Source organism: Eucalyptus grandis, chromosome 7 (assembly GCF_016545825.1).
Source record: "Eucalyptus grandis isolate ANBG69807.140 chromosome 7, ASM1654582v1, whole genome shotgun sequence".
In the NCBI taxonomy this organism is placed as follows: domain Eukaryota; kingdom Viridiplantae; phylum Streptophyta; class Magnoliopsida; order Myrtales; family Myrtaceae; genus Eucalyptus; species Eucalyptus grandis.
Window position 1 is genome coordinate 59,123,294 of NC_052618.1, and position 71,477 is coordinate 59,194,770.

General features: G+C 39.4%; 5 protein-coding genes and 3 pseudogenes across 6 annotated transcripts in view; 5 read left to right on the forward strand and 3 right to left on the reverse strand.

Annotated features, from left to right (window-relative positions):
* The first annotated feature begins 11,330 nt into the window (after positions 1-11,330).
* Positions 11,331-13,980, forward strand: LOC104454605 (cycloartenol-C-24-methyltransferase-like). Its single transcript, XM_039318270.1, has 13 exons — positions 11,331-11,464; positions 11,548-11,614; positions 11,724-11,797; positions 11,891-11,975; positions 12,082-12,137; positions 12,239-12,293; positions 12,389-12,436; positions 12,751-12,834; positions 12,939-13,055; positions 13,139-13,222; positions 13,317-13,442; positions 13,565-13,662; positions 13,780-13,980. Exons 1-13 carry the CDS (start codon positions 11,382-11,384, stop codon positions 13,841-13,843), a joined length of 1,041 nt encoding a protein of 346 aa, XP_039174204.1. The 5' UTR covers positions 11,331-11,381; the 3' UTR covers positions 13,844-13,980.
* A 2,321-nt stretch (positions 13,981-16,301) lies between these two features.
* On the reverse strand, positions 16,302-19,927 carry LOC104454606 (annotated as a pseudogene). Its single transcript, XR_005552716.1, has 9 exons — positions 19,442-19,927; positions 18,808-19,023; positions 18,312-18,380; positions 17,877-18,007; positions 17,739-17,792; positions 17,613-17,657; positions 17,014-17,153; positions 16,638-16,763; positions 16,302-16,546 (listed from the first exon to the last, which is right to left on the reverse strand). The product of XR_005552716.1 is annotated as a protein RETICULATA-RELATED 4, chloroplastic-like (transcript).
* Positions 19,928-21,731: 1,804 nt separating this feature from the next.
* LOC104431694 lies at positions 21,732-26,094 on the forward strand (annotated as a pseudogene).
* Positions 26,095-29,475: 3,381 nt separating this feature from the next.
* LOC104454616 (50S ribosomal protein L1, chloroplastic) lies at positions 29,476-32,795 on the forward strand. Its single transcript, XM_010069518.3, has 7 exons — positions 29,476-29,989; positions 30,663-30,842; positions 30,951-31,005; positions 31,220-31,347; positions 31,885-31,968; positions 32,275-32,400; positions 32,492-32,795. Exons 1-7 carry the CDS (start codon positions 29,606-29,608, stop codon positions 32,627-32,629), a joined length of 1,095 nt encoding a protein of 364 aa, XP_010067820.2. The 5' UTR covers positions 29,476-29,605; the 3' UTR covers positions 32,630-32,795.
* A 2,259-nt stretch (positions 32,796-35,054) lies between these two features.
* LOC120295478 (structural maintenance of chromosomes protein 5-like) lies at positions 35,055-43,787 on the reverse strand. Its single transcript, XM_039316665.1, is given in 18 exon segments — positions 35,055-35,398; positions 35,526-35,629; positions 35,937-36,009; positions 36,094-36,147; positions 36,150-36,180; positions 36,258-36,306; positions 37,482-37,536; positions 37,629-37,728; positions 39,246-39,323; positions 39,401-39,517; positions 39,655-39,758; positions 40,311-40,383; positions 42,469-42,546; positions 42,712-42,836; positions 42,924-42,987; positions 43,184-43,329; positions 43,417-43,582; positions 43,717-43,787. Coding segments are annotated over 18 exon segments (1,503 nt in total). The 5' UTR covers positions 43,747-43,787; the 3' UTR covers positions 35,055-35,342.
* A 1,782-nt stretch (positions 43,788-45,569) lies between these two features.
* On the forward strand, positions 45,570-48,263 carry LOC104417615 (annotated as a pseudogene).
* Positions 48,264-65,577: 17,314 nt separating this feature from the next.
* On the forward strand, positions 65,578-65,949 carry LOC104417614 (phosphoenolpyruvate carboxylase kinase 2-like). Its single transcript, XM_010028860.1, has one exon. It carries the CDS (start codon positions 65,578-65,580, stop codon positions 65,947-65,949), a length of 372 nt encoding a protein of 123 aa, XP_010027162.1.
* Positions 65,950-71,069: 5,120 nt separating this feature from the next.
* The window catches only part of LOC104417616 (disease resistance protein RPM1), a 2,873-nt gene continuing 2,465 nt past the window's right edge, over positions 71,070-71,477 (reverse strand). Inside the window, exon 4 of the mRNA XM_039317989.1 lies at positions 71,070-71,477. This exon is cut by the window's right edge and continues 476 nt beyond it. Within this exon, the coding sequence (XP_039173923.1) occupies positions 71,070-71,477 (408 nt within the window).

Sequence of the window (71,477 nt, forward strand, 5' to 3'; positions counted from 1 at the left end):
AGAGCAAGAGCTTGGATATTCAATCGTGGCGGAGTCACTCCCATTCCCTCAAGGGAAAGCCGGGGCTTTCGGTTAGTCCTTACCCCTGACTGTTTTGTCTTGAATCAATTCAACTCAACCCAGACATTTTGAAGCTGTCACAAAAGATTTATATGTATGTATGTATGTATGTATTCTGTCTTCAATCATTTCAACCCGAAACAAGAAAAATGAACAATTTTTTGTTGGTGCCAAAATTGGCCTACTGGGCTTTAGAAGTAAACAAGAGTAAAGCAGGCCCAACGTGTGAAAATCCATAGATAATGGGCCAAAAGGATAGCAACCAGCAACAAAGATGTTGTAGGGTGCGCTATCAAAAACACATCGAGAGGAACGAAATGACGGGGAATCGGCACCATCAAGGAAACGGCTAAGGCAAAACAGTTATCAATATGGAGCAGAAGTTTTTGGATTGATTTGAAATCGAAATGGTAATCGCAAAAGAGCAGTTCCTCATAGAACATAACTATAAATAGCTGAAGAGACATTCATATAAAGGATCGTTTGCCCTAATCAACAATCGAACACATATTTTGCTAGTTATCTTTTTCTTTATTGCACTTTTACATTCAATTGCACATTTAATTTTTCTCCTATTTTTCTATATTTTCGTTTGCCTATAATTTAGACAAGTCGCTTCATTTCCAGAACAACACAGAACCCATTTCAAATAATAAAGCCGAAGCTTTACCCCTTCGGCGAAAGATATTTATCGAGAAAACCTTTCTCCGGCGAACGGTTTCTCTTCTAGTTTTGTCTTCATTCATATGTGTAGGTGCTAGAAGCCTATGATCGGCGGGGCAACAACCGTCTCCCTCCTGAAATATGGATGCTTCCTTGCATTCTTCTTATTCATCCCGGTCTTCCTCATCCCCACCAAATGTTCCTGATTGCAAACTAAAGAAAAAGAATGGTTGTGACTCTTTTGATGGATGGTGCCATTGTTACTTCCAGTTTGCCAAAGAGAAGTCAAAGAGTGGAAGAGATAGAGAAGGTGAGGGTGGATGAAGAAGACTCGTGAGAAAGCAGTGGTGAATACATTGAAGGGGGCCATCAGGTTTTATTGAACTCTCCAAGCTGAGGATGGCCATTGGCCCGGTGATTGTGCCTGTCCATGGTTTCTCCTCCCAAGCTTAGTCTGGCAATTTCTTCTTTTCTTCTTCTTAACAAAAGAAAATAAGTATTTGCTTGAGTAATAACATGTTAAATCGTATGTATACCAGATTATTGGCATCTATTACCATAGATCTAGACTCAGTTTTATTGTCAGAATACTATAAAGAAATGATACAATACCTATATAAATATTAGGTAAGCTATAATGAAAATGGAGGTGAGTACACCGTGAGGTGATAAGCACCATGTCTGGGATAAGGCTCTCTTATGTCGCTTTTCAATTGCTCGGAAAGGACACAGATGGTGGCAATGGGGCCATGGATAAAGCAAGAGCTTGGATTCTCCATCGCGATGGAGTCACTTCCATTCCCTCCTAAGGCAAGCTGTGGCTTTCGGTTAGTCTTCTTACCTTCGACACCAAAATAGGAAGTAGGTTGTATTGATGGAAACATTCCACTTTTCCTCTTCTACTTTTGCGCATCTTCTAGTCAAGTTCTTATACCTCTAATTTGTCCAATCAATTCATTTTATTTTCACAAATTTTCTAATGGAGTCCCTTTGATGCAACATTCGACCAAGTTTAGCTCATGCGGCTATCAATAACGGTAAAGTATGAGGGGCATAAAGTACACAAATGCTTACGTGGATGTGTTTAGAAAAATTTTGACTTTATAAATAACGTGGGAGTGTGATATGGATAAAATTTTAGCCAATATAGATGCCTTTTGGAAAATTGTTGCTGTAGTAATCCAAATAGGGTGAAGAAGGAGATTTGCGACAAAGATTTTTGTTATAGTTTGGTGGCATATGAGGCTTTCAATTGCAGCTTCATTGAAGAGATTGCCATGTTGCCCCCTGATAGTTTAGAATGTCTTCCGAGGTTTATTTGCAACGATAATGATGAAACGAACCGTTTCATTACACCTTAACATGGGCTGCTTTGTCTCATTTGCTTTTGGGCTTGAAAAGAGCCTGTAAATTCCACATAAGAAGCCCCTGGCCGAATATAAGTCAGCCCAACGATACTAATTAGGTCAACTTGCCATTTTACCAAGTCAACTCGCAATTTCACTTTCGAGCTCGCTCCATCCGCAATTTTGCAGACAGTAACTCGATTGCCATGATTTGGCTCGTAAAATCATAAAATTTTGCAAGCCATATTTCGATTTAACTACATTGGATTGAACTATATGTTTAACGTGAATCAATCTAGTGGGTAAGATTTATGGGTCAGAGCTACATTTCAAAAAATTATAAATTAATTTGAATCAATCCAAGGTGGGTACAATTTTCCATAGGCCGGTCTCACTTGGATTTCGTAGGTCCAGACCATGAACATTAAAAGCCTAATGGAAGAAGTGAGCTGTCTATGCATTCTTCAGGGAATCCGTCTCAAATAGTCTATTGAATGGGCACAAGACAGGGCCCCATCAGTATGCACACTTTTCAAGCATCATTTGTAGTTTTTTCTATCACTCGGTGAACGTTGTACCCTCGATGACTCATTTAATCAATACAATACATTCACATTCTATAACAACATAATATCCCATAGGCCCTATCTCCTAAATATTTCTAGGCAATATGTAGTCAATAGTTACATTTTGAGTCCCAGTCCCAAGTTGTAAGGACTAAGGAGGGTATACTTGTTTAGCATAAAGTCATCTTTGGCAATGACATGTCAAATAAGGAGAAAAATATTTTTGTATACTACTTTACACCACATAATTCATGCATCCATCTTAATCCTCTCACTTGTGATCTCACTGTTGATTTACTATTTCTTAATCTCAACTTGAATGCCTAGTATAATATAATACTCCCCCTTAATTTGCATCTATTGGTATCAACATATCTCAACTTAAATGCCCATCTCTTTTGCTATATCAAACCGTGAAGGTCATGAAACCATTGGTCACGAGATTTCTTATTAAGATATTCACCAAACCGTGAAGGTCATGAAACCATTGGTCACGAGATTTCTTATTAAGATATTCACCAAAAATCCGTTGGATCAAACCATAAAAGCCATGTAATCATTGGTCATGAGATTTCTTCATTGAGCTATTCACCAAATGTCAATACATATTGGGAGTGGGCCACCTTTATCATCGCAATAAAATCACATCAGTCTTGCCAAATATTGATACACATTAAGTGTGATATGATGCCATTTGTTAGGAGTGGACAACAAAATACATTTACTTGAGAAGATTGCCAGGTCTCAAACTGATCATGTCAACATATCTAGTTAGACCACATTTACTAAAAATCTAAAGACATTAAGCTATGAGCCAATTATAAATTATTAATTATTTCGCACTATATCAATTCTTTAATATGGGACTTTTTCTGACACATTTTACACATTCATCTCAATAGTTTATATTAACAATTGTTTTTTTTTAGGGGGGGGAGGGAGGATAAAGCCGACGAAGAATCGATTACATATTTGTGTTTCTTCTTGACCATAATTAACCAATAAATGAGGACACACCTCATGTTATAAGGGTAGAACATAGAGGCAAGCTTCAAAAGTATGAGTTTGATAATCGCATCATAGAAGTAAGTCAATTACTTGTCAATATTTAGTGAATAGTTGACGGAAACCTGATGATGGTATAAGCACATAGATGATAGATTAATGACCCTTTAAATGGCCAAGATCGAGATCCGTGAATGATGATGTGAGATAGTATGTAACTCTTAAATTTATATCTTTGGTAATCTTATTGTATAGGCACAATTAGAATGTCGACGGATGATTTTTTGGCCCCCCAATCCTCCCTCCACGTATATCACCATTCACGAGAAAGAGTGTGCTGCAAAAAAAAAAAAAATTCTCTTTATTCGACATGTCATTTCCGATATTTTAGTGTTGCTTTCACGGACGACAAACAAGTCTAGAGGTCACATTTGGTTCACTTCCATGCACCAAATCACTTCCGATTTGATCGAGAAGAGACGCACGAGGCTGACTCACAATCCCCCTATCCTGATCCCACCTTTTGATCGAAATATATATATATATATATATATATATATATATATATATATATATATATTGGAAACCTTAGCTAAAGAATCTGGGATAAAGAGGAGATTGCTTTATTTATCCTGAATTTTCGGGATGATAAGAGAAGAAAGAGAGTCACTTGAGAAAATAGGTTGTAAGGGAGAGAAAGATGGCTTTTGCTTTTGTTTTAATGTTATATACATACCAATACCGTTGAGAGAGGATAATTTCTTTAATTAATAAAAGATTAGGTTTCCTTCCTTTCCCTTTAAAGTCGCCCCCTCTCTGCAGGTTTTAATGTTATATACATACCAATACCGTTGAGAGAGTATAATTTCTTTAATTAATAAAAGATTAGGTTTCCTTCCTTTCCCTTTAAAGCCGCCCCCTCTCTGCAGTGCGTCTCTAGGGGGAGCTTCCCCTCTTCCTGCCTCTATCTTCCCTCTTTTGAAGCTTTCCTTCTTTCTTTTCTCTCTCAATCTTTTCTGAGAGTTTGTAAGTGAATAAATTCTGCAGCTGATTTTGGGTGAATAATGAAGATCAGTTCGGCCATTCGTTCAGTCCATGACCACTGAGGAGGATGTTCATAACGCAATTCCACAACCTCTCCGAGATTAGGCCGCTCTCCTTTCCCGATTTAGATATAAGTCAAATTTTGAGGATTTTACACTCTCAAACTCTCAAACTAGATCTAATTATAAATTTAAGTCTCTACACGACGATGATAATGAGGATGTTGAACCTAGACGAGCCGCAAACCGTTGCAAATAGAGTAAAAGATCTCGGTGTGTAGTCATCACTGAATCATGTGATTTACGATGTCAAATCTGTTCTTGAAGAATGGGAGTGCACTTCTAATTACAAATTGTACTTTGTTATTTGCATTGTGACTTTTAATCTAATCCGTATTTATTTGGGATTTATTAGGCTTGAAAGTCTTCTATTTGCCTTTCAAGTATTATTTTGATATATGAATGGTATTTTTCTTTTAATAATAATAAAAAAGAGTGATGCCACGTAAAATAGTAATCAAGTATATAAGCTTAATAACTATTGACATGCCTCGTTTACTCAAGAAAAGTTATGCCAACTCAATTAAAATGAAGTAAACAAAAGATCTTTTTCTATTCTTATGGACGAGCCTTTCCTGTGCTCGGAATAGAGAAAGAGGAAGAAAAGCTTCACGATTCATCCTCAATTTTTTTCCTTTTTTCTGTTTTTTGTTTTCAAGTTGCAGTGTCTGGAGCACGCCCCACGCAACTTCAAGATTAGCCTTCGAATTTGGGCTCAGTCCACCTTTTAGATCTGGAGACCATGCATGCGGCCGGGGCTCCGGATGTAGAACTCATGGCCGCAAGCTCCAGGTTTGGAGCCATGTTCGGCGCCGACGGCCAGCTCAAAAAGACGTTTGAAAATGGCGTCGATGGCCAGATCCGGAGAAAAATGTGGGTGGATGAGAAAGAAGAGAAAAATTAGATTTTTTTATGTATATTTTTTTAATTCAACTCGGCAAACACGAGTCAATTAATTCTTGGGCAAGAATATAAAAAAAAAAGCACATCACCTTAGCGATTGACATGGCATTTGATAAATGCTTAATATTTTCTCTCAGAGGGGTTCTGATACTTTATTGAAAAGACAAATTGCAGTGGCATTACCCCTTAATTAAATTGATAGTAGAGATAAATTGAAAGCTGCTATGGTCATGACCTACCATTTTAGACGTACTAATTTTAGAAAGCGAAATAATCACAATGAATAGTGGATAAAAATAAATGGGAAAATTTTAAGTGAAAGCTCGATACCATTTTCTAAAAAAATGACTCAAAGCATATGTCATCTGCTCTAAAGTAGCAAACTTAGTTTCAAATAGGAATCCGAACTCACAGCCGATCAAATCTTATTTCCGACCTTGGCATTTTCTCCAAAGATATTTTCTTTCTTTCTTTCTTTCTTTCTTTCTTTCTTTTTGTTTTGTTTTCTTTTTCTTTCTTCATCTTCCTTAGGCTCCTTCTTTGCTTAACATCACCTCCACTTCAATAGTATCATCAGCCTTTCCAGTGTTTTGTGATGAAATACAAAAATTTTACTCATAAATCTTCTTCTATAAAGAAAGAATAAATGGCCACGGGAAATGTATGCTTAACCGTGCCATTAGAGTAGAAAGCAGACGGTCAAAACTTAGCCACAAAATGGAGAAGGAAACTCACTTAGCAGGTTTTATATTTTTATTTTATATAAAAAAAAACCATAAAAAGAGAAGATTTTCTTGTCTTATTTAAAGAAACAAATTAAACATATTCAAACAATAAAAATATATGAAGACTCGGTTCCAACTTTTAAAATTCTCCGGCCAAAGAAAAGATTAAGTGGATATTTTTTTTATTTTTTTTTTGTGACCCAGGGAACCCACCGCACGGCCGGCAGCCGGGGAGTAAACCCTGGGGAGGCACGCAAGAAACCACCACCCACACACCCCGGGCAAGACATCACGCGGCGCTTCGGCCTCCTCGCGCGGGGCTTGAACCGGGACCTCCAGCGTGGAGTCCAGCAGTCCTACCATCCACGCTGCAACGATGGGTGGTAGATTAAGTGGATATTGTTCCTCAATAAAGATGTCGTAAATATCTTGTATAGTTTGAACTTCTGGTTATTATAAGATTTTGTAATTAAGTCATAACTGTGGAGAAATGTTCATTAGTCTTTGCTTCTTTGATTGCAAGAAAATAAGAGGTGTTCATTGTCGTCGAATTTTAGTTTGTATCTATAAATTTTAGACATACAATGCTAAATTATATCTTCAAATCTCAATCAAAAGGATGGAGTTTATATTAAAAGTAACTTCACTAATGAAAATAACGGTTATTATGAAGATGAGATGAACAATATCCACAATGATTTTGTTATTAGCTGCAAAACCAATGTTTCAAGTGTTTTTCCATTTTTAAAATTTAATAAATTTTTATAATGACATTAACTATTTTTTTAATTGATAACATTTTTAATTTACAATTATTTATATTTCGGTATTTAATTTATTTTCTTTCTTCATATTCAAAAAAATTGATTTGGTGAGCCCACCTCTAATTTTGTCTCTAAATTTCAGCTCACAATAAGAAAATATAGAAGATGAAAAAAAAAAAAAAAAAAAAACATGTAGAATTCAAAAGTTGAAACCGGTTGAAGAAGTCTTCGGGTTTCCTTACAGAAAGATTTGTGGCTGGGGTTTCATGGTCACTCAATCTTTAGTGCACGGTCATGCTAGTGTCACAAGCCAATCATTTGGAATCGAGACAGTGCGGCAACTCAGGCTCTTTTTGGATCACTTGAATCATCGAGGCACCTAAACTAAGCTTTGCTCAGATCAATGGCTCTCTTGCTCGCTCACCCGGATCGTAGAGAGAGAAATTTTCTAGAGAGAGAAGCTTTGGAAGAGAGAAAGGTTGAATGGATACAAATGAGGGGAGGGGGCCCCTTCTTATACTTGAGGCTCTTAAATTACAACCATTAATCGAGATTTCATCCAGCGAATGAGATCATACTGTCCAACCTACCAACCACTACACTAATGGCAAGAGAGTTCTAGACCTTGGCGCAATTACCCTATTGCCCACCCTTAGAACGTTCTGGAAGCTCTCTTGTGGGAAGCCTTGGCGATTTCGGGATGTCTTCCTTGAAAATGCACGGCCCCTTAGTTGCAGGAACTTCGTGACCATGACATTCTTCCCCACTCATTCGAGCGACGCCCCCGTCGCTCTCGGCTCAAAGAGCAATCTTCTTGGCACAAGCACGAGCCCTGTTGTTTCGATTTCACTTGGTTCTGAGCCTCTCGAATGGTGGACCATACGGCTCCAACTTCGGCTTGAGCATGGTACGTGATAGGCACTCGACCTTGGGGAAGAGTGCTTGGATTGGCATGTCGCGAGTTGAAGTAGGAGGATCCAACCCTACCTTCGGCTTCTCTAGGGGCGGCGGCATCGGTTATGACTTGGTCGTGCACTTCTCGGCCTTTAAACTCTTGTCAAGGCGTCGAATCGTGGTGATGGTCTTGGTGTTGATAGCTCCTGTCATCATGGGGATCATCACCGGGCATTGTGGATAGAGGATCATAATGGTCTTGATCCTCATATCGATTATGGACCTCACAGAAGAACTACATACCCAAAATGAGATTGTAGTCGTTGAGGGGGATTACCTCGAAGGAGAGCTTGCCCTTCCATCCTCCGATTTGGATGTCCATGTCGGGAGTTGTTCCTACACCTGCTACCCCATCCAAGTTTATGGCCTTAAAGGATTTCCCGTTCAGCTCCACACGAAGTCCCAAGGCTTTGGCTACCTCTATTGACATGAACATGTTTGAAGCACCCATGTCAACCAAGGCGTATAAGGCTCGCCCACGTACCTCGATCTTCATGAAGAACATGTCTGTGTTCGGGGTAGCTTCCTTCTTTTCGAATGGCGATCGAGCTTGAACGGCATTGACATACTTCACTGTTCCAAGCTGGATTTGCCACTTCTCTTCTTTGGGCTCTTCCTCCTCCTCTTCTATGGCAAGGAGGGTGTTGATCTTGCCCTTCTTCAAGCACTTTTGGATCCAATGCGGACCTTTGCAAATAAAGCAAGGAGATAGCAGGGGTTGATCGAACTTACTTGTGGTGGAGTCCGCTTGGGATCAACCCTTTTATAAGGAAGACGGCTTGGACGTTCTTTCTCCCCATGACTTGACTCAGCCGCCTTGATCTTTCAGCGCACGAGGAGTATCTCCACCTTCATCCTCGGAGTGTCAATCCGACCTCCAATCCCTTGCTCGATTCTTCGATGAGTCGGCTTTGGTGAGGTTGACGAGGGACTTGGCTACACTTAGCGCCCTCACGAGACTCTTCACGTCCCGACATATAAGATTTGTTGCGTCCATGGCTTGAGTCCATACATGAACGCTCCAAGAGCCTCCTCCTCTCCTAGGTTACGGATTTGGAGTTTGAGCTCCGTGAATTCCTTCACGTACTCTCAGATCGTCCCTCTTTGTTCAAGGCGATGGAGTTTACTACGGGCTTCTTGTTGAGCAAACTTGGGAAAGAAGTAGTCTCGGAACTCCCTCACAAAATCATCCCATGTGTCCACAGGATCGGCGCCGCACTTGGTCTTGTCGCACCTATTGCGCCACCAAAGCATTGCAGTATCAGTAAGGAACATTGAAGTAGTTCTTACATTGATTGACTCGTCTTGGATGTTGACTACGCCAAAGTACTGCTCCATACTCCATATGAAGTTGTCTACCTCCTTGGTGGATCAGTTGCCTTTGAATTCCTTAGGCTTTGGCACCTCTAGCTTGGCCACCACTTGTGTGAGCATCATCCTATTGGCAATGCTCAACTTACATAGGGCGAGCTTAGTCTTGAGCTCTTGGATCTCCGCATTCATGGCTTCGACCTCATCCCTCGATCACTTGGACTCGTTCTCTTAGTAAATCAATCGATGCTTCAAGGGCTTCGTCCTTGTCGTGCAACGGAGCCGTAGCTTGGTTTATGCCATTCGTGAAGTCCTCACAGAGCGAGACCTCAACCTCCATGATGCGGTCTCTCACATCATTGAGTCCTTCCATGAACTCAGCCATGGCACTCCGTACCTTCACGAGCTTCTCATCGAGCGCGGCTACGGCATCCATTGAGGCTTCTCTTCTCTTGATTCGACCGCAAGTCTCCTTCAATTGGACAGCCTCTCCATCCATGATAGCTTATTGGCTCAACATTCTCTTGAATAGTCGATGCTCCTTGATCTCTCAAAATGGATCTCCCTTCTTGCTTTGATATCACTTGTCACGGGCCAATCGTTTGGGATCGAGACCATGCAACGACTCGGGCTTTAGATCGCTTGGATCATCGGGGTGCCTAAACCAAGCCTCACTCAGATCGATCGATCCCTCGCTTGCTCACCCGGATCGTAGAGAGAAAAAGTTTGCAGAGATAGAAGCTTTGAAAGAGAGAAATGAGCTTTTGATTACTAAAGGGTTAGATGGATACAAATGAATGGGAGGGCACCATTTCTTATACTTGAAACCCTTAGATTACAACCATTAATCGAGATTTTATCTGGTGGATGAGATCGTACCATCCAACCTACCAACTACCGACACTAATGACAAGAGAGTTCTAGACCTCAGCATAATTACCGTATTGCCCACAAGGTTCCGGAAGATCTCTTGTGGAAAGCCCTAGTGATTTCAAGAGGTCTTCCTTGAGAAAATGCACGGTCCTTTTGCACTTCGATCGAAACACTGTTTGACCATATTATTTAAAGAAGATCTAATCAAAGTAGGAGAGCCTACTTCGATTATAGCACCTGGGCTACATCCTTTCATCATTAGACGAGGGACGCAGCTGTTTTGTTTTAGTATTTTGGCATGGAAATGAGATATGGTTTTTGTGCGGCGTCGAATGGGAAACGTGAAATTGTATCCTGGTTTCATTCAAAGGGCACTTACTTTAAGGAGCAAAAAGTAAACATGACATCGGCCCTGCAAAAGGATTCATCCATCTCTGCATCTGAATGCCCACGAAACTTTCTGGCACGATTGACCTCGGGTTATCAGCTTTCGTGGACATACAGGTCAGTTGAAATTCTCCCCTTCATTTTCTTCTCGCGGGATTTTTTTTTTTTTTTTTTTTTGTACGGTGGTTACGTTTTCGTTTATTTACTGTTGCATTTGGTCAACTTTCTCGTTCCCTTCTTGTTTTTTATCCTTTTGTCTGAGAGAGACAAAGTTTTAGTAGGGAAGCAAACGGGATAGCTGTCCTGAACGAGTCTATCCGGCAAGCAACCTCAGCATGTCATATGTGTATTTATTTTTGGTGGGCAACAGGCACGTTCAAAATTTAAAAAGAGAAAAATCTCAGCGAGGAATCTTTTTCCTCTGTCGACGATCCATTTTCATCTTCTTCATCACGTTGCGTTGTGCATAAGATAAGCAATAGCATGCTTGTGTTAGCACACCCATTGTTCTGTCCCTGAAAGAAGGTTTCTTTCTGCTTTTGATCCTACTTAGTCCTGCATTGTTTTTCTTGTAATTGTTCAAGAATCTGTGCGATGCGTATCGCAATCTCTGATGCTTGTAAAATAGGAAGCTCGAAATTCTCTAGCTTCTCTCTTTACGTCTCTCCAGTTGCTTTAGGTAGATATATATAGGCAGTGAGTTTGTTGCCGGTGGCTGATAATGGCAAAAATTGGAGCACTGGATCTGGCAGCCGGTCTTGGCGGAACCATTGGTAAAAGCCAGGTCCTCTCCGCCGTTGACAAGTACGTGCGCAACAGCATGCTTCTTCCTTTTACTACACTTAGGGTCGACCTCAATTGATGCACTCTGTTTTTGCTGGGTTTAGGTACGAGAAGTATCATGCCAGCTACGGAGGCAAAGAGGAAGAAAGGAAAGCTGAGTACAGTGACATGGTAAGAAAATGGCCTGGACTTGGTAAAAATTTGCTTTTGGATGACTGAAATCAAGGGTGGATTTGAATTTCTAACGGCCGAGACAACATATCTACAAATGCAAGTGCAGGCCAACAAATATTATGATCTTGTTACCAGCTTTTATGAGTATGGCTGGGAAGAGTCCTTCCATTTCGCACACAGGTCGTAGTTCCCATCCGCTCTCCATTAATTTCATGCCCTTCTTGTGCTCTATGACTACCTCATCCGCAGTGCTGATTGTGTCTGAACCTGCAGATGGAAAGGGGAGTCTCTACGAGAGGGCATGAAGAGACACGAACACTTCATCGCGTCACAGCTAGCCTTAAGACCAGGAATGAAGGTTTATTCCTCTCCGTGCGGATAGTTCGTGATCTCAAGATTTTAATACAACCGATGGGATTCAAATTGTGAATTTATTTCCTTATCTTCTCCCTATTCCATTGAAGGTGCTGGATGTAGGTTGCGGAATTGGTGGACCACTCAGGGAGATAGCACGATCCAGGTTACCACTTACAATTCCTTTAGAGGGGATTAACCGACAATGAGAGTATTTGCCTTCACCTGGTTCTTGCAGACTGATATATTCTCTCTTGCATTTTGCAGCTCCACATCCATTACGGGATTAACCAACAACGAGTACCACATTAAAAGGGGAGAGGTGCGTTTCATTTCCCCCTCCTTTTGAAAGATATACTACTAAATTCACTCCATAGCTTGCACTATTGACTCTGGCAAGTTTGCTTTGCTCCATAGGAACTGAACCGCATCGCCGGTGTTGACAAGACATGCAACTTTGTTAATGTTTGTGGAGTCAGATGTCCGATTTTCACGTGAAGCTCTCTATGATTGGGAGGCTTCAACCGTTATATTTCTCTTATGCTGTAATTGTCTTGTTACTTCCTTCATCCCCAACTCTGTCAGGATTGGTCAATCCCTATTTTCCCCGGGAGTACTTTTGTCATTGGAGGTTTTAACCACCTTCGCATCCCCCTTTTACTTTTTTCTTTTTCCCCATTTTGCGGTCATGCTTCTATTTGGATTTTTTGTTTACACACTTGAAGATATTGCTAGGGGTGGAGGAACACCTTGCGAATCATTGTTTCTTGGTGATGCAGGCTGATTTCATGCGTATGCCATTCTCCAGCGATACTTTCGATGCAGCTTTTGCTATAGACGCTACATGCCATGCACCCGATGCTGTATGTTATTTTCAGATGAACGCACTGCTGTTGGTTATGTGCACCTGGATTGTCAAATGATTTAACTAGTCGGTCTCGCTTTTCGTTTCCCTCGATCTGTATAGTGTGAATGTTACAAGGAGATCTACAGAGTACTGAAGCCTGGTCAGTATTTTGCCGCATATGAGTGGTGTATGACCGATTCCTTTGATCCAAACAACGAAGAGCACCAAAAGATTAAGGTTGGTATGATCCTGTTTGTGAAGTTCACACGTTTGAGTATTTTCCGATGCAAAATGAATGAGTGCACCCGAAATCGTTGCAGGCCGAAATCGAGATTGGAAATGGTCTTCCAGACATCAGGCTGACCAGGCAGATCATTGAAGCTCTAGAGCGAGCAGGTTTCGAGGTAAAGTTGTTTTCCGAAGTTACCTGCCTTAAAGTGGAAATGTGACTGCTCTTAGATTATTTGGACCAATGACCGGATGTTCGTTTGTGCGAAGGTCATATGGGAGAAAGATCTAAGTCCTGACTCTTATATCCCTTGGTATGCACCTATGGATAAAAACCGTCTCTCGCTGAGTAACTTCCGCACGACGGCTCTTGGGCGTTGGATTACTACAACCATGGTAAGCTTCACAGTGCGATTTCCTGACTTGGTATGCTTTAAGGTGCTTGAGATCAGATCAGCGTACCGTCCATAGGATCATGCGTGCAATATGAGTAGAGATTTTTGCATTCATGTTTGTAGGTCAAGGCACTCGAGGGTGTGGGGCTAGCCCCGGAAGGAAGCCTCAGGGTTAAAAAATTCCTGGAACAAGCTGCTGAGGGCTTATATGAAGGCGAAAGGTGAGCAATCCGTTTCTCGATCTCTTTCGTTGTCCTAGATCGATCTTTTCACTTCTCCCTTAGATATGCTTACCGTCTAAAAGGAGTGCTTAGTCAAATGCTAATCATGTACTTCAGGAGAGAAATCTTATCGCCCATGTACTTCTTCGTGGCTCGGAAGCCTGAATCCAAGAGTCCGTGATGCGGGGACAACAAAGAAATGGGAAATTATCATGTTTCAATTTGATCTCGATACTCTTGCTTTCTTCTGCCACATTGATCTTGATACTTTCAAATGGTGAAATGGGCTTGAAACATCAATTTATCACTCTTTTTTTCCTTCATATTCATCATCATACCATACGACACGAGTGGGTGATATAATATCAATCATCTCGGTAAACTTGTCATTTACATGGTCAAATCTCGTCATGAACTATGCTATCTCACAAAGTCTAGGATTCTCCATTCCATGGCCTGCGTGCAAATAAAATAACTTGCAAACTAGAATAAATGACGCGACAAGTAATTAAGAAAATAAATCTCAATACCTCTAATGTACTTCATGAAAGTCAATATTATTCTTGCACTTATATATTCGAGCACTTAAACAATCATATTAAGATTTTGAACTTGCATAACTTTGTAATCTCCAATTTTACTTTTATTGAACTGTAAATAGTTATTCAAGCCTACATTGGCACCATTATCTACAATTCTACATATGTAGAGACAGGGAAACGAGTGGCTGGTGGTGGCGGTGATACCCTCTCCCCATTATACTTCTTTATAGATAATATTGCCGTAACATCCCCGAGATGAAACTCCAGTTGATGTAACGGGTAGCTATGCGTGCGCATGTAGCCCTCTCAGGAGGTGGCGTTTATGCTTTCTGAGGGCTCTTTCAAGCCCTACGGAAGTTGTCGCAACTCCCTGGCATGAAACTTGAGGTGGTTTAACAGATTGCTAAGGCGGACACGTGTAGCCTTCTCACCATGTGTTTCTTACGTTTGGCATGACTCTTTCGAGCCCCACGGACCACAACTAGGCATCTAGTTTATTATTAATGTACAAGGCTAGAGTCTGTACTAATCTATTCTAGGCCGATAATAGCCTAGGAAGGAACGAGAGATCACCTACTTCTGCAAATTAGAGATTTTGGGTTTGGGAGTTTGGTTATACTAATTTTACCTAATGCGGGGTATTCGGTACCTTTCACTTTCAGCAAAAAAAAATATTTCATGCAATCTATAGGGCTTGGTTAAGTGCATAAGCGATAAATCACTCGGTGATTGCAAACTTATAATTAAAACTAAGAAGGGAAATAGATATAAAAATAATTCGATCCGTATTGAACAAAATTAATACAATGCTAGATAGGATCCCGTAAGCCATGCAATAGATATAAATGCGCTTAACTTTAAGAAGGAGAAATTAAACATGAACTTTAACAAAAAGAAGCACTAAAATAAGAAAATACACCTATGTCTATCATGAGATAAGAATACTACTTATTGGAACACTAGTCTAGTTTTTGGAGTAGATACGATAAAAGCTTGAACCTTACCGTCCTTAGCTTTTTAAGCTCATTTCTAGCTAATTTCGCTCTCCATTAGATAGGTTACTGATGTCACTTAATATGTATTAGCGAAAACTGCTCGTAAAATGTAAGTATATATAACAAAATATGAATAAGATAGAAGAAATTTGGATCATTTTAGGATATCAATCTAAATCGTTGGGTGAATGAGGAAATTTGTTGTAATTTAATGCAAAGTTTATCGGACCTTTGGTGACATGATTATTATGTTTTTGAGTGACAACTTTTATTTGATAATAGGCTATTTTGATTTATTTAATTTGCCAATACTCATTTTTAGAAAATGTTATCAGAGCCATTGGATACGTCAATTTTCAATGTGTTTTCGTATTAAGTTCTTTTAAAAAAAGAAAAAGAAAATACCTAACCGTGATAAAACTTTCATAGTTGGTAGGTATATTGTCTCCACTGATTACGGGTACTGGCAATTGCAAGATACGAAACCCTGGCAATGATCTAATCATGAATTCATACTTGGCAGGCACAAATCAATCCCAAGGCAAATCGAAAACCAAATCATGGAATCATTTCTGGACCTTAATATATTGGAACACTAGTTGAGATAAATGAAGATAAATCTTCGTTGAGCAAATTACGATAGTATAATTTCATATCTTAGTTATAAATTCATGATGTCCACTCATAGTGCAAAGTTATAATAATGTGAAACACACGTAAGGAAAATTGGGGACAGAATTGCATTCGGTTCTACATGTGTTGAACTAGAACTTGATATAACCCGCTAGCTCATTAAAATTCTTAAGAGATAGAAATAAACACCGGTATGTGTAAAACAAATGGAGTTAGCTATTGGTATATATAAATAGTGAAATGTATAAGGAGAAACATATATGCACGACGTGCATCTATACCGATTTGCATATAACTTCCCATCATGACCTCTTTTTTTTTGGCCAACCATGGAAACCTAAATTAAACATGTTGCAGATTCATATCTTCACATAGAACTTTCTCCATTCCCTTGCACGACTTCATGAAACATAGCTTACCAACTTTAGCCAAAAAATATATGGTACGTCAGATTCTGGTTCGAAAGAAGAACTATCAACACTTTGTGCAGTCACTTCTATATAAACAAAAAGCAACAGAAGCACAAATAAAACTACTTCCCAATATATTCTTCTTCTCATGAATGTCCCATACTCTGATAGGTTTATTCTTGCACAGGCAATCTTACATATGCACATTCCAGAATTACAATTTGCTGGTGAAAGGTCTAGATGTTTAACAATGTATTAATCTCGAATCTTTTGAATTCCTACCCATCGCGCGTAATCCACCCACCTGTTAGAAGAGAAAAACAAACATGTTGTACTTCTGAGAGCATCAAAGAAAATTATGTTATTGAAATGACAGTCTGCGCCAAAACTCTTACATTAATGAACCCAAGAATGTATTGCCAGTTCGAACAGCGAAGCAGATTGCACTGAGTATGATCTTTTGCTTGTGTAGCAAGGGCTCCAGGATTCTTTGTTCAATAACTCCAGCCAGGACCTGATATCTGTTCACCAAAAATAATAGCAAACTATCTTATGATACATAAGATACAATAATAAGAAAGCAGAGTGAACGACACAAGTGTCCTCCCAAAAAAGACAATCCTTCAAGCTAATTGGTAAAGTTAGACTGAACGCAGACTGGATTAGAAAACTATCTGCATCTAGACCAGTCCCTTGCGAAATGTATATATCCAAAACAACTACTCAGATATAAGCTTAGGCTAAGAAAAGCGATAACACGCAGCCACAAACCTTAGATTGCTAGAAACTGCCATGTATACTCCGTAAGCAACGCTGGTGGAGAGAACAGGCACATCCTCTGCCTCAACCGCAAAGGTCTTATCAAAAAACTTTCGTGTATTTATCAACACATTTGTCAAACCTGTACCAATCTGAAGTACAATTTTCAGGATTGTGCCCAAGAAGACAGTAATAGTGTTACATCCAAAATACTGTTTCTGTTTAGCATCTACAGGGAAATTAAAAGTAACAAGCTTCAACAGCATTTCTTCCTCAAGTTCAACATCCAGGGGAAGACCACAAAAATTACATAGAAATTCGTTCAATCCAAACCCTGAAGGACCCAAACCAAAAGGTTCGACCTTCTAAGAGGTTCTAATCATGTAAATATCCAGCCAGGGCCTTGTTAATGGTATGGCAAGCAACGACAGTTAATTATACAGAAAAATACAAGTACAACATTCTTCTGTCCCTAAAGTGAGTGAAGGGCTAGGAACAATTGTATAGGACTCAGAACAAGCATTGATACGAGAGAACAACATAAACAGTGGAGACTCTGATGCAATGACAGCTGCCAGAATTTGATGTATTGCTGATTTAAAGTGACATACCAGAGATGCACCAGTCCCAACTACGAAAAGCTTGGCCCCATTACGCTGTACAACAGAACAAGCCATTATAAGTTCTGATCTATAGTGAAACCATTTTGTCAAGTTGAACTAAGTGCACACACATACCACTATTGCACCTATTCTCTGCAACAATGAGTAAGAGTTACCAGCCAGAGCAACCTGCGAGTAGATTGTCAAAGGAAATGAATTGTTATATACCATCCATTGTAGTTCAAAGAACTATCTAATGCCAAAGTAAATGACCTGAAAAGCATTATCAGGACAGCCATAGAAGAATGTAGAAAGTGCTCCTGCGTTGATAGCGAGGGAGGTCGGAGAGAAACAGTGGGAGCAGGAAGCCAGACCAGCATAAAATCTGCTATAATGGCCATCACCTGTCACTTAATAGAACGAGGATTACAAGGATGCCCAGAATGAGATTAAGAAGTGTATCTTGCAATTTGATCAAATGAAGACTAAAATGAGTTAGGTGTGACACCAAAATCTCCATTGTAACCAGACGCTTTTCCCATTACTTAGCGGCCGAGCAAGATTTCTCGTCAAACCAATGCCATTGGACTCGCTCAATGTTTGCAACATGACAAGTATATATTGAAACAAAGCATGGGGTCATCTAGACAAAATGGTTAGTAAATTCTAAGATGATAACCACATAATATTCAAGAGAAACATCCATACCACATCTGCAAAAACAAAATCCAGCTCCTTTGTAAACCTTTCTCTTCGCCGCTCCAACTCTGCAGCGCTCTGTAGAAATAGCCAAAAAGTACATGAACTCATTTTTGTATGTTGCATACTTCCACATCTTTATGGTGATTTCAGACTCCACTTAACATTACCGATGAATGGGAACCACAATTAAGAAATCCAAAGAATTACGTTCTACCAAAAGAAAGAAAAGAACAGAAACAGATCATGAACAGACCATAATTTCAAGTACTTGTTCAGTGATTTGTGCAGTGCCTTTCAGATTTTTAGAGTGTCTTCCATTACATTGACTTAAAAGTTTCAAACTTCACTAATCTTGATGGTTCAATGGATACCCTGAAAGAATTTTAAGCTGAGAATAGTCTCAGTAGTCACTTCTGGAGAAACGAGTCATAGTTCAGCGTGACCCAACAAAGCATGCGCATAAGTGCAGTATAAGCAGTGCTACAATCATAGGGAGAGCAACCTTGGTGAAGATGCCAACACCACACTCCATGGCAACCTTGGCCAAGAACAAATCATCGGCAAGTAGCCTCTCCCTGAATCCTCCAAACTGAAGCAACCACCGGAACACCGCCGACTTCTCAAGCTCCAAGTACCTCTCCACCACTGCTGCTGGCACCTTCCCCGCCTGTATAGCTGCACCCAAGTCCTTGGGTATGCTGTCCATTGTCCTCGAAACCTGATTGACCACAATCATATCCATGTAACATATAATATGAATTGACCACAATCACATCCATGTCCATTCAAATTTAACCACAAGAGGAAAAAATAAGTCCTAGGATTAAAGGAGTGCAGTTGCTCTACCCATTGTAAGAAAATCAAACTGAGCAAAGTGTATATTTTTATTTGGAGCATGCACCAAAACATAGTCGAATGCATTCGCAAGGGTACATGCAAATCAACAATTTTAATGCTAACATTTTAAGATATGACCAAATGTAACTCTTTATTAAGCTAGATAGATTATATTCAAGCATCTAACAGGAGCGTCACTAATCTTAGCATCTCTAGCATTATCGATGTAACGTTTCGGCATGAACTTGTACACGCGGTATTACTGCCTTTATTCATGGATGCAGTTTGTAGGGGGCTACCTCAGCTAAAGCAAGAAGAGCCTCAATTCTGTTGCGGGAGCCATCGCCACCGCCACCGCCACCGCCACCTCCTTTTCCACCTCCGCCACTTCCACCAGGGCCACCCCCGTCGCCAGAGTAGAGAATGGGTGAGAGGCGGCGGCTACGGGGGATAGCAGAGGAATGATGTGCGGGGGAAGTGGAGACCAACTGCCCAGAGCTCACACGGCGTGTCACGATCATGAAGCTGTGAGAGGGAGAGTGGGGATGGTGGTGGTTATGAGCCGTTAACGAGAAAGAGGGAGACTGCGGAGAGAGGCTTGACGAGAAAATGGCGAAAGCCATGTTTCTTGATGAGTCTGGGTTTGCGTGAGACGGAGGGAGAGAATCACACAAACCCAAACCAACAGCGAACACCTCCCCACAGAGAGAGAGAGCGAGCTGTACAGTAATGATGAGAGCTCTCTCTCTGTACTGCAGTGGTGAGAGGCATGACAATGGGAGGGAGAGCAAAAATTGGTGGCCATTTGTTTCTAGGTAGTGGTCCCACCTCAGTATGACTTTTCAAGAAAGAAGACGATCCACAGATTTTTTGTCACTCCCCTTCTTCGGATGGTGAACTAGTGGCTGCAAATTCTGGTCTTTTTAATCAGACGATCCCCACCCCCACCCATATAAAAAAAAAAAAGCCTCAGAAAGTCGGGGAACTAATAAGCAAGTCTGGAAGAAAAGGTTAAGGTTATTTACAGACGTGGTCCGATGAACTATGTTGATATATTTCTGCTGCCAAAAAAGAAATATCCTTATTATTAAGAAAAACGGAGCATGGGATATTAATGATTGAACAGAGTAGCTGCTGACCTTTGAGATACTGATTCTCATAGGGAACAAGGTCCATCTTGCTGAGCTCTCATTCTTTTTTCTTCCCGTATCACCATTGCAACAGAGGACAACTAGAGATGTGCAGCTGCTGAAGCGAGGGAAACAGGCCGGCTTTGGAAAGGAAGCAAGGACAGGGCAGTTGAAGAGATTCATACACTAAAGGGAGGCAAGTTTTTGAAAGCCTCTGGAAGATAGATATTTCAGGGTCGGAAGATCTCCAACAGTGAAGCTTGTCAAAGAAGCAGGAAGCAGCAGAGGCCATACCTTTCTCACCTGCTGACTTGAATTGTGCAAACTCATCGAAAATGTGCTCGAATATTGTGACATTCTTTCTCCAGAGTAAGGTTAAGTTTGTGGGAGGCCCTTCAATGGAAAAGTTGACAACCCTGCACATTTAATTATCCATAATTGTAGAAGACAACTGAGGTTTCACATGTGATTCGGCAGCATAATGAGTTTATTGCAGTCATATATCAATATCCATAGCTCCCTAAGGCTGGGGGTAGGAAATCCTCCTTCGACAGAGTAAATAAGCTTGGGACACAGCTAATCCTAACCTTTTTTAAAAACTGTTGAGGTCAAGCACGCCCCCGGGTATGGAACTCAGGTTCAGCCAGCTGAGGACAGTTTAATATCTAAACGACTTAGGGAAGTGAGATTTTGTGTTGAACCTACCTCCTCACGACAAAGAGATCAGCTCTTTGCTGCCACATATCTTTGTTGGAAATCCGTTGAAAATGATGAAAAAATAATATCAAAATATGTTAAGCGTGCAAATACCCGACGTTAAAGATTATTTCGCCCCTGAAGTACAAAGACTTTGTGAAATAGGTACCTTCTTCTTTAATCCTCCCAAAATAATGAAATGAACATGAGCAATGTTATGTATATAACCCAAATAAGAAATAAAATACATGTAAAGACAAAAAAGAATATTCTTGTTTTGCGTGAGACGGAGGGAGAGAATCACACAAACCCAAACCAACAGCGAACACCTCCACACAGAGAGAGAGAGCTGTACAGTAGTGATGAGAGATGGTGAGAGGCATGACAATGGGAGGGAAGCAAAAATTGGTGGCCATTTGTTGTTTCTGGGTAGTGGTCCCACCTCAGTATGACTTTTCAAGAAAGAAGAGGATCCGCAGATTTTTGTCACTCCCCTTCTTCGGATGGTGAACTAGTGGCTGCAAATTCTGGTCTTTTTAATCAGACGATGCCCACCCCCACCCATATATATTTAAAAAAAAAAAAAAAAAGCCTCAGAAAGTCGGGGAACTAGTAAGCAAATCTGGAAGAAAAGGTTAAGGTTATTTACAGACGTGGTCCAATGAACTACGTTGATATATTTCTGCTGCCAAAAAAGAAATATCCTTATTATCAAGAAAAACGGAGCTTGGGATATTAATGATGAACAGAGTAGCTGCTGACCTATGAGATACTGATTCTCATAGGGAGCAAGGTCCATCTTGCTGAGCTCTCATTCTTTCTTCTTCCCGTATCACCATTGCAACAGAGGACAACTAGAGATGTGCAGCTGCTGGAAGCAGGGAAACAGGCCGGCTTTGGAAAGGAAGCAAGGACAGGGCAGTTGAAGAAGCTGAGAGCAGAAAGAATGGGGAGAAACCCCAAAGGACGCTCTTTTCTTCTTCTTTTATCTTTATGTGTCTTGTCTTCCCTGGTTCCAATCCATGGAAAGAAGCAAGGAGATGTTCTCCATTCCATCAATTCTAGGGTTTATCGTCAAGAAGGATTGAAGGAGAAAGATTTGATCAAAAGGTTGCCTGGACAACCGCCCATTGAATTCAAATCACTATGGTGATTATGTCACCATTGATGAATCGGCTGGTCGAGCATTTTATTATTATTTTGCCGAAGCAAGGCGAAATAAGGACTCGATGCCACTTCTTCTATGGCTTAACGGAGGTGAATGTTTTTAGTTTTCAGAATTTCGCTTGATCTTCAATGCGAGTATATTATTCTCTTCACTTAGGAATTTATCACGGTTTTTATAGTCAAGATATACAATTACATCGTAGTTATGGCGTTATAATAAACTCAATTTAAACTTTATCAAACAATATCAGTATTCAATGCTACCATAAAATAATTAATATAACTTTGTCCCGACAACTAAGCATTTTTCTAATTGTTGCAGTTGGCTTTTTATTTATTCTGAAACACTTCGGGCTGTCACATTGATAACTTAATGAAGCCGGTGCTTTGCGCCCAAGCATTGCTATCTATCTTTCACGTTTAGGTCCAGTGTATAGTAAAAGTATGTGAACATAAGTTATCATCATGATTTGTCAATTCCAAAATCTGAATGGATTATTAGTGATACAGAAAATCGCAGAGTTGATTGGTCCAATAAATACACACACCGTCCTTCTCTTAATTTTCTACAATACATATACGGTGAATCATATCTAGATTATTTTCTGGTTCATTTGAGTGAGTAAAGTCAGCTATTTGTGTCGTTTCTTTAGGTCCTGGATGCTCATCCTTCGGCATTGGAGCAATGCAGGAACTCGGACCGTTCCGAGTTCATAGTGACGGGAAGACTCTCTATAGAAATAAATTTGCATGGAATATTGGTAAAGAATTTGAAAATATAGTTTAGTGCTTTCGAAAGTATTTCACCTTTTCTTTATGCTGATAGGGTGGATCAATTATTTGTTTTACGAGGGCAGCTGCGAACGTCTTGTTTCTAGAGTCTCCGGCTGGTGTCGGTTTTTCTTATTCTAACACAACGGCGGACTATAGAACGAATGGTGACAGCAAAACAGCCCAGGACAATTTTGTGTTCTTGCTAAATTGGCTGGAGAGGTTTCCCGAGTACACAAGAACCAGGATTTTTTCATTTCAGGCGAGAGCTATGCGGGCCATTACGTACCTCAGCTCGCACACAACATCCTATTCAACAAGAAGAAGGCAGACAAGACCATTATCAACCTCAAAGGGATTATAGTAAGTTGTTTTCATAAATCGCATGGTCCTTATCTATGTTACATTTTGAACCTTAAGTGTTTGATCGTTGGAAATGATTTAAGCTTTGTGTGTGTTTTTGTGTTGGCCTTTTGTGTGTGTTTTTGTGTGTTTTCGTGTTTTTGCCGTTGGTTTTGCCAAGTAATGTGCTCCCATATTGAACCTCATCGACATGTTGAAAAATCTTTTATAGCTTTCTAATGAGTAGAACAAGTGCTTTTGGTTGTTGAATTCATGATTGGAGTTACTAGCTGCTACTCAATTGTTCCATTTGCTGTAATGGATTTTAACTAAGCATGTGCTTTCTATTGTTGTCAACTTCACAGGGGAACGTTTGGTACAATTGCTGCATCTCTTAATGAATAAATAATGTGGATGCTGCATGCCATATGTGATGCCTTTTTCTTCCTTTTGGGGAATCAAATTGGGATTCAATGAATTAGACATTAGTAGGTACTATTCTTGTTATTATGTAACCATTAATGATTAGCATCTGGTGCATCTAAAGATGGAACTTTGATCCTTCATTATGAAGGATAATTCCGTGGCCAAGTGGGGCCATTAGGCCTAGAGAAGCCAACATCCTTATGACTCATAATATATATTAAATCATTGGACATAGTTAGATTAATTTAAAAAAAAATAAAAATTGGTCTTAACTGTGGATGTATATGGATGCATGTAGATTGGGAACGCAGCAATCAACTCTGAGACAGACGAAAGAGGGATGTATGAATACTTCGCTACGCATGCATTGATATCCCAAGAAACATGGTATGCAATTCAAAAGTATTGCGACTTTTTGCCAAATGTCACTCAAGTAAGCCAATGCAAATCGGCGAAGTTGGATGCGGAGAATCAAGTTTTTCCTCATATTGACATTTACGACATCTACGCCCCTCGGTGCTTATCTTTCAACCTGACTTCTCGTCCCAAGAAGACCAACGTAAGCTCAGATCCATTCGCTTTCTTTTTCCCCCCCTCATACTTTTGCACTTTTTCTACGACGATTTCAACCACCTTAACTCAAATTTACATGGGTCATCCATTTTGTAGATCATGGAATTAGACCCGTGTGGAGAATACTACGTGCATGCGTACCTAAACAGAGAAGATGTGCAAGAGGCACTTCATGCGAACGTTACGAAGCTCGATCATGACTGGGAAGAGTGCAGAGAAGTTATCCATCCATGGGGAGATAGCCCTCCCACCGTCCTGCCTCTCCTCCAAGAATTCATGTCCAATGGGCTCCGTGTTTGGGTGTACAGGTAAATAGAAATGAAAAAAAAAATTGATTTTGTTGCGCACCGTCCATGTTAGAAGTGAAGGATCTGTGATGAGAATAAAATCAGGTAGAAACTAGTTACGGTTGGGTCATTGACGACTTTTGGCAATCCTTTCGAGCTAATTCACTAAAAATTCCCAAATTTTAAATTTAGTCACAATTCTGATCTAAGCTTTTTTTTTTTTTTTTTTTTTTTTTGAAAAACCTCAAACTTTACATCTAGTTCCAAATCTGCCTCAAACTTCTTCTTTTTTACCTTAGAAAAACCCTAAATTTAAGTTTAGTCCTAAATTTGCTCCATACTTTTCTTTTTTCTTAGAAAAAAACCTCAAACTTTAGGTCGAATCCCAAATATATTCCATTTTTTTGTTAGAAAGAAAATCATCAATTTTTACTCTAATCCTAAATTTGTCCCCATTAACCTCTATCCAATAGATCAAAAAGTCCAAAAGTCATTGTTAATTATCTATAATTTTTATATCCTAGAATGGTTTTATTTTGAAGATAAGTTTCCATGTTGCCTTGCCAATGTATATATATTGCTGATGTGGAAATGCCATGTTACCACAAGGAAGATTTGAAAATAGATTAAAAGTTGGTAATTTTTTTTTTTTTTGATAAAACAAAATTTGGGGCATAGTTGAGACTAGATCTAAAGTTTATGTTTTTTTTATAATAAGAAAAACAAAAGAAAGATTAGGGAAAATTTAAGACTGAACCTAAGTTTGAGGGTTTTTCGAAACGAAAACTTAAGTTCAGAGTAAATTTGGGACTAGAGTTAAAAGTTTGGGGTTTTAAGAGAATTGGCTTCGATCCATTGGGGTTGATTGAAGTGGGGGTATGACTGACGAATGACTGAAAATGCAGTGGGGACACCGACGGAAGAGTGCCGGTGACTTCGACCCAGAGATCTCTTAGCAAGATGGGCCTCCCAACGAAGAGTCCATGGCGTCCTTGGTTCCTGGGTGGCGAGGTGAGGCGGCTTATGTTATTAGTTTTCACGACATCCACCCCCTTCTTTAATTATTCTTGTCTTTGATCCCCCTCGTCCCAGAGGGGATGAATCGGCTTGATTTGTTGAACGAAAAGTAATCCGCGCCGTCTTTTTATGTACATAGGTCGGAGGGTATGTACAAGTGTACGAGGGAGACTTGACGTTTGCGACGGTGCGAGGAGCGGGGCATAAGGTGCCGATCTCTCGGCCCAGGAGAGCCCTCTCTCTCATCACTCACTTCCTTGCTGGTTCTCTACTCTCACATAAATAGACCCTCAAGTGCTTGAAGATGATGGTTTAGAGCCCAAGGACTCACTTTTCTCCCCCATTTTCTCTCTCTTTCTTTACTAATTAATAAGGGCGTGCATGTAATCCTTTAGTTATTTAGAAATTCCAGAACTTTTGAAAACCTCTGGAAGATAGATATTTCAGGGTCGGAAAATCTCCAACTGTCATGCTTGTCAAAGAGGTAGTATGCAGTGGAGGCCACACCTTTCTCACCAGCTGACTTTAAATTGTGCAAACTCATCGAAAATGTGCTCGAATATTGTGACATTCTTTCTCCAGAGTAAGGTTAAGTTCGTGGGAGGCCCTTCAAGTTGACAATCTACACATTTAATCATGAGATAAGTGCTGTAAAAGTCCTAAAACTTGTTACGAAAATGCAATTAATTTTTAAAACTTATAAAAAGTGCAATCAAGTTCTAAAATTTGTCAAATTATTTCAATCGAGTCTTAAAATTAATACCATTAGCCTTTTTAACCAAAAATGTTGACGTAGTTAGACTGACGTGGCCTTTTAAATAATTTTTATATTTTCAGATGGCTTTTTAAATTATTTTTTATTCAATTTTTTAAAAATAAATTTAAAAACTAAAAAGAAAAGTTAAAATTTATTTTTAAAAATTATTTAAAAGAAAATAAAATAAAATCAGCGGCTCCTCCCCGCCGCCACCCATCGCCAAAGGGGCTGATGACGATCACCAGCCCGGGCGGGGTGGCGCCTCGCCGACCCTCGCCTAGGGCCGCGAGGCCTCACCTGGCTAGGCGGGGCGGCCACTCTCACCTAGGGCCGGTGACTATCTCTCGATCCCTCCAACGATGGGCGGCGGCGGCGGGGGGAGGAGCTGCTGATTTTATTTTCTTTAAACATTTTTAAATTAACTTTTCTTTTTAGTTTTTAAATCTAATTTTAAAAAAAATGAATAAAAAAAAAATCTAAGTGAAAAATGAAAAAATATTTAAAATGCCATGTCGGCATTTTTAACGGAAAAAAAGCTAATAGTGTTAACTTTAGGACTCAATTGAAATAATTTGATAAGTTTTAGGATTTGATTGTACTTTTTACTTATTTTAGGACTTAATTGTATTTTCATAACAAGTTTTAAGACTTTTACAACACTTACCCCTTTAATCATCCATAATTGTCGAAGAGAAGTGAGGTTTTACATGTGATTCAGCAGCATAATGAGTTTATTGCAGTCATATTTCCATAGCTCCCTAAGGCTGGAGGTAGGAAATCCTCCTTCGACAGAGCAAGAAAGCTTGGGACACAGCTAATCCTAACCTTTTTTAAAAACTGTAGAGGTCAAGCACGCCCCCCGGGTATGGAACTCAGGTTCAGCCAGCTGAGGACAGTTTAATATCTAAACGACTTAGGGAAGTGAGATTTTGTGTTGAACCTACCTCCTCATGACAAAGAGATCAGCTCTTTGCTGCCACATATCTTTGTTGGAAAAAATATTAAATAATATGAAAAATAAGAATCGTTGGAAATATGTTGAAAATGATGAAAAAATAATATCAAAATACGTTAAGCGTGCGAGTATTGACGTTGAGGATTATTTCGCCCCTGAAGGACAAAGATTTGGTGAAATAGGTATCTTCTTCTTTAATCCTCACAAAATAATAAAATGAAGATGAGCAACCTTATACGCATAACCCAAATAAGAAATAAAATATATGCAAAAACAAAAAAAGAATATTCTTATTTTGAAATATATATCACTTTTTTATCATATTCGGAAAAACAATTTATAAGTAAAAGAAATCAAACCGCTTTTCATAATCAATTCTTGCATTTATTTGAAAAAACGTTATGAATTCATTGCAAATTAATAGATGAAACTGTTATTGAGCCATTATTGAAAACCGTTATAGATTAATGGTGGACAAAAACCATTACATATTGATGATCCTAAATCTGTTAAAAAACGGTAACTTCCAATATTTCTGAACATATTGAAATCTACCACGATCTTTCTAGCTTCCACTAGTCTTTAGCCGCTGCTCATACTTCTTTTGCTGGAGCCGAGGTTGATGCTATTTGCTAAGACTTAAGGGCTGCGTTTGGTAGTCCGGATTTGAGTCTGGATAGGATAATTTGTTATCCTATCCAATGTTTGGGAATGTCCACCGGATCGGACAAACCCGGATACATCCGGATAAAACGCTGGATAAAAAATCCGGGGGAGGGGGTGGGATAAGCCTGGATTGGATAAGAATTTTTTTTAAGGAAAGAAAGAACTTAACAAAAAGAGAATATATCATAAGCATCTACGTCAAATGGATGCCTCCGTCTCTCCGATTCATTGTCAATCCTCTTCTTCCACTTCTTCTCCCATCTTCGCATCTCGCCGTTTTCAATGGTGGCCACAATTCCTAGATCTAGGCTTTTCCATGGCATTTAATTAATTGAATTTTCTATTTTTTAATTTTATAATTTAATTCAATATCATATTTATTTTTTAATCTTATCCTGAAGTGCGCCAAACACTTGATAGGATTAGATATGTCCGCCTTTATTATCCAGAGGATTTAATATCCTACTTTATCCTATCATATCCTGATTATTATCCCGACGACCAAACGTAGCCAAGGAGTTTAGCCAATTGCTTGCTCGTAAACCATTTCTTGCCGATTGAGAACCATGATCTTCCTCCACTTGCCCAGCTCCGGTTCGATCCCTAGCCTCTCTCGCCGCCGTAGGAGGCTGAGCAGCTCCCAAAAGGCCCAATCTATCGAACAACGCCCGGAGGAACACGCCGAGGCGAAGCTCGCCAACCGCCATTTGGCTTCACTCCAACTGCGCAGTGGAAGATGAAAATCAAGGCGAAGAAGGTGGAAAGAGCGAGGCACTCGGCAGTGGCGAAACTTGATGGAAGAGAGATCAACAATGTGAAGACGAGTGTATGACATCGTAGGAGGAGATTCTGTCGGAGTAGTTTGAGAGTCGAGAGCATTGATTCAATCCCAGGTCTGCTGCTTCTACTTTGACCTCCGTTCCCAACTTCTGAAAGAAAGGAGAAAGTGCAAGTGCAACTTGGATTGAGAGATTCACATTCTTCAAGTGAAAGTCAAGAGCCTGCGTGAACCAGAGCAACTTCTCAGCTGACACGCTCGGGTGTCGTCAGTTGTGAGTTATGATCATGAATTTCATGTCATTTCTTTCGATCATGCACGAATTCTTTCTCACTGCGTACTCATTCCTTCCTCCATTTTCACATTTCGATTCAAAACTAGCAGAGTTCTTGACCATTTCGAGCCGGAAGTTAATCAGACGTCGACATAAGAAGAAGCATGCAATGCGAATTGGTGAGCTACGAAATTTGTATAGCATTTTATATAAGCAGATTTCCTGTGTAGAATTTTGGTTCTCCTTAATAGAATTCCAAGTTCTAAACCACTAATTCCATCACGTCATACAAGGATGAGCAACCCGACTGACATTTTTAAGCGAGAAGCCTTTTGACATGCCGTTTCTTTCGCATAAATTTGAATGAACATAAATAATTGTCAGCTAAAATTCACTCGAAATAATAATATTCTTTTTCTAACAAAAAGAAAAATACTGAATAAAAAGGCCCCAAAAAAGGAAAAAGATAAAAAGGAAGGAACCAAGGAAGTAAATTTCAGTGTATACAGAGAGAGAAACAGGATAACAGCTCCTCTCTCTTATCCCATCACCTTCCCCTGCCCATCGGCGCTCCTCCTCTCTCTCTCTCTCTCTAAGCCAGAGCACCAGGACCCAGAAAGAAAAATGGCGTCTTGCGCCGCGCCGTCGCCGTCGCCGGTAGCCCTAGGGCGCCGGTCGCCGTCCTCCGCCCTGTCCGCGGCTCAGGAGCCCGCCCCCTCCCTCCTGTCCTTCAAGAACCACCACCACCACCGCCCTTCCTTCCTCTCCCCCTTGATCCTCAACTCCCTCAACTTCTGCTGCGCGGATGATCCCAGGACCAGGCTCCACGGCGGCTCCTCCCTCGGCCTCATGGTCGCCGCCGCCGTCGCCGCCGCCGCCGAGGCGGAGGTGGCCGAGGAGGGCGCGGAAGGCGCGGATGAACCCAAGGAAGGCGCCGCCGCCGTGGCCACCGTCGCCCCGCGCAAGCCCAAGAAAGGGAAAGCCGCTTTGCTGCTCAAGAGGGACAGAGTACGTTGTCATGAGCGTCGCCAATTGCGGTTGCGTTCTTGTTACTGGCTTGATTGCTCGGTTTCTTGTGTCGGCACTTGTTCCTTGGCTCAACTGTTGAATTCGAGTGCTTTGCCTATGAGGAAGAAAGATGATTCTTGATTAGAGGGACGGCTAAGTTCGCTTCCATGGCTGCGAAATTGTCATAACAAAACAAGTGATTTGAGCCTAGCAGAATTATCCTGCTAGTCATTACAAAAGTGCGCACTTGAAATTTAGTTGTGGAAGGATTAGAAGAAAGAGCCTCTTTAACTCATTTCATGGTTTGTTGGTTTTGTTCTCCCTTGATGAGCTTATGATTTTTATGATGTTTTCATCGTTTGTCTTGCTTCTTTTTTTCCTTTTTAATCTCTGATTTTTGTTGTTGGATAGTTGAAAAAATCAAGTAAAGATTTTTATGAGAAGTAGGACCCCTGAGTTCGGTTTTTTAATTTTCTCTTTCTGAAATTCTCAGAGCTCTTTCTTATGATTTACAATAAGATCAACCAGCCGATGCCTCGGCACCCGTTATACGTCCAAATTGCAGAGCTCAAGTCATGTTCATATAGTTGCTCTTCTCAAAGTTTTCACAAGCATTCTGTCATTGTAACTTCATCTGGCTTGCCCTGGTTAATCTACTTCTTTTAAATGGCAGACTAGGTCGAAGAGATTCTTGGAAATTCAGAAACTCAGAGAAAACAAAAAGGAGTATGACCTGAATACTGCAATTTCCTTGCTGAAAGAGACGGCTAATAGCAAGTTTGTTGAAACTACTGAAGCCCATTTCCGGCTGAACATCGACCCTAAGTACAATGATCAGCAGCTGAGGGCGACTGTGAGTTTCTCTTGCTCGCTTCATAACTTGAACTCATGTTTCTGTGAAATAGATATTCCTCACAGTCCAATAATCTCTCTCTCTCTCTCTCTCTCTCTCTCTCTCTAGGTGAACTTACCCAAAGGAACTGGACAGACTGTCAAAGTGGCCGTGCTTACTCAAGGTGGTGGCTCAATCCTCAGTATCATTTTGCTTATTAAGCCGACTCATGCTTTAATGAATGATGGTGAACTCAGAACTGTCATTATATTATCCCTTGTCATCTGAACCGCATATCAAGCATTGGCTTGGAAGTAAACACACTTGATGAATTTTCCCTGGACAACAACATAGTTGTCATTGGTTTGACTCATCACGGAGGTGCTGATCATCTGTAGGTGAAAAGTTTGATGAGGCGAAGAATGCAGGAGCAGATTTGGTTGGAGGAGAGGACTTGATAGAACAGATCAAGGGAGGATTCATGGATTTTGACAAATTAATTGCTTCCCCAGATATGATGCCCAAGGTGCTTTTCTGCTGTTTATTTGACTGATTATTTGTTTGCCTGAAGTTCTGCTTCCATGTGCTTGAAGAAACTTCTAAATCTCGTCTGAGTAAAAACTCTGAAGAAACATGTGTTCTCCCTACAATAAGTTGTTCTGACAACTTGCAAATCTTTGATAAGCATGTAATTTTGCGTTGATACTGGTGGCTTATCTCATGTTATATGTGATGATGACGGTTCAGAGGGAATTCAACTTTTAAGGGGTGTCTGGGTGTGTGTTTTAAACATTTCTCAGGATTTGGTAGCTTCATTGGAAAGCTGAAGTAGAAATTGCCTTTCTCTGATAGTGTTTTAGCCAGCCTTATTTGATATGCCTGCAAAATATTCGTGTGCGTTTGGTAGAGAAGGAAACTGAAGGTTAATCTAGCTGATCTTTAACTGGTGATTTTTGTGCATGGGCTTCTTGTTAAACTTATGTCAGGAACTTGCTATCTGTGCACATGTCTGAGCTATGAGATTTCTGGTTCATATTTTCATGAAGTGTTTGCTGTGTGTCAGGTTGCCAGTTTAGGAAAGCTTCTGGGACCACGAGGACTCATGCCAAATCCAAAAGCTGGCACAGTGACGACTAACATACCTCAGGTATAGTCAAACAGGCAAATTTCCATGCTTTTTTCTTCTTCAGTGAATGCATCAGATGAACTAACCATTTCATTTGTTATTTTGTGAACTCTGTCAAGAGGAAGTCCATAAAACACATAATTGCTTGATTTATTGATGAGATATAGAAAGTAAAAAGTTGTTTGTGCATCCTATGATCTATTGAGAGAGTAGCCGCAAGGTTAGTATATGTGGCATTGTTGGTTCTTTTAATTAGCTGAAACGTAATTATACAGGCTTCCTGGTAGGTAAGGTAGGAGGAATGACTTAGCCGAATTGTTATTTCAGGCCATTGCAGAATTTAAGCAGGGAAAGGTTGAATATAGGGCGGACAAGACTGGGATTGTTCACATACCTTTTGGAAAAGTTGATTTTTCCGAAGAAGACCTCCTCGTGAATTTTCTTGCTGCAGTAGTATGTTCTCATGCTCCTACTCCTGTAAGATGAGTTGTTTCATCATCGTGCTGATGGTAATACTAAATACCTGTTGTTGTTTCTTCTACAGAAATCTATAGAAGCAAACAAGCCATCCGGTGCAAAAGGAGTGTATTGGAAAAGTGCACACATATGCTCCTCGATGGGGCCATCTATCCGGTTAAACATAAGGGAGATGCTTGATTACAAGCCCCCATCAATTGCCTAAATAGTAAGGCTGTAAATTGTCTTGCCTGGTTCGTGTTCTTACCTCTCGTATTGAGGAATGACATTGTTCATAGAGGGATGGGATGGTGAGAGAAATCATATGAGGGATTGCATGTCGCAAAGTACATTTCATTGATAGGTTCAAAAAATCTATTTGCTTCTATAGATGGCTGTGGGTATGAGCGGAATACTCATGAATCGGGATCTTATTCGCAGCGCTTGCACCTTAAATTAAGATGATATACCAGTGTATTGCAGAATGTGCTTTTTCATGGTTAAAGTGTTCTATTTTGTGGCCGTCATCAAACGGCAAGACAGAGTGCTTCGTTTTTTGCGGTTAGGTGGGACATTCTCATGGCACAGTGAATGAAGAGAGAGAGAGAGAGAGAGGCGGCGGACATCGTGAGGTGTTATAACATCTCTTAGGTTCATAGGTAATTAATATGACACGTGTCACTTGATGAATCGACTTTCATAAAAATGACGTGACACTACCAAAATACCAAATATTTTCGCTTCAGATTATTAACTACTTCATGGAACGGAAGTGCAGAGAAAGATAGCCCTAACTCCGTAATATACATAGATGAACTACTAAAACTATAACTGTTGCACCATCTTGAAGGAAAGAAATTAGGCTTACAGTTGTTTTGGTTGGGTTGTGGGAAAATGGTTTTGGAAAAATGCAAATACCTTTGGATGAAATGAATTTTTTGAAATGTTACGACATTTGTTAAATTGTACCTTCAAATAACATTGAAAAATGTATTGACATAAATGTTGTTTAGTAAAATCCACATTTATTAAATGCTTTTGCTATTTCTTTCTCTAAGTTTAACCATTAAATCCAATGTAGGTCAACCACCGACCAACCGCCGGCAACTAGATATGGTAGTTTGAGGTGGCATGAACCTCAGGCCGCTAGCATGCCGCTTGGGTCATGCGAACAAAACGCCGCCACCTACGGTTGCTACCTCAGGTGGTGCCCACGTACCTCAAGCGGTAGTTATTGGGGACACGCAAACCTAAACAACGGGGGCCGTTACTACAGAAGCCCGACTCTAAGCAACGGATTGGAGAAAATGAGCAGTTGTGATGAATAGGGAAAAAGATAAATAGGGATGGATTAATAGTGAACTTACATTTTCAAAATGCTGAAAGTCTAAAATAGATCCCTATCTACATTGGACTTTCAACATTTAGCATTCAAAAATGCTAACATTTGGCCAAAGGAGTCTCAAAAATACTTGCCAAATGCTTTGTATTTTCCCCAAAACCCCTGGAAAAAGCCAAACCAAATGGGAACTTGGTGATCCTTGTAGACTTCCATCCGGTCTGGACTACATGATGGAGCCATAGTACAGGCCAAAGCAGCATGGGGACAACTTTGACATCACCTTGCCTTAGCTGCACAAAATTACAATGCTTTCATCTTTGATGATAGTGCCGAACCAGATGTTTCAGCTTGGACCGTAACAAGAGCAGTAACCACTTTACAAAAAGGTGGTGATCAGCGATGGATAAAAACACGGCGCAATTTGAAGGAAATATTGCAATGTTTTCCCATTAACCCTTAAATTTGATACGATCACCAACATAAGTCTTGACCGCTTCAACTGGAGCTCAGTGCGAAGGACAAACCAAAATCATTTAGGGCGTGCATGGAAACGTTTCTAAGAAAGCGTTTCCGGCACACTTCGCACGGAAAGTGTGCCCGGGAACAAAAAGGAAAGAAACGCGTTTGATTGCGTTTTTGTTCTTTTTTATTTTTTTGTTTGAACGAAATAAGAACAGAAAAAAGAAACAAAAAAAAGTTGTTTCTCGCTCCAGAAACGTTTCTTCAAGAAACGTTTCTCTCTCTCTTCTTCTTCTCTTTTTCTTTTCTTCTTCTTTTTTTTCCTTCTTTTTTCTTTCGCCGGTCGCCGGCCCTCGCCATGGCCGGCGACCGGCCACGTCGAGGCTCGGGCTCGCCCGGATCCGGCGAGGCCGAGCGCCGAGGCCGAGCCTCGCCTTGGGCGGGCGAGCTCGAGCTCGCCCGATCCGGTGGGAGCCTCGCCATGGCCGGCGAGCTCGGGCTCGCCCCATCCGGCGAGGCCGAGCCGCGGGCGGCGAGCCTCGCCGTGGCTGGGCGAGGCCGGCCCCCCGTCGGCCGATCGCGGGGCGGTGACCGGCCTAAAAAGAAAAATAAAAAGAAAGGAAAAAATAAAATAAAAATGTTTAAAAATTAAAAAATAAAAAAAAGAATAAAATTTACCAAACGTGTTTCGTTCATTTTATTCCCGGACCAAACGTTACCAAACGCGTTCTTTTGTTCAAAAATTGTTCCCCGGAATGCAAACACTTTTTTTTGTTTCGCTCCCTAACAAAAAAAGAACGAAACGTTACCATTCGCGCCCTCACTATTCAGATTAGTTAACGATGCCATGTCATTCAAATATAATTTATACAAAGAACAGAGTGCAGCAATAATTTGTCATCAACAGCATCCCATGAGCACCAGGGGCATTACTGACATTTTAAATAATACGGTGCTCCTAAATCCAGATGCGGCCTTATTTTTAATATACAAGAACTAAGGAAACTCAAATGACCAGCACCAAAAGTTAGGCATATTCGACACAAAACCGAAATGGAGGCAGGGCAATGTTTCGCATCACACTACCAAATGTTTTTGCATCCGTGCAAAAAACGTTGTAGAGAGATCAATATCAGCATCATCTTTTGCCAACCAAGCCTGTGATTGAACGCCAAGACTCACCGCTGCTCCACACTGCATCAATACAATATAATAAGTAGAGCTTAAACGTTACTTTATAGGTAAAAATGAGAACAAGAGAGCACAAATATTAAACAAAAGGCAAACTAAACATTCTGATAAACAAATGGTAGTGCATGACCTTTTGAAGGCTGCTCTATCCAAGGCCCATTCATTATATTCAGGATGCTACATGCTTCGCTGTATTCCAAACCTGGTTGCAACTTCGGAGTAAGAAGAAAACACCTGCACCATATGTTTAGAACAAATTATTTGACAAAACCAAATAGAATTGTTTTCTTTCCTGGCAAGGAAATTCACTAATCTTTCATAAGTACAGGCTATCAAACCAAATAGCATTGTCTGTTTAATCTTGAACTGAAAAAACCTGAATATTAAAGATTTCAAACATTCTTACTATGCTGGATACATGCTCAAAATTGGGAACCATACATTCTCTATATTGGGGAAGAACGGAATTAACACTGTACGTCTAGGCTTTTCCTAATAAATAGAAGTGGAAGTTATCTGCATCACTTGTAGGTTTGCTTACTGGGGTGTATTGGGTTGACTGGCAGATCTGACTAATTGCCGAAACATCTTTCTTTCATTGATAGGATCCATTCCTGGAAGAACCAAAAGAAATCAGAGGAAAGGTTCCTAGGTATTATTCAAGTCAACAGCTCAAAAGTACCAAGTGGCAGCAAAACCTTGATTTATCTCATCAACCACCCTAAATGGGCAGTTAGTCAGGTCTTGAAGGAAACAAGATAAAGAATAGTTGATACGGAGCGTTCCTGTAAATCAAAAATATGTTAACCCCTCCTGTCATCCTTTAAGCAATGAAAAGTTAAATCTTTAGACAAGCAAGTACCCCTCCAGACTGGTGGTGAGCGCTAAGAACTTGAAGTTGTCCAGCTTGCCTGATTTACCACACAAGGATTAAGATAAGAATAAGCAATGGAACCATTACATAATAATACCAACAAACAGTGACTTAGAAAAGTACTCCATGTAAAGCAGAGGGATACAGCGGCTCTCTAGCAAGACTGAATAATAGTGCATTGCATATAGAAAGTGCAAGACAAGTGCTTAAGCTGAAACAGTTTCTTCTTCGGTAACCCATGATTGTAACATATTTCAGGGTATGGAAAGACTAAAATATAGCCAAAAAATCATGTAAGAGTGACCAATGCTTTATTTTTGAGTTAAATCGTATCCTTCCAAACTTTGACTCCATAAACCTTATGCAAAAACCCGACAAATTACCCATGAAGAAAAATATGGTAATTCTGCTTCCACATTCTATTGATCTCATAAAATCTACTCTGTTTCAAGAATCCCACTTAAAGCAAAGAAAGCAATTAGCTCTCATTTGTTGACCAATTGATGGCCAGAACACCTAACATCCTTTGAACTACCAAATTCATTAAAATGGTTATTACAATCCTCCTCCAAAGGTCTTCATAGAGAGATTTGACAATGGTAGCATAGACTGATCAAGTTGACAATACACACATTAATAGTTATATCAATTCCTTTTCTTGATGTAACCCCGAACCTGTAATAGGTAGTTAACTGAATAGGAATGATTTCGGATAAGTTCGATAGTCAAAAAGCTTAAACTATTAAATAAAGTAGATTACATGCATAAAAAGCTTATTAAACTCGAAAGACAAGCAACATGGGATACTTTAACACCCCTTCTTACATGCATACAAGACTGCAACCAACACATGCAACTGAAAAAAACACACAAGCAAAATAGAGCCGATGCAGCGTCAACATGCTAGAAAGTCCAATCCAAAACCATAAACTATTAAATGGGGGAAAGTACGTGCACATATAATGCTCTATAAATCCTGTAGAGAAACAATGTGAAATAGTGAAATAAATTATAAGCCGTCAACCGATCATAAAAGCAACTTGTGCCAAAATGGTTTTCAAGTCAGGCACATGCTGCTTCACATTGATCTTGATAATTGCCTCGATAAAGAATCCTCTTGTACATAGGCAATAAGTTCTTCAAAAGTCAGTTTAACATGAAGGGAAGTTGAACAAACTTAATAGAAATTACAGCAAGCTCAAGTCCATTTACCTGAATTTCACTTTTATAAGTATTCCATATTGATCAAAGTCCGAGCCATGCTCATCTGGTCAATACCATTGACTAAGTGAGTATGTATTTAGTCCAGCAAAAAACAAAAAAAAAAGGAAAAAAATATCATTAGAATCATATACACACCCAATGAAACCTCCCCTGCAACAGCCATCTCTTGGAAATTACGACTAAAAGTTTCATTAATCCAACTCACAATATTTCTCAAGGTAGGCAGCCAATATTCCTGCAGATAGTTTCACATCAGAACTTCTACAAAGAAAATGAACTCATGAGGATGCTGGTAGGAGCAATCCTGTACACGTGCATCTTTGGACAAAACCAGATGATAACAGCGCAAACCAGAAAACAAAATTAGAAAAACCAAACAACAGTTACACGTAATGACAAAAGAAAAGGAAAGAAAAACAACACCAATACAATTGAAAAAATTATCATAACAAGTAACAGTTAAATGCACGAAACAATGTTGCACTTGTCTCTAGTCTTGATGACTAAATGCTCTCAACACTTGTGACCATTCCCAAAAATTTATCATACGTGTATATGGCAAAATGCCAAAAGCTTGAGCTCTCCACCTAGTAGTAGCACTTTCAGTTTGCTATTGGCAATATATTACATAAACATACAAAATACCAGGAGACAAACTTCACAGTGAAAATGGAGCTCTCTCTCTCCTTTCTTTATTTTCATTGTATAATCCAGAAGAGCCTGAAGGATCTACACTCTAATATTTTAATCCATTTTTTTGTATCCATAATTTTCTTCGCCAGCATCACTGGAACCAAACAGTGAATAGCTCCTCGCTGGAATTCCATTCCCTGAAGGAAAATCTATCAAATCAAACAAACTGTTTTCAATATGATTTCTACTTTGGATCATGAAACTAAAAAGGACTTGACCCACCATTGCTTCTCTTTTCAAGTAAACTAGGTTTTCACCTAAAACTACATTAAGTGAAGACTGTAAACAGTAATTGCACAATTTACAGAGACATCCCCAAAAGCATAGGCATCATCAGAACATAATTTTTTTTTTTTTTGGATACCCAAGGAACCCCGTCGGCTTACGTCGGCAGGTAAACCCTGAAGTGACGCTAGCAGAGGACCCAACACCCCGGCATCACGCTTAAGACGCCGACGCTTCCACTGGGGTTTGACCCCCTCACCTTTCCCCCAAGGCAAGGGATTCTTATCCAATGGAGCCACCAAGGCCAGTGTTCATCAGAACATAATATTATCCATTATATATAACAAAGTCAATCGGTTCAGGCTTTCAATTTACCCTATCAAATGACTTATTATGGCCAAAAATTTTCCTTTCATATGTTAATGCACCCAACAATGCGAGTAATTGCAAAAACTTAAGATGGCAAATCCTATAGTGATATATACGACAACTAGGTCAAGTTTTAGCACTAATGAGAAAAGATCATTGCATTTGAGCCCGTTGCCTTAGTAGTAAATGTCACAATACAGTACCAGGACCTTATTTTACATGAAACATCCTAGACGCATAACTGAATGGAAAACAACAATTTCTAGCAAGATCATGCTCATATTTGGCAAACAAATCTACTCATCATATATGTCAACTTGTATGCTCAGATAAAATTGTAGAGGCCCATTCGTACGTAGTGAAGATAAATGTGTATACAGCCGTGCTACATAGTAAGAATTTCAGCTTTGAGACTAGTAGTTAACCCATCCAAAAACAACTTCAAGCGACAACTAAAGCCCTCACCTTGAGGGCATTTATTTCTGTTAAACATCTCGTCAGTTCTCTTTTATCAGCTTCATGTTTCCTTGCAATTGCCTCAATCTGTGAATTAAGTGAAGTTAAGGCAAAAGAAGTATATGTTTGATAGTAATGAAACAGCAAGAAAGAGCAAGAGTTGCCTGGCGCCGACGATCCTCGTACTCTGCCAATATATTGGGGTTTAGAAAGAGAATTGAATTCGCTTGAGAAATATTATCTTGTATAGCAGCCTCCAGTTCCTCAACAGTAGTTGGCATCTGCACAAAATCAGTGTACCCTCTCAAGCAAATACACCAACATTGCGAAGTGAACTGCATAGTAAATCTAAACCTAAAATGATAGCTTAAGCATTTGGGTAAAATTATAAATAAAAAAAAATGAAGCAAGCACCAACCTCAAGGAATGCCTTTTCAAGTTCTGGAGTAATCGTTGTGATTGATTCTGCCTGCTGCTTGGCAGCAGCTAGCTGCCGCCTATGATCTTCTACCTCCTTCCTACCTGATGATAAAGCAAATTGCGAGTTTGTCAGAGGTAAGCACATTTAAACTGCAATTGAAATTCTCATCCAACAATTAAACAGCTACAGAATCCTTGCAAATGAAAATTTCTGCTGAAATCCTGGAAGCCTGGATTAGAATGATTGGTCAAGGTAAACAGAGCCACTTGCAAAACATGGTCACCATCTTGCGTTAGTGTTGATCCATATCTACGTGAGGTTAAAAAATTCTTTCTCAAGAATTCCAGTTATTTACTTAAAATTACATTAACAGAATACCTTAAATATCTATCTTTCATTTACATCCCCCAAGATATTAAGATAGTATGAAACCTTCCATGATCTCTTTAAAATTTTACAAGTTTGTCTTGTATACGTTGTATATAATCCGTTAAATTAGTTTCTGACATCTTCTCAAGATTGCATCACTGCATGTCATTAATACCCCTTCATGCTTAACTCCCATGTAGTGTGCAGGTCTACTACTAGTATGATGAGGGAAATTATATGAAAAAGCACTTCAATCAAAAGGAATAAAATCACAGAACACTCACAATACTCAAGGTGCAATGATGCTTGCAGCGCAAACTTCTCATGCTCCTTGAGACTGATTTCCATTTCTCTAATCTAAACAAATAGAACAGAAAAAACCAAGAAGTAAGATCTAAGATGACATTAGCCCCAAAAAGCTATCCATAACAGATTAAAGATGATATTAGCAAAAATATGATCCATGGTATACAAGCCAAAAAGATATAGAAAAGAAGCTCCTTGAGAGGTGAGACTTGAAAGCCAAAGATGGAAGAGACACAATAGTTATGGGAGCTTGAAATATACTAGGAGTCTTCTAAAGATGAAAAGCAAAACCAACACTATTGAATCACTTCATTTAAGGTCATCCTTTATTCCTCCCTTGAGCATGCAAAATGACTGCAGTGAAAATGCACACGAAAGCCTAAAAACTTGACTAGTAACCTGCTAAGCTTTTCCTACAAGAATTTAAACAGATCCATGCAATGGCAATCCTCTCCTTCAATTTATAAACAAAAATGTTTCCCTTCATGGAACTTGTTTATGACAATTACATGAGAAATATTCCAGAGCAATACTCAATTAAAACAAAAGTGAAAAAGCATCGATTGGCACAACACTTCCATCTTTTGTTTAAAGCATCATTGGATGCAACACTATGAGATGGAAAATCAGTGGAAGAACTCAATAATCATTTAAAGGTGATAGAGATTAAGGTTGAAACTCCGATCCTTCAAGCTATCTTTTATTGCTCTGTCGTGTCTCCAGCAAGCCACACTCCAAGAATTCTTGGGAAGATGAGACACAATGGAAGAATTTCAACACTGAAACAATTGAATAATGGTTCACAGCATACCCAAGAAAAATTGCCTAAGTTGAGAAAAAACCTCTGGTATTGTTGAGACAAATCACATTGGCAAAATAATTTATGAGTGGATTCACCAGATGCTTTGCACAAACAACACTAGTCTACTGAGATAAGCTTCCACTTCCTGAGACAATGAGGAGATTTTATCCCAAGTCCTTCCAGCAGAAGGAGATCTCAAGTGGCACATTCAAAAGCCAAACAGCCTAAGCAGCAAAGAGGCTCTAGGGTAGCAAAGAAGTTTCCAATAGCTAGGTACTAAGAATTAACGGGAAAAACTCCACTCTTTAGAGAGATTCAGCTTATCTTCCCCACAGCCTCTAATCATAGCATTAGAAAGGGACAAAAAGAAAGAACAAACAGAATCGTGTTCCCAATGATAAAGACAGGACACCAATTAACAGAGGGTGAAACAAAAAGGGAAACAAGAATCATGAGGGGTATCAACAAAAGAAATGTCATTGAGCATTTTACTCTATAACCATTAACAACATCAAATTGATGGATTAAAGTATCCCGGGCTTTTCCAATGTGTGTCCACATGCCAAGACCAGACCGGCAAGACACTTTCAGAATCCTCAATGAACTTAGATGCAGAAGAGGAATGAAGGTGGGAATAAAGAATGAAGCTGCATACGAAAGACAGCAAACCCAACCCAAAAAAGGGAAAAAAGAAAATTCATATCTTTGACTGCTAGAGCTACCTTAGAGATAATTTGAGAAGGATGCTAGTCTGACGAATCAGAAAAATGATGAAATATACTTGGATAAACATGGCCATAGGTTACAATGAGTCGTATGAGATTGAAGTGAAATATATATCCTCCAACTTGATAAATCTTCAAATGGTTAATAAGACAAACCCTGCAACTGATAAAGATCAATTCCTAGTAACTTCTAATACACCATGAAGAACAATTCTGCTAAAAAGCAAATAGATCAAAGAAAGAAACGAAACAAAAAATAGCTAATGATCAAGATAAGTGGGATACACTTAAGCTCGTTCAAAATAACTAATGCAACATGCCATATGACAGACTATTGACATTTTCTTTGGCAGCAAGGAAACAAAATTCAACGGATAAAGCAGGAGTAGAAGACATAAAGGAATGGCAATAAGGTCATTGATATGAAGCTCCAGATAAATGTATTAGCGTTACTATTCTTAAATCATCATACAGGACTTCACCGCGGTCTCTCTAGCTTCATTTCCATTTTTATTCCCCGTCATTCACAGAATGTGAAAGAATATTATGGATTTTTCATAGATAAACAAAAGAAAACGATACATCATATAGCTATTGCATTGTAATTACCTTTGCATCAAACTCAATAGAAGCCATATGTTTATGGGTGAAACTTCTTTTGTAAGAAAAAGCCTCACCAAGTAATTCCTGCAAAGTGCAAACAGCAAATTAAGAATCTGACAATCCTGAGAACAGACTATATATCAATGTTTTGAGGAAATTCTGGCACAAAACAGCAACAAAATATATTGCAGAGGTAATGTTCAAAAGGCAGAAGAAGCACAGAGCTGGAGCCTAAAGACCACTCTAGACCTTCAGACGAAGTGCACATTTGTATCGCTCAGCATTAAATCCAGCAGCCTGCTCAGCAAGCTTTTCCACAATAGTATCCAGGTCATCCTCCTCCTGCAGAGAAGCCAACTTCTTTTTCCTTTGATCTGAAATTAGTTAATGAACAACCATCAAGATCATGAGCCAAACAAATAATGACGAGATATCCTCTTAAATAAGGAATTTGAACTTACCAACACGATTTACCATTTCTTGCTTCTTTCTATTGTGATGATTGATAGTATTGACTATCTCCTCCTACAAGATATTAGCAGTAGATAGTCTGTCATTAATGGGTCACAAATAATGTCCACCATCAAGTCTATCTGAAATCGGCACCCACATATCAAAAACCACTCCAATTAAGGAAACAGTGGCACTTTTTGCAAAAATAACGTGTCAATGACAAAAACAAACATATAATGGAAGTTCCATATCTTATATTTCCGCATACCCGTTGCTTGCGAAGCTTCGAAGCTTCATCCTCTATCTGTCTTATGTCAGACTGGAGTGGTCTCAGACTCTCCTCTAAATCACTAATTCGATCTTCCAGCTCCTTTTTTCTGGATCGCAGCCTTTCTATTTCCCCAGCATCAGAACCTAAGCAAATGGTATGGAGACAAAATTTAGCCAACACAATCCAACTAAGATAAGATACTGATCTATGAAGGTCTCTAAGATACATACTACACAAGAGAAGACGCGATCGATCAACTGGCTCCACACTCCCTGAAACGTGATTACCATATCTAGACCTTGACCATCTATAGTGATTATCTGGAGTCCAAAAATCTAGAACTCCCAACTTCGAAACGTCATCTGCCTTCTGATCAGTTTCTGCTGTTCCAATGTACTGATGAACCAAGAACACAGCAGTTAGGCCAAATAAAAGGGTTCTGTCCAATACTTAAAATTAACTAACTCCCTGCTATTGAGTTTCTTTTCTTCATATTCCAAAACTGACTGCTGTGGAAGGCTTAAGCATACCGAGTATTCCAGACCAAATTGGCTGATCATAACCTCTTTGACAGCATCGGGAGCATCAAAGACTTGGTCAAGCTGAATAAGACATTTTTGCTCGGTACAAAATCTGTGTTTGACTTTTTGCTGACCATTTTGTGCAGCATCGATGTTTTCATGCTTCACAAGTTCATAGAAAACTGCCTGATTGGTTTGCTGAGAAATGATAGTAAGAACAAATTGAAAACCAACATGTGGACCGATACAAATGAGGTTATATATTTATTTTTTAAATATTGGAACATGAAAGTTCTCATCACAAGCAAGTGCAAATCAACTGTGTTAAGTTGATGAGAGATAACTTAGTGTTGTTGTGTCGCGACCTACCCCTCGGGAGGAGGGAACAGATTTAGGGGTATTGCCTAAAAGACAAGCTTAAGGGCCATAATTAGACGCGAGTTCTCCCAAACCCATACCTGCGTGACATTGGAGTATTTTTTAAAAATTTTGCAATGAGGAGTTGCCACTAACTTATTGTGGTCGGCTAGGAACCAAGTGAGGCATGAGAATGCACATTACTTTCTACGCAACCAGAGAATCTAGGATCAGGGACTTGATTACGCTGCTTTGACCAGTTAGTGCCATTTCAGTATCTAATCTTATTCATTTTAAGAGTAAAAATTTTTATCAGACAGTTTGGGTTAATTTTATACCTATCCACTAACATGCAAGGTGATCATATGTGTGTACAATTATTAAAGTAACAATCATAGCTACCAAGATCCTAATTGCAATAAAATTGAACACATGCAATTAAAACATCCACAAATATAATTAAATATGCAAATTAAACATGCTATATAATTAACATACAAGCAAATAAATGCTTAATTACACTAAAAAGACAATACATAGCAATTCCTAACCAAATCCTACATTTTTTAATTTTCAAATTTTTTTAATTTTTTAAAATAATTAATTAATTTTAATTATTTTTAAACAATAATTTTTAAATTTAAAAATGGGCGAACCAGGTCGGGTCAGGTTTGACCCGACCAGGGTTTAGCCCAGTTGACGCGGCTCAGGTCCGGTCGTAGACCGGACCCGGGTTGACCCAGGCCAGGCCTACTGCGCAGGCCCGCAGTTTAGGCTCGGCCCGGGATCCTCTTTTCCTATTTCCCTCTCTTTTTTTAAAAAAAGACAAGCCCAGCCCGAATCGAAATTAGACCTTATTCCCTAAAAAAGAGAGGGGCCCGGCCCATCGATGAATCAGCCCATTCGCACAGGCCCGAAGCGAAGCTCATTTCCTATTTTTTGTTTTCAGCCCTTTTTGTGTTTTCTTTTCTCTTTTTCTTTTATTTTCTTTTGCCCTTTTTCTTTTGGGCGTCTTCTTCGAGCCCTCCTCCTACAGCCACAGCTCGCCGAAGCTACTACAGCTCCTCCGCCGGATCGACGCCGCCTATGCCATGAGTACTGACCGCCCTAAAGAAAGTCGCCGGGCCACCGCCTGGCGTCGGTGGTTCTATCCGACCGACGCCGAGCACCGCCGGCCGCTAGTCAGCTGGCGTTTCGAGAGGCGCCGGGTAGACCCCGGCAAGGCGCGCGTTTCATCTCACCCGAACAGCGCGAAGGAACCTACCGAAAAGCTAGGAAAACAGCGGGAATGGTGCGTGACGACAGTATAATCCCGAGCAACGCAAAGAAACCAAGAGCCAAGCTACGATCGAGGGTTGGGTTCGGCTGTTTCACAGAGGCATTTTGTCGAAAAGCTACTGGGCACTACCAAACTCAAAGGTTTCCGGCTCAACCGAGCCTCGACGCGCTTTAGGGGTCTTCGAAAATGACGTACGAGGAAGACGGGAGCAAAATGCAAAAGCGACATGGATCGGAGCTCACGCGAACCGGTCGACCGCGAGCTCCGATCCGGCGTTTTCCAGAAACGAGACCAAGGGGTTCAGGAGACCTACCTTGTCTGGTGGTGGGCTACGGCGGACGATGGCGGGCGGGTGGACGGACCTCTGGCGACAACGAGCTACTCCCTCTACTCTCTGGTTCGGTCTCTCCCCTTTGAACTCCCACTCCGCCTCTCTGTGTGTTGCTGTCTACTGGGCTCCGGTGGGGTTGGAGGCGAAGGGCGGCTCCGGCAACGATCAATGACAGTGGTCGACCGTTCAGAGGAATCCTCTTCTTCCCTCGCGCCGGTCCTCTCTTTGGTTTCTCTTTATGCTTCGTGCTTCTCTATGGTGTGTCGATTCCGTTTCCCCCCCTCAACTCTCTGTCCTCTCCTCCGGTTTTATGCTTGGCCAGCGCGCGTGGCCTCTGCAGCTGCCAGCTTGCCGGCCGGACTGCCCCGACCCGCGGATCACACCGCTCGCCTGCTACCCTGATCCCTGCTCAGTCGCTGCTCATGCTTTTTGGTTCTCTGCAGGTCGTCGCGCGAAGAACAGCAGGAGGGAGACGACCAGCTCATGCGCGGGCTGGGCTGAAGGGAAAATGAAAAACAAAGGCTGGGCCGGGCCCTAGCGCGAAGTAAAGAGGAAAGGAAGAGAGGAATGGGCCTGCTCAAGGCTTGTCCGAACTTGGCCTAATTGCCCCTCTTTCTTTTTTTCTTTTGCTTTTCTTTTCTTCTTTTTTTTCGAATTTTTATTTTAATTTTTTTTGTAATTAAATAAATAATTAATTTTTTATGATAAATTTTAAAACCAGTGATGCAAATGCTCTAATGGCTATATGTGATGCAATTTTAATGAATTTTTTTTTGATAAGGGTTAGAAATCAATCCCCAATTTCCAATGCAATTAATAAACACTTAAACAAATCACCAAAATTTAGGTGTTAACGTGCTAGAAGTTTGTGTGACTGAGAATGGAATGATGGGGCGCAACTTTAGTACCCAGCACATATTGTCCAGGGCAGTGAAAGATGTGAAGTACAAACATTTTGTGCGTGTAGTAAGATAGCCATGAGAACAGAGAATGCTTCTCTCAACTCATAAAATCAATTCTCTATTGACAAACATTGTGTTAAGCTTTGAGTATGGAAGTTCAGAAAATCTATGCTCAAAGCTCGTGCCTACGAAGGATTTAGAAGGGTACTAGGATTTTTATTACATTCGAAAAAATTGCATCGTGATTAGAATTGCATTTGGGAGAGAAGCTCCCTAAGTGACATTTAACGTATCCATCAGAGATTGCTGTTTTCTATGCATATCAGGTTTTCCATTCCGTAAATATACATATCACTCTACTGCAATAATTGATGGAGCCAGTGCACTGTTAACGTCTTGGTGAAGAAGATTTGAATATGCTTTCCCTTTTCCTTTTCCATTGCACATCATTTGTGAAGGCTGCCTGTGGATCACATGCCACCAGCAAAGTTCCAAATGATTCTACCATCAAAGCCATGGAGGAGTTCCATAGAGAGATATATGCAGTGAATGGGATTACTCAAATTAAGTTCCCTGAGCACTATCCCGTGTCAAGACTACAAGGTATTTAAAGGGAGAGCTTCGATTTTCTTCGATCCATGCTGCAACAAAATAACATACTTTAACTTGTTTGCCTTAAAAACATTTAAGCCTCCTATTTACAATATTCAAATCATCTTTTGATGGATTTTTTCGGCTGAATAGCAGCTTGATGTATGTTATGATAGAAAAAGGTGTAGGTATATAGAAGCGGCTTTTATTGCTCCATTTCACCTGCATGAATTTCTGTCTTGTCTAAACTCTTTGTTGTTCAGATTTCTAATGGTAGATTCTGCATCATAGAACTGGTGTCTGTCTTTTTGCAGACAAATGTATTGACAATTGGCATGTTTTGCCTATGAAAAAGGGTGTGTCGAAAGTGGTTGTCTGTGTCTGAGTTGAAGAGCAAGCTTGCTGGAATGGGGTGCCTGAAGGGATGGGATAAACTGATCTTTTGCTTGCTTTGTTTCTTGATTACCTAACCTGATATCACAAACTAAGTTGAACATGTAGACATTTGTAATTACAGGTAAGGCTGGAAGCACAAACAGATTTTTGCTGGCTCTCTGAACAGCCGCTGGTGTGTAAATGTGTCTTATACGCAACCTATACATTGTTCTCACGTATGTTTGTTCAGCATTTATGTATTTCCCACTCTGATTCGACTTTGTTGATATATTTTTAAGTAATATAAAAGTTAGTCATTCCATTTGAGATGCGAGGGTACTGGAAGATCTGCAACTTGGAAAAGAAGGTAAAGTATTTGGCTACATAAGTTATCATCTTATGCATGAGATTGCACATATGCTGACAAAAGCACTTCCAGATATATGAAGCTGCGGCCAGAGGACTTGCTCAAGTGGAAAGTCCACTGCCTATGAAGTTTCCGCTTCCAAATCCACGTGATCTTTTTTCATGGAAGCCAGGTTCCATATTACTACATGTGTCTGAATCTAAATGAAGTGACCTGGGGAAATCATCGAGTCTCAGTACTGCCATAGCTGGTGCATGAGCTGCTGCCACTCAGTTTTCAAAGGACCAAAATCATAGCACATCTTTTTTGATGAGAACAAGTGCAATGAATATCGAGATTGAGCAATCGTCTTAATCTAAGGAACTGCCTCTCTTATTGTATTCCTTTTGCTCTGTTTTACTGGGCAGGACATCGTTGGATCCTGAGTGGAAAAGAGACCGTGGACTCGCCTCATCTCATGTTATAAAAAGGTTCATGTATCTTGCCTTAAATGTTGCCTATCAATAATGCCACTGATGTGAATAATTTTCTTGAGAGAGAGAGAGATGACCAAGTTTGCATTGCATTTGTCTAATGCAACAGACTGAAGATTCCTCGGATGAATACGACTCCAAAAATATACCAAGCATTATTTTTGGCACGATTCTGTAGTTCTGTAGTGATTGAGTGGCCACGAGAGTCTCTGACCCAGCAAGTGACAGTAGCTTCTTCTACCCCCAGAATTTCAGCAACTCTGTTGCTGATTCTATCATCTGTGCTTATTGTATAAACTTAGGCTTATTTGAGAATCTGAGACAGGAGATAGATACTAGTGGCTTAAAAACTCTTTTATACTAGTGGCTTAAGAACTCTTTTGGTCCTTTTCTTTTCAAATTTTTTCTTGATTTGGAGAGAATAAAGGATAAGAATAGAGAAGGCACAGAATTTACTTGTAATGTTTTTATGAAGATGGTTTGGCTTCAATTGAGGATGTAAATTAAGTTGCAGAAGATTTGGATTCGGCTACCTTCTTTGTGGAGAATACTGCCTTCGTGCTGATGGTGGATGGTTATTGAATGAACGAAAGCAATTGTTGCAGTCTCCTTTACTTGGAGTTAAAGTTGATAAAGAATTTGTCCTGCTTATCATGTGGTTTAATTCATTTCCAGAATCTTAGGCAAAACAAGAGACCGACCAGATGCTCGCAAAGGGTGCCTGACTTGTGAAGATTATCCCTAATCGACGGAATTTTTAGTCTTGCTAAAACATTACATAGTGCAAAAGGGAAAAATTGCTTCCCAATAAATGATTGAATTGCTAATTGAGCAATTCATGAGTTTAAATTATTAGAGAATGACATGACGTTCATCTTGTATCTCAGCAAGCTAGTAGTTGCGGGAGAGTATGACTATATTTCGACATCGGGCTTGGACAAGACATGAGTTGTTAAATCGCAAAGCGAATACTTTCTACTCAAATGATTGAGAAGCTGTGGAGGGGAAAAAAATTAGCTATCAGGAATGCAGTCTTGATGTCCGGCTTTATTAAATTCTCGAGATGCATCTGAATTATTTGCAATCAACAAAAGGTTGAGGAGTCAATTTTTTTGCTTTATTACTGTATAAACGAAAATAGTACAATGGAAACAGGGGGCGCATGTAGCACTTGCCTGGCTCTATTTTTCATTAAAGAAAGTTAGATGGTGTCCTCTATTCAATTTTGTAGAGGAACATATATTCATACTGAAATATGGCAAAAACTATATATAAAAGAAAAAAGAAATCCCAATCTTGTAGCAACAATACGTGTTATTGCAAAGTATAGTGTTTGTTAGAATATTTAATTAAACTATACTTTCATCTGACAATTTAAACTTGTGATATAAGAACTAGAGCTTCTGAGCTTCTAAGAAACTAATGTATTGATCACTATATGAGATAACTACAACAACAAGAAGATAGCACGGAGGGATAGGAGGACAATAAATTCAAAGATAAAAGAATGAAAGGTCCAGATAAGAATATTGACAATGGAAGAAATCATAAAAACATTAGATGATCTTCTTCCTCGTGTTGATAGTTCCCAGGGATCCATGATAGAGGGAAGGGACTCACAGGGCCCTTTGCATCACCATGATCTATGAAACTTCAGGAAGAACCTCACTGCGGCTCATCACTGTACGCTTGATGACATTTTAGCAATAGGAGCTAAGATCATGTCGCTCCCATTGATCCTCTTCCACTAGAGGAAGTAAACTTCAGGTTTACATTCCATCACCTACTCATAGCACTCTTGCAAAATACCCTCCCTCATAACTTTGCTATTGTGTACAGAATGATAATATATAATATTGCCATTTCATAATTCATACGATATATAATCGTGTAGTATTTTCGGAACATGAATTTTACAAATTCAAAAAAGATGTAGTACTACTCACCTAGAAGTGCCTATGACCAAACAATAAATATTATTTGAACCATCGAACTCGCAATTCTATCAAACAAACAAGAAACAACGTCAAATTGAGTAAATTGCTACCCCAACGATCAATTGGCTACACTAAACTTCAATACTAATGAAGCAACTCCTATGCATTAACAAATCACACATCCGAAGCGATTATTCAATACATTCGCAATGCGAAACTTGAACACAAAATCCTAAAGTTCTCACTCCAATCAAACCATTGTGCCAAAACGAATCTTGTCAAAACCCACCGCTCTATAGCATCATAAATTACCATTTCCATGAAATTTCATAGCTCAATAACTCAAAAATTGGACTTTGCAGCTTGATTCTCACATAATTCCGAATTTATGATCTAACTTCAAAATTTACTCTGATTGAAAGAATGAGAAATGCGAGCACTTACAGAACATTGCAATAAGAAGTTGAATAATTGGCTTGGCGAAGCGTCCTTAGCACAAATACGCAAAACCCGCTCTCTCTTCTTTTTTTCTTTTTCTTTCTCCCTTTTCCTTTCCCTTCTTCTTGTTTGCCGTGCGAGCTCTCGGTTAAAATGAGCTGAGCGTCCCCCTTTCCTACTCTCTTCGACTTTTTAAAACTTGAATTTTTCTTTTTTATTTCTTCGGGCTCCACCACTCTTGACTTGGTCAAGATATTACAATAAATGTAGAAAAAAATAAGAAATACACGTAATGATCACTAAAAAGACCATGACGACGACCAGAAGAAGAAGAAAAAGATAGCACCGGAGTATTTGAGGGTAGTAAATTGAATGATAAAAGTATTGAAAGGTCTAGATAAATATATTGATAATGGGAATAATCATAAAAGCATTGGAGGATCTTCTTTCTTGCGACAATGGTCCTCTAAGATCAATGATAGACCGAGGGGACTAGCAGGGCCTATACATCACTATGATCTACGAAACTATAGGAATAATCTCAATGCGGCTCATCACCCTACCCTTGATGACATTATAAGAATCGAGGCTAAGATCATGTCGCTCCCTATGATCCTCTTTCCACCAGAAGAAGTAAACTTCTAGGTTACGTTCCATCACCTCCTCGTAGTGCTCTTGCAAAATACCCTTCCTCATTCTGTTACGACTGTACGGATAGAACACAAGAGCAAATTCTTCTGGCATCTCATAGAATTGGAGATGCTTCATGTTCGCAAGGCCATGGATGACAACTAGTAATGATTGCCAGTCCAGATGCCTGCATCCAACAATGATGAGACTCTGAAGGCAAGGCATTGCTTGACCATTCATCAACGCAAATCTAAGATTTTCCAGATTGGCAAAGAATAACTTCTTGAGCTTAGGGAACCCTTTATCTCCAAAAACCAATGTTTTCCCATCAAAGGCGTTACTTAGATAAAGCTCCACGAGATTGGGCAAATTCTGGAGAGCAATAAGTGGGCTAGATTTCAATTTGGTCCATGCCAAACGCAATTTAGTTAGACTGGTCAAGAGAGGAAGCCAATGAGGCAGCTTCTTCAGACATCCTTCGATATGTAGACCTCGAAGGAACGGGGAGCTGAAGATAGAAAATCCAAATCAATAATGTCATACTTGCTCTCTGCATTCACATCTAATGATCGAAGGTTTGTCATCTTCTCAATGGAGTGGCATAGTTCCTTTGCATCATCTTTCCTCAGGTCCCTTACGCCCAGCCTCCTTAGTCGACTTAACTCTCCCAGCTCTTGCATTGTATTCTTGTTCCGACCACCACCAGCTTTTACACAGCACAAGTTCTGTAATGATGTCAGTGCTCCAATGCCCTTGGGAGCTGAAAATCCCTTTCTAATGCCAAAGGGTACAGAAGTTGTGATTTCTGCATCACTGTACACCAAAAGATGTTGTAATTTCTTGAGCTTGGTTATCTCCACAGGCATCTCAGATACGAACGTGTGTTTAAGATCCAAAGTCTCCAGATTTTGGAGTTTCACAATTGATCTAGGAATGATGCGCACGTTGCTCCTTCTCAAACTCAGATACTTCAAGTGGACAAAAACTAGTATTTGTTGGGGGAACTTATGAAGGCATGATCCTCCCATATCTAAAACCCGAGCAGCTTAGAGCTAGTTGGGAAGAATTGCTCATCTCGTACTAGACGATGTTCTTAACTGAAAAATGAGCGAGCGTAGGCTGGGGAGATTTAGTTGGTTCAGTGCGTTGTTACAGTTGTATTGGACTGACAGACGTCGGACTCGTTCGTGCAATTCTTTTGTCTGCTCAGATAAAAACGAAACAAAGTTTTCATCCTTCAACTTAGAAAGGATACTTTCACGCATGAGGTCATGTACCCTACAAGTTTTTAGCCTTCCTTCTAAATCTGTTTCTGCAATTTGCACCAAATTTCTATTTATCAGCTCATTCAAGTATCTTTGAGCAACCTCCTCTTGTGTCATCCGTTCTCTTTCCTCAATAAATCCTTCTGCAATCCACAAACGAATGAGTGTCAAACACTCAATCACGCGATCCTCTGGAAATAAACCCAAGTACAAAAAGCAACTTTTCAAGTTATAATGCAAATCAATATAGCTCAAGCTGAGAATTTTCCTAAAAATTTGCATCCTATCATTGCTTTCTAATTCTACAGCGAGGCTATGAGAAATCATCTCCCATTCTTGGACATCTTTTGCAAAGAGAAGACCACCAATTGCCACTATAGCAAGTGGTAAACCCTCACATTTTTTCAAAATCCGCCGTGAAAGGTTTTTTAGGTGAGGAGGACAGAGTTTCCCACGAAAGGCTTTCTTGCAGAATCAGGACCATGATTCTTCTGGAGACAAGGGCTTACGAGTATAAACTTTTGATTGGTTGGATGAGAAAGTAGCAATATTAGCTATGCGAGTAGTGATCATTATTCGGCTACTGCAATTGCCATTGGGCATTGCACTTTTTATACCTTCTAGTGCTTCCAAGTTCCATACATCATCTAGAACAATGACATACCTTTTCTGGCACAAAAAGTCTTTCAATATTTGCTTGAGCCTTACGCTATTCGCAGATTCTATTCCTTGTGGGGCTCGTTGCTCAATTTCTCCATGAAGTTGTTTGATCATGTCCCTCAAAATATTCTGGATCTTATAGGATTGCGAGACACTAATCCATGCATGGCTATGGAAGTAGGCTTTTACTTGGTGATTGTCGTACACTCTTTCTGCCAGAGTGGTCTTCCCTGAACCCCCCATCCCTAATATTGATACAACTTCAAGTCCGGGTTCCCCGTCAACAAGCCACTTAATAAGCTCTTCTCTTGGCTGATCAATCCCCACCAATTCACCTTCCTCGACTGGAAAGGTGTCCTCCCTAAGATCGTGCCATGAGGTGCCTCCAATGGATGTGCTCGCACTTTGCTCTGTGCAATATGACTTGAAATGGTATCGTCGATGCCCTTCGCTAATGCTGTGGACTTTTTTCCTGATATCTGTTATTTTGGAGGAGAGATGACGGCGCTCTTTCAAGTTGTTTATGGATAGCTTGATCTTATGGAGGTACCTCATGACCCCATCTCCATGATCTCTTGCCAAGTTGAGCGTGAATTCATCTAGAATATCCTCCACATCATATGCAACATCCCTGACTTGTTTCACCCATACCTTCAACTCAGGGTCATTGTCTTTTGATGACTCAGCGTGCTCTAAGAAGGCCTTCATGCGCTCAAATTCATCTCTAATGAGTTCAATTTCTCCACGTACCCCTTTCAATAGATTCACCTCTTGCTCGACGAACATAGCAAGCTTCTCAACCAAACAGGATACTGCGGATTCTGTCATTTCTCTTGCTCACTGATCTTGCAAGATCAAAGCTTACTCAAGAAGAAAAGAGGGTATAGCAAGATTACCTGGTACCCTTTGAAATCGAAAGAAAGGATCCTTTTGAATGAACATCCAAATGGACTTTGAGCTCAGCTGTTCGGCGAAGTCTCCCTATGATCATGCAAATTTTTTATTTTGAGAAAATGTTGGGTGCTTGAGACGTGCTAAGTGAGGCCATACTTTGAGTCCATAGAGTGATGGTCACGGGCAGATTGGGGCCCACCCTTTAGAAATTTGAGAAGTCTTCAGTCATTCTCTGGTCTTCTCCGTTGCTATCTCGACGCTGGCTTTCCATTTGCCTTTAGTTCTCAAATAAATGTTCAGTCAAATGGGAAACGTTCGAGGTTTTTACTTGGAAGTTTCGTAATTTTGCCTTTCGCTGTAAAGATGAGTTGCTGAAGTGACATCTTCACAAAACCGAATCATCTCAAATAATTTGCTTGATTCCATACAAGGGCAACAAATTTTTGCTGACAACTCCACTTCGAATTGTCAATGGCGTGTTCAATAAATCATGTTATGATTTGGTGCTAATTAAGTAATCCACGCCGTGTTCAAAAAGTCGGAGAAAAAGGTAAAAGATAAAAATAATAGAAAGACCAGCACAGGACCTACCGCTCGACCGGCAGTGAATGACTTAGCTGTCCCCATCATGGACCCAATATTTTGTGGTCTTCTTTTCCTGCATTATATTGATAATTTTTCCATGGCGACCTCTATGAGAAAAGTCTCTTACCATCATTTTCCTTTGAAAACTGCAATTGGGTAACTCTCAATGCGAAGACTTGACTAATTCATCGCAATGATTGACTAACTTGTTTCACTTTAGATTCCACATTCTTTGCATCTTCATTTCGCAATTTTCCTAACCAGCTTTGATTTTTCTCATGAGATTTTCTCTCACGTTTGAATGAGAAGCTCAATTTTGTCCACTTTTTATGCTCCAAAATCTATATGTATCAAGATAGATGGGCTTGTGAAATTATGACATTCAAGTAAATATTGTCCGAAAGTTACGGCACTTGCTATGTTTAATCTCATGTATGGTGAATATAATGATGATTATGAGGTCTCATCCTAAAAGCTTAAGTTGCTAGTGCATGGTAGGTGTGGAGATTTTTAAACAGCAATGGGGCGATGTGGAATTCCCTTTCACTGAGGCTTAACATACTCTTTGTGGGGTTCTTCCTTTTTCTTTTGTTTTCGTCGTTTTCTGTGTTTCTTATTTCTCCTCAAATTTGAAACCTAAAGCATGTTATTGGATTGTCCAAAAAAAAAAAAAGGCATGTTATTGGAAAATACTGTACTCAAGCTATTTTTTTAATTAATGAGTTTTGAAGATATTAATGAGGATGTTATAGAACATTTGAAGAAAAATATATTTAACTTGCAAGTTGCACCTTGTTTTCTTCTGCTTTAAATATTTCTCTGGATAATTTCCACCAGAACACACTATGGATTTCTTCTTGGTTAAAGCTGTTGCTTCGTGCGACTCAGAAAGCACCTTTTGGATGAAGATTATATTTTGATATCAGGCCTTATGCATCCAGAGTAAAGGCATTTATATCTTCAGTTAAAAAATTGACATTTTTTCTTAACGGGTTGATTACAATTTAATCTTCTAAGTTTCACTTTTTGTCTTGTCAAATTCTCTAACTTACTGAAATTGTCAAATCAAATCCTTCCGTTATTTGCCACCGTGCTCCACCTAGGTTCTCTTGAATCAGCATAATCTCGATTCGTGAAGCAATTGCTGATGAGAAAATGATAAAGTACAAGTTCTAATCAGATCTGCTTTATTCTAACTGGTTGGTTGTCCAATTTGAAGAAGAACTTGAATTGATTTATGTGCAAGATTTGCTTTATTGTGGGGGCTTGAACCGTGCCACATTTCTCTTCCTTATGATGTTTTGAAAATAACAAAGTAAATCAAAGGCTACTAACATGTTTGATGGTTGAGTAATAGACCATGCAGATGATATAACATGTAAATGGTATTATCAAAGTCTATACTTAAAAGAACCAGAAGGCAGACTTTATATTGAAGTTGAACTTATTCAAACGGTGTTCATACCTGAAAGCTAAATCTATTCAGAAGCGGAATATGTTTAGACCCAGATTGTAAAGTCTATTACACTCAGACTCAGATTGTACAGTCTATTGCACTTAGACTTTATATTGAAATTTGACAGAATAAAATACGAGTCCAATCATATAACGGTTAGTGATCTGGTTTAGATTCCACATCAAGATTGATTTGATTGACTCAATCTAATTGATTGACAATTGGATATTGAAGATAAAATTTTTCTATACGAAGAAACTCTACTTATGGAAACCAAGATTTTGTTTGTATGGGCGATCAGAATCAATTTGGGATTCTATTTTTGTCACTCAACGGCTACCAAATCTTCTATATACAGAGCTGTCCAATAGGTAAATTGGAAGACGATCCTCAAGATACTGCCAATGGCTAGTTTGGAAGTGGAGGAGTATTTAAGGAGATGAAGGACCGATGAGCAAGTAAGAGATGGAGCGTAGAATTTATAATTCCAAAGTCTGAGCGATCTTTGTTCATACACTTGTCTTTGTTGAGCCTAAACATTTGTGATCGAGAGAGAAATACCAAAAGAGTGACTTAGTGAGATAGTGTGATCTACTACTAAGTGTTTGCACTCACAGTTGTAATCTCTTGTTAATTGCATAGTGGAATCCAGCCAAGAAGGATGTTAGCGTGGGAGAGTGGACGTAAGCTTGGACTAAACCAAACCACTATAAACATTGTGTTCTTATTATCTTCCTTAACTCTTTTATTTTACTTGAAGTTTATTTTATTCCGCATATATTTGTCCAGGTTTAGTTTAAACACCTATTCACCCTCATCTAGGTGTTCATACTAGCACTTTCAATTGGTATTAGAGCCAAGTGCTCAGTTTATAAAATTGTTTTTACTTTTAAGCTAAAGATCTTTTATGACTAGTATCTTGGCATCAGGACTTATGGAGGGACGAAGCAACACAAGGCCACCATATTTTGATGGAAAGGAATACAATGTGTGGAAGAACAAAATGAAGGCATTCCTAAGATCCAAAGATCCCTTGCAATGGGATGTTGTGGAAAAAAGGAATCAATCACACTGCTGCATCCAAATCAAATAAGAATGACAAAGACAAAGAAAGCAAACCCCTTGCTCCTATGTCTCGGACGGAGATATCCAAAAGAGAAGCGCTTGATATAAAAGCTATTTATTCTTTATATTGCGCTTTGTCTCCTGCTGAATATAACAGAATCTCTTCATGTGAAACAGTAAAAGAAGTTTGGGATAGACTTCATGTTACATATGAAGAGACCAATCGTGTAAAAAAACAAAAGTAAACTTCTTGCTTGGCAAATATGAATCCTTCAAGATGAAGCAATGAGAATCGATTGGAGATATGTTTAGCCGCTTTTACAGAAATTGTAAATGGTTTAGCATATCAAGGTCATCCAATTTCTTCCCCAATGAAGGTCAACAAGCTCTTACGAGGTCTTTCAAAAGATTGGAACCATGTCAAGACTTCAATCCGAGAGACTCAAAGAATTATGCCACTTTCCGTTGATGAATTGATTGGCACTCTTCAATCTTATGAAGTGGAACAACTCAATGATGAAGATTCCGAAGGTAAGAAGTCCATTGTTTTAATATCTAACGCTGTTTTCGATGAAACAGACTTAAAAAATGACATGGACGACGAAGAACTTACTTTTATGGTCAAGAAATTCAAGAAACTGAGTAGAAAAGGAAGCAAATTTAGTGGAAGAAGAAAATACAAGCAAAATGGCCAGAAAAGAACAATAAAAAAAAACGATGAGCAACGGAATCAGAGTCTGACTCGAGACACGGACTCGAATCGAGTCGACTTGGACACAGACTTAGAATCAGATGAGGAAATCGAGGTAAGCTATTCAAAAATTCCTCTCAAAGTTTTAAAGTATATAAATGAGCTTTGCTTAAATCTCAAATCTTCTCTTAAAAAGATCTTCGAACTTAAAAAGGAAAATTTTCGGCTTAGGCAACATGATCTTTCTCAAAAAGAAAATTTTGAAATTTTGTAAAAAAATTTTCTACAAACAAAAAGAAAGTCGAGATTTACTCGTCAAAGAAAATGATTCTTTGAAGAAAGAATTTTCAAATATTTCGACAAGATTTTCAAATGGTTCAAAAACATTAAAGCATATCCTTTCCATACAAGTACCTTACTATAACAAGTCGAGACTTGGTTTTAATAAGAAAAGTGATTCTCTAATTGATTTTCCTAAAGTCAAGGAGAGACTTAAACAAAGACCTCCCAGACTTGCGTACAAGAATCATTTTCAAAAGAACTTTACAAAATCTGTTGGTCGAAATGCCCTTAAGTATTCAAATTGTGGAGATTTGGAGCACTTTGAAAAATATTGTCCTAAAGTCTGGAGACCTATTAAGAAAAATTGGGTAAAAATAGCATACTCTACTAACTCTCATGGATCCAAGAAAAAATGGGTACCAAAGAAAAGATAATTTATTTTTGCAGGAAGTAAAGGAAGAGAAGAAGGAGAGTTTGGTAAGAATTGTGTTTATTTTTTTTCCTCAATTTGGTTTGAGTACAAAATTTAAAAATTCTCATTATGTTTGATATTCGACATATCCTTGGTTGATTGAAATTTTATAATGATCATATTTATTGAATAAAGAATCGTGTGATTTGTTTTTGTAATTCGTAAGTTGAGATTTAATTTAATACGTGTGATTATTTGAGATAATTCAAATTATTTTGTCTAATGTTATATTCTCAGATTTAGTCATATTTTGCAAAGTAAAAATCCGTTTTACGTGATGGTGCAATATATTCTTAGATATTCAAAGATTTTATTTTCTTTGTTTTTATCGTACTATGACTCGGTGAGAATTTATTTTTCAAAATATCATTGTGCATAATATTCTTTCTTTGAATACTTTGTTATGATGAATTAAGAAAGAATATTTGTGTACCTATGAAGATTTTATAATTTGCTCTAACGTCATGGAAGGATCCAAATTGATGAATACCAAAAAGGAAATGAGTTGATTGTAGGAAATTCAATAAGGCAAGAATGATGCAAATTTATGCATATTTTGATGCAATAAGAAAAGAATCTTCGGCGAAGATTGGTAATGATTTTATTTTTTTAATGGTATATTTCAAATATATACCATGGGTAAGTAAATATTTTTTATCATCATGCCTTGTAAATTTCTACGTGCATTTATCATGATTTTGGATGATTGTTTATTATATTGTGAATATCTTTTGTTATAAGTATAAGGCACTGCAATTTTGGCATGTGATAGAAATATCTATTTTCCTTTTACAAAATACATATCTGAAATTTATGCTCAAAGAAATCTCTTTGATCTCAAAAGATATTACTGCATATTCATGGATATTCTTGCTATATTCTTAGAAGATATATTATATCTAGCAAATTTGATTTGCAAATCAAAGGAATATATTACGTGACATTTTTGCGAAGATTATTATCTGTTATATAAGAATTTGTTGGTCACAAAAGAATCTTCCATATTGATTTTGGAAAACTCAATTACTATCTTTTGGAGGCTCAAAGATTCCATTCCTTGTGCAAAATTTTTGCAAATGGTTAAGGAAATCCTTTATGTGTCATATGGAAGGTTGAGTAGTTCAGAATTTTAATAATTGATAACTTTATATATGCTATTCAATTTATTTATTTGAAGAAATGGCATTATATGTTACGTGGATATTATTACAGCTTATTTGTGCAAAAAGTTTATTAAGTTGATGCAGGTTGAATTCGAGACAAGCTTGATTGAAGAAAATAAATTTTTGCCTCGAATTTCAAAATGCAAGTGATCGTTACGGATGTTGTTACTACAAAGGAAATACTGGAAATATATTCTATTCAACATGCACAAGCAACAATTGTTTCTATTTGCAAATATTGTCATGATAACAGGGCGAGAACATGAATCTAAAAGAAATGAAAGAATCATGATCATCTCAAAAAGACAACAAATTGAGGGGGGAGCCTTGATCAATTTTAGAAAAATCTTTTTGAATCAATCATGATCGTGATCTTATTATAGAAGGAAGGAAAAGGTAAATGTGATTAGAACTTACCAAGTTCTAAGAAATCCGGTCAGTGCATCTTTTATTACCTTTTGTCATTAATAAATCTTTTATTGTCATTAATAAATCTTTTATTGATATTATCATTTTATTATGACAAAAAGGGTACATGAATTTTATGATGCATCTATGATTTTTATTGGATATTTTCTGATATATATGATCGAAGTGAGCTATATTGCATATCTTTAATATTCGACTTGCTTTATAAAAGTTGGTTTTTGGAAATTGTGATTTATGCAAGATATTTGTTATCGTTCTCTACGTGATACTTTTTCCATTATTATCGCTTTTTGATTATGACAAAAAGGGGGAGAAGATATGAATATGCATATGTGTTGATTGGTTAATATTATTTATTGCATAATATTGAGCTGCGATTATTTTTCGATATATTGTTATGCTTAATTTATTTGCTATCTTCCGATATCCTTTGATTTAAATTAATATTTTTAAAATGTACATATTCAGATATTGTTTTGTCATCATAAAAAATGGGGAGATTGTTAGGGAAATCCCTTATGATGTTTTGAAAATGACAAAATAAATCAAAGGCTACTAACACGTTTGATGGTTGAGTAATAAACTATGCAGATGATAGAACATGTAAAATATATTATCAAAGTCTATACTTGGAAGAACCAGAAGACAGATTTTATACTGAAGCTGAACTTATTCAGACGGTGTTCATACCTGAAAACTAAATTTGTTCAGAAATGGAATATGTTCAGACTCAGATTGTAAAGTCTATTGCACTCAAACTCAGATCGTACAGTCTATTGCATTTAGACTTTACATCAAGATTTGACAGAACGTAATACGAGCTCAATCATATAACGGCTAGTGATCTGGTTTGGATTCCACATCAAGATTGATTTGATTGACTCAATATAATTGATTGACAATTGGATATTGAAGACAAGATCTTTCTATACGAAGAAACTCTACTTATGGAAACCAAGATTCTGTTTGTATGGGCAATCAGAATCAATTTGGGATTCTACCTTTGTCACTTAACGGCTACCAAATCTTCTAGATACAGAGCTATCCAATAGGTAGATTGGAAGATGATCCTCAAGATACTATCCAACGGCTAGTTTGGAAGTGGAGGAGTATTTAAGGAGATGAAGGACCGATAAGCAAGTAAGAGATAGAGCATAGAATTTATAATTCCAAAGTCCGAGAGATCTTTGTTCATACACTTGTTTTTGTTGAGCTTAAACGTTTGTGATCGAAAGAGAAATATCAAAATAGTGACTTAGTAAGATAGTGTCATTTACTACTAAGTGTTTGCACTCAAAGTTGTAATATCTTGTTGATTGTATAGTAGAATCCAGTCAAGAAGGCTTTTAATGTGGGAGAGTGGACGTCGACTTGGACTAAGTCGAATCACTATAAACCTTGTGTTCTTATTCTCTTCCTTAACTCTTTTATTTTACTTGAAGTTTATTTTATTCCGCATATATTCGTCAAGGTTTAGTTTAAACACCTATTCACCCCTTCTAGGTGTTCATATTAGCACTTTCAAAAATCAGCTATGGAATATCTTACTTTGATCCGATATGATTAAGATAATCAATATGTCCAAGTGACAAATTTAAGTCACCCAACGATCTCGAGAAATTTGAGAAAGCTCGCATATATTTGTAGTGCAGAAACATTCTCATTTAAAAGGAGGATTGCTATGCCCATCCTACTAAGGTATAATCACTTGAGCCTAGTGCCTACACTCTCGAGCACCCCTAACACTTGTTCAACACAAAGAATTACGCATGAGACTTATCAAATTTAATAGTTCCGATAAGCACAAGGCATATAGACCTGTCCGGTACAATAATTTAAGTATTATATGGTGACTTGCACTTGAAACTGTTATATTCGAAATACCTAAATATGTGATGACTTGAACGTAGTGAGCCATGCAATTATTGAGGACGATCATTCTTTCTAAAATGTCGTGGAGATAATGAGCTGTTGCGAAATGATAGTAAGCACAAGATTGATGATCTTCATGCTTGAAATTAATCATCCTTAATGATATTTGGCTTTCTCACCTCCACCTCCCTTTTCCTGCTAACTTCACTATTGCAATTTCTGTTACGTAGGGGACTAACTGTAGCAATATGCTGCTAATCCTCACAAATTGATTCTGCCCTTCTTCGATACAAGTCCCTTTCCATCGATTAAGATGTATAACTTGTACTTTTTTCGCCTCTTTTCTCTCCTTATGCTTTGTAATATTCCCTATATCAATCCGTGCTGGTCAACATTAGGTGTTGAGTTGATCATTTGAAGGTAAGTATTGACTTACAAATCACTTAATAATGCCTCTTTCATTTGATGTGAGACTATGAGATGTCAAATCTTCATTTCAAATTCTTTTATGAACAAGACGTAAATAATTCCAAAATGATAAGAAGAAGGGAAAAAAAAGCATTTTGTTTTAACTCCAAGGGTGGGTTAGTATTGGCTCATCATGACGGGGAGAGACAAGAGGCATGCTTCTTCATAGATCCAATATATGTTTCCAATTTGCATCAATGGCACAACCAATTTTTGCCTTGGAATCAAGTAATCGATTGATGCTCGTTTCCACCGTCGAATAGGTTAGGCTAGTAGTAAAATGATCCCCCTCTTTCACAAAATCACGATTTTTAGAAGAAATATTTTTACCCACACCTTGAATGGGTTGTGCTGATGGGCTTGCCGACTCAAAATAGGGATCATTAGTACTAAGGTAGCGCATGGTAATGCTCATGTTTCTTCCAATTTCTGTTCTTTTGTTCTCCGGAAAAAAAAAGAATAGAAACCTGTTTGGTAAAACATTTGTTTCCAGAAATAATTTCTCTAATTTTTGTTCAGGAACAATTTTGAGAAGCAAAAAAAAAGTTGCTTCTTATTCCTAAAAATAATTTCTAGAAATAAGCTGATTTTCTTTTTTTATTTTTCTTCTATTTCATTTTCTTGCTGCGACCACCGTCAACCGCCTGCAGCCACCCACCGTTGCCGCCGGGCCGGTTACCACCGCCGACCGCCGGTCGCCCGCCGCTGCTCACCGCTGCCACCGGGCGGCGGCGGCAACGATCCGTCGCAAGAATAAAAAATGAATAAATAAAAAAAAGAAATTGTTGCATTACCAAACGCATTTCTATTTTTTCTATTCCAAGAGAAATTTTATGTCGTTACCAAATGGGTTCTTTTATTCAGAAATTGTTCCCCGGAGTAGAAATGGAAAATAACTATTTCTGAAAAAAATCTCTTCCCAGGAACAGAAGCGTTGTCATGCGTAGCCTAATTGTCCGATTCTACCCATTTTTCTATAGCACACATCCACTCTCATAAATGAACAAGAATCATGTTAAATTAAAATTAGAATAACAAGAACATAGCCATAAAGATTGATTACAATTATGATAAAAAAAAAAAGAAAGTAAGAGGACAAATTTTTTGTTCGTTTTTAATATGATCCGGTCATTATAATTTTTCCTCAGAAGATTGTCACCTCTTTTCCATAAACCATTTATTAAATATTACATGAATCATTTTGCTAGGTGAATGAGTTGTACAACAAACTTGTGAATGCACTTAAAAGCTGTTTATCTCAACTCAAGACAATCTCTCCATGTCTTCCGTCGCAGGTCGAATATCCTAGGCGTAATTCAAAATAGAAGAAACCTATTGCCTCCTATTAAAAGCAAAGTCACCAGCTTTGGGAAAATCAAATTTAGAGAGAGACGGAGAAGAAACAAACATACTATAAAATGCCCGTAACGAGCAAAAACACTTGAGCACGGTGGCTACCAAGTGCTAAACACGGTTGGCCTTCAATTATAAGAATGTAAATTAATTCCCAGCAGGATGGATATGCTGCTCTGTCCATGTAGTTGTCACTGTTCATACAAAAGAAAATAGTGCAACGAAACATTCCTTAAAATAATTGTTCGAATTCATCCTCATAAAAGAATAGTTTAAAAATATTAAAAAGTAATGTGCATGGAGAAATGTTCATCTCCAACATAGATAAGGCGCATGTTGAAATCATAGACTGTCAATACATTTTGAATTGGTATTCCATTTTGACCAATAAGAACCACTTGATTATGCGTAGATAATGGCATTGAATTCAAATTTGATTTCGAATCTTTCTTATCGCACAAATATTTGTTGAAATGCGTGTATCTTTTATTAGAATGCATTTTAATATTGCATAACAAAAATGGATAAAGTTATATTCGAATAATAAAGATGGTGTTATGTCACTTGTTTCCAAAGGAAGCATTATTAGTTATTTTCACGTTTTAGGACGAGGCCAAAAATTGAAATGTAAATACCCCGAAAATTTTCGAACAGGAAATTAAGAGAAAAGAGTAGAAAAGAAGAAAAGGAAAAGGAAATATTGAGTGCACAACTGCCCATCGTACAGATTTACGGCTCCGTTTGCGTGAAGGCCAATCCGTTCTTTCTTCATCTGTCTGTCTCTCTGTCTCTCTCTCCTTATTTTTCTTTTTGTCCTTCTGTCTATCATTCAATCTGGCAACCGATAACTAAACCTAATTTCCCTGCTTCGACCAGTATAATAAAGATGATTTCTTTGTTGACTCTGGCGACTGGCAAGGCCAATACATCGCTCTGATCTACCATACTTCAGGGAGAAACGCGGCTCATCACCCTCCCTTGATGATATTTTAACTAAACATTAAATTCCCTGCTTCGACCAGTACTGGTCGTCTCAATTCATCCCTTTTTTTCATGGCACACATCCACTCTCATGAAGGGACAAGAATCAAGTTAAATTAAAATTAGAATAACAATAACTTAGCCTTAAAGATTAATTACAAATATAATTAAACAAGTAATACGACAGACTTTTCAGTTTGTGTTTAATATGATCCGTCCATTTGAATTTTTTTATGACAAAATTGTCACCTCTTTTTCAGAAATCTTTTACTAAGTATTACATAAATCATTTTGCTGGGGGAATGAGTTATATAACTAACTTGTAAATGCAACTAAAAACCATTTATCTCAACTCGAGACAATCTCTCCATGTCTCCCGTCGCACGATGAATGTCCTTGGCCTATTCCGAAATAGAAGAAACATATTGCCTCCCATTAAAAGCAAAGTCACCCGCTGTGACGAAATCAAATTAGATAGAGACGGAGAAGAAACGGATATGGAAAAATGGCCATGACGAGCAAAAAACTTGAGCACATAACAGGTGTCAAACGAAATGGGCCGCCGCCGCTTCGGCACCATATTCCGCTGCTTCTCCTTCGCCGCCTACAAGGTCATTGACAAGCGCCGTCCCTCCAACGCCACTTACCGCCAATGCCTCGTCAACGAACCCAAGCTCATGACCCTCCTTTCCCCTCACCATCACATCCTCAGGATCCTCGACGGCCACGAGACCGACGACCGCCTCTCCCTCATGCTGGAGCTCTGCGAACCAGACACTCGCTACGACCGCATATTGTCCCGTGAGGCCCTCCCCGAGCCTGAGGCCGCCGCGTGCATGGGGCAACTCCTCCGCGCCCTCATGCATTGCCTCCCCCTGAGTGTCGTTCACCAGGACGTGAAGCCCGAAACGTGCTCTTGGATTTGAGGGACGCCCCGAAGCTGGCGGACTTCAGCTCGGCAGCCCGGTCGCACGAGGGCGGGTCCGTGGAAGGTGCCATGCGAATGCCGTACTACGATGCATTGGAGGAGCTGATGGGGAGGGAGAATGGTGAGGCGGTGGACATGAGGAGTGTCGGTGTTAAATTATAGTATCGAGTTGGAGACCCGATCCGAATCAGATGAGTTGGACCGGAATTCTTGATTGGTAAACTTATTGGAGGACGTGCGGACCCTTGGAGTGTCATAACTTTGCCCAAATGGACACTTAAGTGCCATAACTTACGAAAGGTACACTTAAATGTCAAAATCGGAGTAAAAGGGATCACTTAAGTGACAATTCGGCCAAAGTCTGGCCAAAACGTCGACGTGGCATTTTTCCGGCAAACCGAGCCCAAAACGACGCCGTTTTGCATACTGACGTGGCCAAATAATGCAAAAATAGCATCGTTTTGAACCGACGTGATAAAAAATAATTAAATTAAATTATAAATTAAATTTAGTTAAAATACTTAAAAATAATAATTTTAAAATTAAATTTAGTTAAAATATTAAAAATTAATAATTTTAAAATTAAATTTAGTTGAAATATTAAAAAATTAATAATTTAAAAAAAAATTAAAAAAAAAAAAAGGAAAGGGAGGGAGGCGGTCGAGGGATTAGCCCTTAGGCTGCCTGCCCCAGCCGGAAGGGCCGACGACGGCGGGGGAGGGTCGGCCGAGGTCGGCGGGCCTTGGCCAGGCCGGCGACCCGGCGACGGCGAGGCTCGCGAGCCCTCACCTGAGTCCGGTGAGGCCGCCGCCCGCCGAGGGTCACCCCCAGCCCGGCGGCAGCCCTTGGCCCGTCGGGTCACGGCCCCGCCGAGGCCGGCGACCGGTTGACCCTCCCCGCCATCGCCGGCCCTTCTCGGTGGCGGCGGGGGTGGCGCGGCGGTTGAGGGTTGATCCTCGGCCGCCTCCTCCCTTTCCTCCTTTTTTTTTTTTTTTCAAACAAATTTTTAATTTGTTTTTAAAATTTTAAATTATTAATTTTTTAATATTTCAACTAAATTTAATTTTAAAATTATTATTTTTAAATATTTAAACTAAATTTAATTTTTAATTTAGTTTAATTATTTTTTTACCATATCAGCCCAAAACGACACTTTTTTTTGCATTATTTGGCCACGTCGGCGTGCAAAATGACGTCGTTTTGGGCGCGCTTTGCCAGAAAAATGCCACGTCGGCGTTTTGGCCGGACTTTGGTCGAAGTGGTACTCAAGTGATCCGTTTTTCTTCGAATGTGGCACTTAAGTGTACCTTTAAAAGTTATGGACTTAAGTGTCCATTTGGGCAAAGTTATGGCACTTAAAGCGTTCTTTTGCCCTTATTGGAGTCCTCCTATTGAACCAAGATAAGGGTTGCTACTTTAATTTATCTATTTTATCTTTGGAAAGGTGGCAAATATGTAAATATCCCAAATGATCAATTAAGATGTTGACTACTCTGAAGGCCGCACAAGTGACGCAACTGTTGATCAGGCATATGATGAGGAGGGTTTATTTTTCTTGATTTTTCAGCCGCATAAAAGAAATAGAGAAAAGGACGAACTTTGGTGGTTTTACTTCGACGCCGCAACGGAGGGCTCTGGAAGGTGCTTTGACCGCGGACTCGAGAAAGCATCACGGTGGAGCCTTAGAGACAAGCCGAACACAAGGTGATATATTGTTCTGTACGGTTTACATCCAATCGAGATGTCTTCTGTGTAAACACCGTGAATTTAAGCGTAATCTAGGATTTTGTATTATTTACCGCTCGCTCTCTTAATGGAGCAAGTATTGATATACGGATTGGATGACGTAAATCTCTAGTGTTATGATGCAAGATTCACTTAGGGCGCGTTTGTAACGTTCTGTTGTCAAAATTGTTCCATGGATGTAAATAGAAAAAAGTATTTCTGTTTTAGGGGAACAATTTTTGACCGTAAAGATGCGTTTGGTAAACTTGTTCTGGGACTAAAAAATGAATAGAAACACGTTTGGTAAATTTATAGTCTTTTTTTGTTTCTTTTAATTTTTTAATATTTTTATTTTATTTTTCATTTTTTCCTTTATTTCTTATTTTTTTCTTCTTTCGGCCGACAGCCTCGCCCGACCATGGCAAGGCTCGCCGACCCCCGGCGAGGCCGAGCCTCACCGTGGTTGGGCGAGGCTCGGCCTCGCCGGATCTGGGTGAGCTTGAGCTCGCCCGGTAAAGGCGAGGCCGAGCCTCGCCCGCGCCGACGACGCTCGGCCTCGGGGCCGGCGACGCCCCGGCGAGGTCGCCGACCCTCGACGGCGTCGCCGGCCCTCGACGGCCGGTCGCCGCCATGGCCGAGCCGGCGACCGGCCAAAGAAGAAAAGAAGAAGAAAAGAAGAAGAAAAGAAGAAGAAAAGAAGAAGAAAAGAGGAGAGAGAAGAAAAGAAGAAGAAAAAAAGGAAAAAGTGTTTCTTCAAAAGTGTTTCCGGAGCAAAAATAATTTTTTTGTTTCTCATTTCTGTTCTTTTTGTGTTCCGGGAACAAAAATCTGATTTTGAACAAAAACGTAAACAAACGTTTTACATTTCTTTTTTTTTTTCCGAAACAAAAAACAAAATTTCTGTTCATAAACCAAATAAAAAAGAACGAAAACATGCAGCCCCTTAGTTTCTGCCTTATTTTACAACAGTTGGGGTGGTGTTGTGCGTGATGATTATGGGGTCTTCGAGGCAGTGTTGAGAGGGAACCTGAGGTTCCCAGCGAGGGAGGGCCCTTACAAAGATACTAACAAATTCCCAACGAGGGCCTTTTGTGGCCATCTCTGCAATCCCTTCACTTGAAAAACCGCAACTTTTGTGAGACCGACGACCACCTCTCCCTCGTGCTAGAGCTCTGCGAACATGACGCTCTCTACGACCGAATATTGTCCCGTAAGGTACTCCTTGAGCCTGATGCCGCCGCTTGCATGGTGCAACTCCTCTGCGCCATGGCGCATTGTTTCCGGCCCTCACGGACTGCTACCGGTGACCATTGTTCACCGTGATGTGAGGCACGAGAACGTGCTCTTTGATTCAAGGGCTGAAGCTGGTGAGGTTTGGCTCAGCGACCTGGTTGCATGATGGCGGGCCTGTGGAGGGTGTCGTGGGAACGCCGTACTCCGTTTCTCCAGAGGTGCTGATGCGGTGGGAGTATGGCGAGGAGGTGGACATGCGGAGCGGAGGGTTGGGGTGGTGTTGTGCGTGATGATTGTGGGGTCGCCGCTGTTCCGGGCCAAGTCAGCCTTAGAGGTTTTCTAGGCTGTGCTGAGGGGGAACCTGAGTTCCCGGCGAGCCTTTACAACGTCTTGGCGGCGGTTAAGGACTTTGAGTAAGATGATTTGCAGGGTTGTTTCCAGGAGGATATCTGCAGAGCAGGCCTTGAGTGAGCGCTTCGAATGGTGTTGAAAGGTCCATGCAGCTTATAACTTGTATTCGATATTGCTAGACGAAAAGAAATGGAGAAAAGTTCTTTTCCAAATGAACCGAAAGTATACTCGCTAGCTTCCTTTTCAACGTTCCACAGATCTGAAGAATGTCATTTTGCATTAACATGTTCGTCTATCATCTCAATCTAGGGAAGTGCCTCTCTTATGGTAGTCCTCTTGCTCTGTTTTTGCCCTGTCTCATCTAGCAGGACATGCTTGAATCCTCAGTGTAGAAGAGACTGTAGACTGGCCTGATCTCACCTTAGGAAAAGATCCATGTCTCTCAGAAGCACAAAGACAGTCACCATCAAAAGTTTGTGTATAAATGTTGCCTCTCAATTATGCCAATGACGTAAATAATTTTCTGGAGAGAGAGATAGAGAGATGACCAAGTTTGCATTGCATTTGCCTAATGCAACAGACTGAAGATTCCTCACATGGATATGACTCTAAAAATCCAGCAAGTACTATTTTTGGTACGACTCTGCATTTATTGAGTGGCCACATGAGTCTTCCCCAACAGGTGACAGCAGCTTCTTCTTCCTCCAGAATTTCAGCAACTCTGTTGTTAATTCTATCGTCCGTGGTTATTGTATAAACTTTGGTTTATTTGAGAATCTGAGACAGTAGATAGATACTAGTGGCTTAAGAACTATTTTGGTCCTTTTCTTTTCCAATTTTTTTCTTGGTATTTGCCATTTGGGGAATGTGAATAGAGAAGGTAAAGAATTTACTTCTGTTTTAACGAAAAGATGGTTTGCCTTCCACTGAGAATGTAAATTAAAATGCAGAAGAATCGGGTTGGGCTACGAATCCACAGCAATAGAAGACCTTTGCAATGCAGAAGAATAAAACATCCTTATTACTCTTCATGAGATACTTATGAATTTACACTTTGCTTTTGTGGCTATCTGCATTTCCTTCACTTGAATAATTGCAACTTTTCTAATCCGAACTTTTAGAGTTGCCTAATCTAAAATTTTTGTTGATGTATTTTATGTCAATTATTCGCATATCTATATTTTGGAAGTCCTTTAATATGTTCCGCAGATTTATCCTGTACTCGTATGCTAACTTTTGGACACATTATTTTGAATAACGAAGAATTAATCTGTAATATATGGCTTATAACAAATTAATCCAAGTATTAGAAAGATTAAAAATAATGTGCATGAGTAAAGAAGAAATAACACGAAACTCCACACGTTTGCCAGCAAATCTTCGACTGTTAGTTAGAACTCTACTGAACTTTCATTTTATGACGTCTATCATTCCTCCATCTATTTTTCTGTTCACACATGCCTAACGTGATTTTTCAAGAGGAAAATTGTAGTTCTTCTCTTTCTTTAGTCAAATCACTCTTTCTCCCCCATATAGGGCCAAAACAAAAGCAAAGTTCATCCAACGAATGCAGAAAATACTAAGCAAATGTACTCATCACTAAATAAGATAACAACAACAAGAAGAAGATAGCACCGGGGGACATGAAGGCAGTAAATTCAAAGATGAAAGAATTGAAAGGTCCATATAAAAATATTGATAATGGAAGAAATCATAAAAATACTAGAGGATCTTCTTTCTCTTGTTGATGGGCCTCTAGGGAACCATGACAGACCGAGGGGGTCACAAGGCCCAATACATCCCTCTTATCTATGATACTTCAGGAAGAACCTCATCGCGGCTCATCACCCTACGCTTGATGAGATTATAGCAATAAGAGTTAAGATCATACCACTCCCAGTGATCCTCTTCCCACCAGACAAAGTGAACTTTAGGATTACGTTCCATCACATCCTCACAGCACTGTTGTAGAACACCCTCCCTCATCATTTTGTTACTGCTGTACAGATAGAACGCAAGTGCAAATTCTTCTGGCATCTCATCGAAGCGAATATACGTGAGGAGGGTGAGGCCACGGATGACAACCAATAACGATTGCCAATCCAAGTGCCTGCATTTGCAAATGGAGAGACTCTGAAGGCAAGGCACTGCCTGACCATTCATCGACACAAATCTGAGATTTTCTAGATTAGTGAGGACCATCTTCTTGAGCTTTGG

Bases quoted from the DNA above. Each gene is read 5' to 3' on its own strand.
- LOC104454616 (XM_010069518.3), top strand. From the start codon at position 29,606: ATGGCGTCTTGCGCCGCGCCGTCGCCGTCGCCGGTAGCCCTAGGGCGC. The intron at 31,006-31,219 runs GTGGTGGCTCAA...GATCATCTGTAG, and splicing joins AGTGGCCGTGCTTACTCAAG to GTGAAAAGTTTGATGAGGCG. The intron at 32,401-32,491 runs GTATGTTCTCAT...TTTCTTCTACAG, and splicing joins TGAATTTTCTTGCTGCAGTA to AAATCTATAGAAGCAAACAA.
- LOC104454605 (XM_039318270.1), top strand. From the start codon at position 11,382: ATGGCAAAAATTGGAGCACTGGATCTGGCAGCCGGTCTTGGCGGAACC. The intron at 13,056-13,138 runs GTTGGTATGATC...AAATCGTTGCAG, and splicing joins AAGAGCACCAAAAGATTAAG to GCCGAAATCGAGATTGGAAA. The intron at 13,663-13,779 runs GTGAGCAATCCG...CATGTACTTCAG, and splicing joins GGCTTATATGAAGGCGAAAG to GAGAGAAATCTTATCGCCCA.
- LOC104417614 (XM_010028860.1), top strand. From the start codon at position 65,578: ATGGGCCGCCGCCGCTTCGGCACCATATTCCGCTGCTTCTCCTTCGCC.